This window comes from Phyllobates terribilis, unplaced genomic scaffold, assembly GCF_046119375.1.
Source record: "Phyllobates terribilis strain yellow unplaced genomic scaffold, ASM4611937v1 Scaffold_42__1_contigs__length_11168841, whole genome shotgun sequence".
Taxonomy (NCBI): domain Eukaryota; kingdom Metazoa; phylum Chordata; class Amphibia; order Anura; family Dendrobatidae; genus Phyllobates; species Phyllobates terribilis.
The window spans coordinates 7,402,145-7,474,233 of NW_027362802.1; positions in this window are offsets into that span (position 1 = coordinate 7,402,145).

Genomic DNA, 72,089 nt, shown 5'->3' on the forward strand with positions numbered 1-72,089 from the left:
CTAGGGTTAGCGCTAGGACGACTAGGCTTAGCGCTAAGAAAACTAGGGTTAGCGCTAGAACGACTAGGGTCAGCGCTAGGACAACTACGGTTAGAGTTGGGACGACTAGGGATAGCGTTAGGATGACTAGGATTAACGCTAGGATGACTAGGGTTAGCGTTAGGACAACTAAGGTTAGCGCCAGGGCGACTAGGTTTAGCGTTAGGGCGACTATGGTTAGAGTTAGGACGACTAGGGTTGGCGCTAGGACGACTATGGTTAGCATTAGGATGACTAGGGTTAACGTTAGGACGACTATGGTTAGCGTTAGGATGACTACGGTTAGCGCTAGAACAACTAGGGTTAGCGAGAGGACGACTAGAGTTAGTGCTAGGAAAACTAGGGTTAGCGCTAGAACAACTAGGATTAGCGCTAGGACGACTAGGGTTAGCGCTAAGATGACTAGGGTGAGCGTTAGGACAACTAGGGTTAGCGCTAGGACGACTAGGGTTACCGTTTGGATGACTAGGGTTAGAATTAGGGTGACTAGAGTTAGCACTAGGACGACTAGTGTTAAGGCTAGGACGACTAGGGTTAGCGTTAGGGTGACTAGGGTTAGCATTAGGACGACTAGGGTTAGCGCTAGGATGACTAGGGTTAGCGTTAGGACGACTAGGGTAAGCACTAAGGTGACTAGGGTTAGCGTTAGGATGACTAGGGTTAAAGTTAGGACAACTGGGATTAGCGCTAGGACGACTAGGGATAGTATTAGCATGACTAGGGTTAGCGCTAGGATGACTAGGCTTAGCATTAGGATGACTAGGGATAGCTTTAGAACTACTAGGGTTAGCGCTAGGATGACTAGCATTAGCGTTAGGATGGCTAGGGTTAGCGTTAGGACCACTAGGGTTAGCCCTAGGACAACTAGGTTTAGCGCTATGGTGACCAGGGTTAGAGTTAGGACGACTAGGTTTAGCACTTGGATGACTAGGGTTAGAGTTAGGACGAATAAGAATAGCGTTAGGATCACTGGGGTTAGAGCTAGGAGATCTAGATTCAGCGTTAGGACAACTAGGGTTAGCGCTAGGACGACTAGTGTCAGCTTTAGGACGACTAGGGTTAGCACTAGGACGACTAGGGTTAGCGTTAGGACGACTAGGGTTAGCGCTATGGCGACTAGGGTTAGCGGTAGGATGACTAGGATTAGAGTTAGGACGACAAGGGTTAGCGCTTGTATGACTAGGGTTAACGTTAGGACGACTAGGGTTAGCTTTTGGACGACTAGGATTAGCGCTAGGATGACTAGGGATAGTGTTAGCATGACTAAGGTTAGCGTTAGGACGACTAGGGTTAGCGCTAGAACGACTAGTGTTAGCGCTAGGACGACTAAGGTTAGTGTTAGAACGACTAGGGTTAGAGCTAGGATGAATAAGGTTTCCATTAGGACAACTAGGGATAGCGTTAGGATGACTAGGGTTAGCGCTAGGACGACTAGGCTTAGAGTTAGGACTACAAGGGTCAGCGCTAGGATGACTAGGGTTAGCATTAGGACAAGAAGTGTTAGTGTTAGGACGACTAGGGTTTGCTCTAGGACGACTAAGGTTAGCGTTAGGACGACTAGGGTTAGCGCTAGGACTTCTAGGGTAAGCGTTAGGATGACTAGAGTTAGCGCTAGGACGACTAGGGTAAGAGCTAGAATGAGTAGGGTTAGCGCTAAGATGACTAGGTTTAGCATTAGGATGACTAGGGATAGCATTAGGACGACTAGGGTTATCATAAGGATGACTAGGGTTAGCGCTAAGACGAATAAGGTTAGCGCTATGGCGACTAGGGTTAGCGGTAAGGCGAATAGGGTTAGCGCTATGGCGACTAGGGTTAGTGCTAGGACGAGTAGGGTTAGAGTTGGGATGACTAGGGTTAGCGTTGGGATGACTAGGGTTAGCGCTAGGATGACTAGGGTTAGCCTTAGGACTAAAAGGATTAGTGCAAGGACGACTATGGTTAGTGTTAGTATGACTAGGTTTAGCGTTAGGACAACTAGGGTTAGTGCTAGGACAACCAGGGTTAACGCTAGGACGACAAGGGTTAACGTTTGGATTACTAGGGTTAAAGTTAGGGCGACTAGGGTTAGCACTAGGACGACTAGGGTTAGCGTAAGGACGACTAGGGTTAGCGTAAGGACGACTAGGGACTAGGGTTAGCGCTATGACAACTAGGGTTAGTGCTATGGTGATTAGGGTTAGAGTTAGCACGACTAGGGTTAGCGCTTGGATGACTAGGGTTAGCGTTAGGACGAATAGGAATAGCGTTATAATGACTGGGGTTAGCGCTAGGACATCTAGAGTCAGCATTAGGACGACTAGGGTTATCGCTAGGACGACTAGTGTCAGCTTTTTGACGACTAGGGTTAGCGTTAGGACGACAAAGGTTAGCGCTAGGACAACTAGGGTTAGCGCTATGGCGACTAGGGTTAGCGCTAGGACAACTAGGGTTAGCGCTTGGACGACTAGGGTTAGCGCTAGGACGACTAGGGTTAGCGTTTGGACGACTAGGATTAGCACTAGGACGACTAGGGATAGTGTTAGGATGACTAAGGTTAGCGTTAGGACGACTAGAGTTAGCGCTAGAACGACTAGGGTAAGCGCTAAGATGACTAAGGTTAGCGTTGGAACGACTAGGGTTTGAACTAGGATGAATAGGGTTTGCATTAGGACGACTAGGGATAGCATTAGGATGACTAGGGTTAGCGTTAGGACGACTAGGGTTAGAGTTAGGACTACAAGAGTTAGCGCTAGGACAACTAGGGTTAGCATTAGGACGACCAGGGTTTGAGCTAGGACGACTAAGGTTAGCGTTAGGACAACTAGGGTTAGCTCTAGGACTTCTTGGGTAAGCGTTAGGACGACTAGGGTTAGTGCTAGGACGACTAGGGTTAGAGCTAGAATGAGTAGGGTTAGAGCTAAGACGACTAGGGATAGGGTTAGGATGACTAGTGTTAGCGTTAGGACGACTAGGGTTAGCGATAGGACTTCTAGGGTCAACTTTAGGACAACTAGGGTTAGCGCTAGGATGACTTGGGTTATCGTTAGGTTGACTAGGGTTAGCGCTAGGACGAATAGGGTTAGCGTTACGGCGACTAGGGTAAGCGCTAGTACAACTAGGATTTGCGCTATGACGACTATGGTTATTGCTAGGACGACTCGTTTTAGTGTTAGGACGAATAGGGTTAGCGCTAGGACGAGTAGGGTTAGCGTTAGGACTAGGGTTAGCACTAAGACGACTAGGATTAACGCTAAGACGACTAGGTTTATTGATAGGACGACTAGGGTTAGCGTTAGGATGATTAGAGTTAGCGCTAGGACGACTAGGATTAGAGATAGGACGACAAGGATTATTGCTAGGACGACTTGGGTTAGCGTTAGGACGACTAAGTTTAGCGTTAGGACGACTAGGGTTAGCACTAGGACGACTAGGGTTAGAGTAAGAACTTCTAGTGTCAGCGCTAGGACTACTAGGGTTAGTGTTAAGACAAGAAGGGTTAGCGTTAGGACGACTAGGGTTTGCGCTAGGATGACTAAGGTTAGCGTTAGGACGACTAGGGTTAGCGCTAGGACTAATAGGGTAAGCTTTAGGACGACTAGGGTTAGCGCTAGGACGACTAGGGTTAGAGCTTGAATGACTAGGGTTAGCGCTAAGATGACTAGGGATAGCGTTAGGATGACTATGGATAGCATTAGGAGGACTAGGGTTAGCGATAGGACTTCTAGGGTCAACGTTAGGACGACTAGGGTTAGCGCTAGGACTACGAGGGTTATCGTTAGGATGACTAGATTTAGCGCTAGGACGAGTAAGGTTAGTTTTAGGACAAGGGTTAGCGCTAGGACGACTAGGATTAGCACTTGGACAAGTAGGGTTATTGCTAGGACGACTAGGGATAGCGTTAGGACGAATAGGGCTAGCGCTAGGACGACTAGGATTAGCTCTAGGATGACTAGGGTTAATGCTAGGATGACTAGGGTAATTGATAGGACGACTAGTGTTAGCGTTAGGACGACTAGGTTAACGATAGGACGACTAGGTATAGTGTTAGAACGACTAGGTTTAGCGTTAGGACGACTAGTGTTAGAGCTAGGATGACTAGGGTTAGCTCTAGGATGACTAGGGTTAGCGTTATGATGACTAGGGTTAGCGCTAGGACTTCTAGGGTTAGCGCTAGGAGGACTAAGGTTCGCGTTAGAACGACTAGGGATAGAGCTAGGATGAATAGGGTTTGCATTAGAACGGCTAGGGATAGCGTTAGGATGACTAGGGTTAGCGCTAGGACGACTAGGGTTAGAGTTAGGACTACTAGGGTTAGCGCTATGATGACTAGAGTTAGCGTTAGGACAAGAAGGGTTAGCGTTAGGACGACTAGGGCTAGCACTAGGACTAATAGGGTAAGCGTTAGGACAACTAGGGTTAGCGCTAGGACGATTAGGGTTAGAGCTAGAATGACTAGAGTTAGCGCTAAGATGACTAGTGTTAGCGTTAGGATGACTAGGTACAGCGTTAGGATGACTAGGGTTAGCGATAGGACTTCTAGGGTCAACGTTAGAATGACTAGGTTTAGCGCTAGGACGACTAGGATTAGCGCTAGAACGACTAGGGTTAGAGCTTGAATGACTAGGGTTAGCACTAAGACGACTAGGGATTGCGTTAGGATGGCTAGGGATAGTGTTAGGACGACTAGGGTTAGCGATAGGACTTCTAGGGTCAACGTTAGGATGACTAGGGTTAGCGCTAGGACGACTAGGGTTATCGTTAGGACGACTAGATTTAGCGCTAGGACGAGTAGGGTTAGCTTTAGGACTAGGGTTAGTGCTAGGACGACTAGGATTAGTGCTTGGACAACTAGGGTTATTGCTAGGATGACAAGGGTTAGCGTTAGGACGAATAGGGTTAGCAGTAGGGCGACTAGGATTAGCGCTAGGAGGACTAGGGTTATTGCTAGGACTAGGGTTAGCGTTAGGATGACTAGGGTTAGCGCTATGACGAATAGGGTTAGCGCTATGGCAACTAGGGTTAGCGCTAGGACGACTAGGGTTAGAGTTGGGACGACTAGGGTTAGCGTTAGGATGAGTAGGATAAGCGCTAGGATGACTAGAGTTATCGTTAGGGCGACTAGGGTTAGCGCTAGGACGACTAAGGTTAGCGTTATTATGACTAGGGTAAGCGCTAGGATGACTAGGGTTAACGCTAGAACGACTAGGGTTAGCGCTAGGACTCATAGGTTTAGCCTTAGGACGACTAGGGTTAGCGCTTGGATGACTAGGGTTAGAGCTAGAATGACTAGGGTTAGCGCTAGGACTACTAGGGTTAGCATTAGGACGACTAGGATTAGCGCTAGGACGACCCAATTCAGGCATGCATTGCCCCATTAGACCAAATTCTGTCATGAATGGCCTCTTCAGACCCAATCCTGGTATGCATGGACCACTCAGAACCAATCCTGGTAGGCATGCACCTTCTATGCCCAATCCTGGTATGCAAGGCCCCTTCAGACCCAATCCTGGCATGCAGGGCCCCTTCAGACCCAATCCTGGCATACATGGCCTCCTCAGATATAATCCTGGTATACATGGGCCTCTCAGGCCCAATTCTGGCATGCATGGCCCCCACAGGCTTAATACTGGTATGCATGGCCCCTTCAGACCCAATCCTGGCATACATGGCCTCCTCAGATACAATCCTGGTATACATGGGCCTCTCAGGCCCAATTCTGGCATGCATGGCCCCCACAGAGTCAATACTGGTATGCTTGGCCCCCTCAGACCCAATCCTGGAATTCACGGCCTTCTCAGACAAAATCCTGGCATACATGGCCCCCTCCAATCAAATCCTGCTATGCATGGCCCCCTCAGACTCAATTCAGACATGCATGGCCCTGTCAGATCCAATTCTAGTATGCATGGCTCAGTCAGACCCAATCCTGGCATGCATGGCCCCTTCAGACAAAATCATGGCATGCATGTCCTCCTTTGACCCATTTCTGGCATGTAGGGCCTCCTCAGACCCAATCCTGGCAATCATGGCCCTCTCAGACCCAATCTTCGTGTGCAGGGCCCCTTCAGACCCAATCCTGGCATACATGGCCTCCTCAGATCCAATCCTTGTATGCATGGCTCCCTCAGACCCAATCCGGCATGCATGGCCCCTTCAGTACCAATCCTGGTATGCATCACCGTCTCAGACCCAATTGTGGCATGCAAGGCCCCCTCAGACAAAATCATGGCATGCAATGCTCCCTTACACCAAATTCTGGCATGCACGGCCTCCTCAGACCCAATCCTGGCAATCATGGCCCTCTCAGACCCAATCCTCGTGTGCATGGCTTCTTCAGACCCGATCCTGGCATGCATGGCCTCCTCAGATCCAATCCTGGTATTCCCGTCCTTCTCAGACAAAATCCTGGCATACATTGCACCCTAAGATCAAATCCTGGCATATATGGCCCCCTCTGACCTAATCCTTGCATGCAAGGCCCCAAGAGAACCAATCCTGGCATGCATTGCCCCTGTAGACCCAATTCTGGCTTGCATTGCTCCCTCAGACCCAATTCAGGCATGCATGGCCCCCTCAGATCCAATCCTGGTATGCATGGCTCCCTCAGACCCAATCCTGCATGCATGGCCCCTTCAGTACCAATCCTGGTATGCATCACCATCTCAGACCCAATTGTGGCATGCAAGGCCCCCTCAGACAAAATCATGGCATGCATGGCCCCCTTAGACCAAATTCTGGCATGCATGGCCTCCTCAGACCCAATCCTGGCAATCTTGGCCCTCTCCGGCCCAATCCTGTTATAAATGGACCCCTCAGAACCAATCTTGGTAAGCATGCACCTCATAGGCAAAATCCTGGTATGCATGGCCTCTTCAGACCCAATTCTTATATGCATGGGCCTCTCAGGCTCAATTCTGGCATGCATGGCCCCCACAGACTCAATACTGCTATGCATGGCCCCCTCAGACCCAATCCTGGTATGCACGGCCTTCTCAGAATAATTCTGGTATACATCACCCCCTCAGATCAAATCCTGGAATGCATGGCCCCCTCAGACCTAATCCTTGCATGCAAGACCGCCGCAGAACCAATCCTGGCATGCATTGCCCCTGTAGATCCAATCCTGGAATGATTGGCCCCCTCAGACCCAATTCTGGCATGTATTGCCCCCTCAGACCCAATTCATACATGCATGGCCCCCTCAGATCCAATCCTGGTATAGATGGCTCCCTCAGACCCAATCCTTGCATGCATTGCCCCTTTATTACCAATCCTGGTATGCATGACCGTCTCAGACCCAATTCTGGTATACATCACCCCCTCAGAACTAATCTTGGGAAGCATGCACCTCCTAGGCCCAATTCTGGTATGCATGGCCCCTTCAGACCCAATCCTGATATATACGGCCTCCTCAGACCCGATCCTGGCATGCATGGCCCCCTCAGAACCAATCCTGGCATGCATTGCCCCCGTAGACCATATCCTGGAATGTATGGCCTCCTCTGACCCAATCCTGGCAATAATGGCTCTCTCAGACCCAATCCTGGTATGCATGGACCCTTCAGAACCAATCCTGGCAAGCATGCACCTCCTAGGCCCAATCCTGGTATGCATGGCCCCTTCAGACCCAATCCTGGCATAAATGGCCTCCTCAGATCCATTCTGGTATGCATGGGGCTCTCAGGCCCAATTCTAGCATGCATGGCCCCCACAAACTCAATAATGGTATGCATGGCCCCCTCAGACCCAATCCTGTTATGTATGACACCCTCAGACGCAATTCAGGCATGCATGGCCCCTCAGATCCAATCCTGGCAGGCATGGTTTCCTCTGACCCAATCCTGGCATGCATGGCCCCCCCAGACCCAATTCTGGCATGCATGGCCCCCTCAGACCCAATACTGGTAAGCAAGCACCTCCTCGATCCAATCCTGGCATGCATGGTCCCCTCAGGTCCAATTCTGGCATGCATGCCCCCCACACTCAATCCTGGAATGATTGGCCCCTTCAGACCCAATCCTGGCATAAATGGCCTCCTCAGATCCATTCTGGTATGCATGGGGCTTTCAGGCCCAATTCTAGCATGCATGGCCCCCACAAACTCAATACTGGTATGCATGGCCCCCTCAGACCAAATCCTGTGATATATGGCAGCCTCAGACCCAATTCAGGCATGCATGGCCCCTCAGATCCAATCCTGGCAGTCATGGTTCCCTCTGACCCAATCCTGGCATGCATGCCCCCCCCCAGACCCAATCCTGGCATGCATGGCCCCCTCAGGTCCAATCCTGGCATGCATACACCCCCACACTCAATCCTGTCATGATTGGCCCCTCAGACACAATTCTGGCATGCATGGCCCCTCAGACGCAATCCTGGCATGCATGGCCCCCCCAGACCCAATCCTGGCATGCATGGCCCCCTCAGACCCAATACTGGTAAGCAAGCACCTCCTCGACCCAATCCTGGCATGCAATGCCCCCTCAGGTCCAATCCTGGCATGCATGCCCCTCCACACTCAATCCTGGCATGATTGGCCCCTCAGACACAATTCTGGCATGCATGGCCCCTCATACGCAATCCTGGCATGCATGGCCCCCTCAGACCCAATCCTGGTAATCATGCACCTCCTAGGCACAATCTTGGTAAGCATGACCCCTTCAGACCAAATCCTGGCATACGTTGCCTCCTCAGACCCAATCCTGGCAATTATGGCCCTCTCAGACCCAATCCTGGTATGCATGGACCTCTCAGAACCAATACTGGTATGCAGGAACCTCCAAGGCCAAATCCTGGTATGCATGGCCCCTTAAGACCCAATCCTGGCATACATGGCCTCCTCAGATCCAATCCTGGCATGCATGGGCCTTTCAGGCCCAATTTTGACATGCATGGACCCCACAGGCTCAATACTGGTATGCATGGCCCCCTCTGACCCAATCCTTGCATTCACGACCTTCTCAGCCAAGCTCCTGGCATACATGGACCCTTCCAATCAAATCCTGGCATGCATGGCCCCCTCAAATCCAATTCTGGTATGCATGGCACCCTCATACCCAATCCTGTCATACATGGCCCCTTCAGTACCAATCCTGGTATGCATGACTGTCTCAGACCCAATTCTGGCATGCATGGCCCCTTCAGTACCAATCCTGGTATGCATGACCGTCTCAGAAGCAATTCTGGCATGCGTGGCCCCCTCAGACAAAATCATGGCATGGATGCCCCCGTCAGACACAATTCTGGCATGTTTGGACTCCTCAGACACAATCCTGGCAATCATGGCCCACTCAGACGCAATCCTGGTTTGCATCGACCCCTCAGATCCAATCCTGGTAAGCATACACCTCCTAGGCCCAATCCTGGTATACATGGCCCCTTCAGACCCAATCCTGGCATACATGGCCTCCTCAGAACCAATCCTGGTATGCATGGGGCTCTCAGGCCCAATTCTGGCATGCATGGCCCCCACAGACTCAATACTGGTATGCATGGCCCCCCTCAGACCCAATCCTAGTATTCACGGCCTTCTCAGACAAAATCATGGCATACATGGCCCCCTCCAATCAAATCCTGGCATATATGGCCCCTTCAGACCTAATCCTTGCATACAAGACGCCAACAGAACCAATCCTGGCATGCATGGCCCCCTCAGAACCAATCCTGGCATGCATTGCCCCCGTAGACCATTTCCTGGAATGTATGGCCTACTCTGACCAAATCCTGGCAATCATGGCTCTCTCAGACCCAATCCTGGTATGCATGGACCCCTCAGAACCAATCCTGCTAAGCATGCACCTCCTAGGCCCAATCCTGGTATGCATGGCCCCTTCAGACCCAATCCTGGCACACATGGCCTCCTCAGATCCATTCCTGGTATACATGGGGCTCTCAGGCCCAATTCTAGCATGCATGGCCCCCACAAACTCAATACTGGTATGCATGGCCCCCTCAGACCAAATCCTGTGATATATGGCACCCTCAGACCCAATTCAGGCATGCATGGCCCCTCAGATCCAATCCTGGCAGTCATGGTTCCCTCTGACCCAATCATGGCATGCATGCCCCCCCCCTGACCCAATCCTGGCATGCATGGACCCCACAGGCTCAATACTGGTATGCATGGCCCCCTATGACCCAATCCTAGTATTCACCGCCTTCTCAGCCAAACTGCTGGCATACATGGCCCCTTCCAATCAAATCCTGGCATGCATGGCCCCCTCATATCCAATCCTGGTATGCATGGCACCCTCATACCCAATCCTGGCATGCATGGCCCCTTCAGTACCAATCCTGGTATGCATGACCGTTTCAGACCCAATTCTGGCATGCATGGCCCCTTCAGTACCAATCCTGGTTTGCATGACCCTCTCAGAAGCAATTCTGGCATGCATGGCCCCCTCAGACAAAATCATGGCATGCATGCACCCATAGACCAAATTCTGGCCTCCTCAGACACAATCCTGGCAATCATGGCCTTCTCAGACGCAATCCTGGTATGCATCGACCCCTCAGAACCAATCCTGGTAAGCATGCATCTTCTAGGCCCAATCCTGGTATACATGGCCTCATCAGACCCAATCCTGGCATACATGGCCTCCTCAGATCCAATCCTGGTATGCATGGGTCTCTCAGGCCCAATTCTGGCATTCATGCCCCCCCCAGACCCAATCCTGGCATGCATGGACCCCACAGGCTCAATACTGGTATGCATAGCCCCCTGAGACCCGATCCTAGTATTCACGGCCTTCTCAGACAAAATCCTGGCATACATGGCCCCCTCCAATCAAATCCTGGCAAATATGGCCCCCTCAGACCTAATCCTTGCATGCAAGACCCCAACAGAACCAATCCTGGCATGCATTGCCCCTGTAGACCCAATCCTGGAATGAACTTCCCCCTCAGACCCAATTCTGGCATGCATTGCCCCCACAGACCCAATTCAGGCAAGCATGGCCCCCTCAGCTCTAATCCTGGTATGCATGGCTCCCTCAGAACCAATCCTGGCATGCATGGCCCCTTCAGTACCAATCCTGGTACGCATCACCGTCTCAGACCCAATTCTGGCATGCATGGCCTCCTCAGACCCAATGCTGGCAATCATGGCCCTCTCAGGTCCATTCCTGTTATACATGGACCCCTCAAAACCAATCTTGGTAAGCATGCACCCATCAGACCCAATCCTGGCACACATGGCCTCCTCAGATCCATTCCTGGTATACATGGGGCTCTCAGGCCCAATTCTAGCATGCATGGCCCCCACAAACTCAATACTGGTATGCATGGCCCCCTCAGACCAAATCCTGTGATATATGGCACCCTCAGACCCAATTCAGGCATGCATGGCCCCTCAGATCCAATCCTGGCAGTCATGGTTCCCTCTGACCCAATCATGGCATGCATGCCCCCCCCTGACCCAATCCTGGCATGCATGGACCCCACAGGCTCAATACTGGTATGCATGGCCCCCTATGACCCAATCCTAGTATTCACCGCCTTCTCAGCCAAACTGCTGGCATACATGGCCCCTTCCAATCAAATCCTGGCATGCATGGCCCCCTCATATCCAATCCTGGTATGCATGGCACCCTCATACCCAATCCTGGCATGCATGGCCCCTTCAGTACCAATCCTGGTATGCATGACCGTTTCAGACCCAATTCTGGCATGCATGGCCCCTTCAGTACCAATCCTGGTTTGCATGACCCTCTCAGAAGCAATTCTGGCATGCATGGCCCCCTCAGACAAAATCATGGCATGCATGCACCCATAGACCAAATTCTGGCCTCCTCAGACACAATCCTGGCAATCATGGCCTTCTCAGACGCAATCCTGGTATGCATCGACCCCTCAGAACCAATCCTGGTAAGCATGCATCTTCTAGGCCCAATCCTGGTATACATGGCCTCATCAGACCCAATCCTGGCATACATGGCCTCCTCAGATCCAATCCTGGTATGCATGGGTCTCTCAGGCCCAATTCTGGCATTCATGCCCCCCCCAGACCCAATCCTGGCATGCATGGACCCCACAGGCTCAATACTGGTATGCATAGCCCCCTGAGACCCGATCCTAGTATTCACGGCCTTCTCAGACAAAATCCTGGCATACATGGCCCCCTCCAATCAAATCCTGGCAAATATGGCCCCCTCAGACCTAATCCTTGCATGCAAGACCCCAACAGAACCAATCCTGGCATGCATTGCCCCTGTAGACCCAATCCTGGAATGAACTTCCCCCTCAGACCCAATTCTGGCATGCATTGCCCCCACAGACCCAATTCAGGCAAGCATGGCCCCCTCAGCTCTAATCCTGGTATGCATGGCTCCCTCAGAACCAATCCTGGCATGCATGGCCCCTTCAGTACCAATCCTGGTACGCATCACCGTCTCAGACCCAATTCTGGCATGCATGGCCTCCTCAGACCCAATGCTGGCAATCATGGCCCTCTCAGGTCCATTCCTGTTATACATGGACCCCTCAAAACCAATCTTGGTAAGCATGCACCCAATAGGCCCAATCCTGGTATGAATGGCCCCTTCAGACCCAATTCTAGCATACATGGCCTCCTCAGATCCAGTCCTTGTATGCATGGGCCTCTCAGGCCCAATACTGGCATGCATGGCCCCCACAGACTCAATACTGGTATGCATGGCCCCCTCAGACCCAATCAGGGTATTCACGGCCTTCTCAGACAAAATCCTGGCATACATGGCCCCCTCAGATCAAATCCAGGCATGCATGGCCCCCACAGTCCTAATCCTTGCATGTAAGACCCCCGCAGAACAAATCCTGGCATGCATTGCCCCCGTAGACCCAATCCTGGCATGCATGGCCCACTCAGACCCAATCCTGTTATGTATGGCCGCCTCAGAGCCAATCCAGGCATGCTTGACCCACTCAGATCCATTCCTAGTATGCATGACTCCCTCAGACCCAATTATGGCATGCACTTTCCCCTCAAACCCAATTCCGGCATGCATTGCCCCATCAGGTCTAATCCTGGTATGCATGGATCCCTCAGACCCAATCCTGGCATGCATGGCCCCTTCCGTACCAATCCTGGTATGCATGACCATCTCAGACCCAATTCTGTTATGCATGGATCCCTCAGACAAAATCATGGCATTCATGGCCCCCTTAGACCCAATTCTGGCATGTATGGCCTCCTTAGACCCAATCCTGGCAATCATGGCCCTCTCAGACCGAATCCTGATATGCATGGCCCCCTCAGAATCAATCCTGGCATACATGGCCTGCTGAGATCCAATCCTGGTATGCATGGGCCTCTCAGGCACAATTCTGGCATGCATCGCCCCCACAGACTCAATACTGGTATGCAAGGACCCCTCAGACCTAATCCTGGTATTCACGGCCTTCTCAGACAAAATCCTGGCATACATGGCCCCCTAAGATCAAATCCTGGCATGTGTGGCCCCCTCAGACCCAATCATTGCATGCAAGACCACCACAGAACCAATCCTGGCATGCATTGCCCCTATAGACCCAATCCTGGAATGCATTACCCCCTCAGACCCAATTCTGAAATACAATGCCCCCTCAGACCCAATTCAGACATGCATGGCCCCCTCAAATCCAATCCTGGTATGCATAGCTCTCTCAGACCCAATCCTGGCATGCATGCCCCGTTCAGTCCAATCCTGGTATGCATCACCGTCTCAGACCCAATTCTGGCATGCATGGCCCCCTCAGACAAAATCATGACATGCATGGCCCCCTTAGACTCAATTATGGCATGCATGGCCCTCTCAGACCCAATCCTGGTATGTATGGACCCCTCAGAACAAATCCTGGTAAGCATGCACCTCAGAGGTCCAATCCTGGTATGCATGGCCCCTTCAGACCCAATCCTGGTATGCATGGTTCCCTCAGACCCAATTCTGACATGCACTGCCCCCTCAGACCCAATCCTGACATGCATGGTCCACTCAGACCCAATCCTTGTATATATGGCCCCCTCATACCCAATGCTGGCATGCATGGTCCCCTGAAAGCCAATCCTGGAATACATGGCCCCCTCAGAACAAATCCTGGCATGCATTGCCCCCATAAACACAATCCTGGTATGCATGGTTCCCTCAGACCCAATTCTGTTATGTATGGCCTCTTCAGACCCAATCCTGGCAATCATGGCCCTCTCAGACCGAATCCTGATATGCATGGCCCCCTCAGAATCAATCCTGGCATACATGGCCTGCTGAGATCCAATCCTGGTATGCATGGGCCTCTCAGGCACAATTCTGGCATGCATTGCCCCCACAGACTCAATACTGGTATGCAAGGACCCCTCAGACCCAATCCTGGTATTCACGGCCTTCTCAGACAAAATCCTGGCATACATGGCCCCCTAAGATCAAATCCTGGCATGTGTGGCCCCCACAGACCGAATCATTACAAGCAAGACCACCGCAGAACCAATCCTGGCATGCATTGCCCCTATAGACCCAATCCTGGAATGCATTACCCCCTCAGACCCAATTCTGAAATACAATGCCCCCTCAGACCCAATTCAGGCATGCATGGCCCCCTCAAATCCAATCCTGGTATGCATAGCTCTCTCAGACCCAATCCTGGCGTGCAGTACCAATCCTGGTATGCATCACCGTCTCAGACCCAATTCTGGCATGCATGGCCCCCTCAGACAAAATCATGGCATGCATGGCCCCCTTAGACCCAATTCTGGCATGCATGGCCCTCTCAGACCCAATCCTGGTATACATGGACCCCTCAGAACAAATCCTGGTAAGCATGCACCTCCTAGGTCCAATCCTGGTATGCATGGCCCCTTCAGACCCAATCCTGATATGTATGGCCCCCTCAGACCCAATTCTGGCATGCATGGCCCCCTTAAAGCCAATCCTGGAATGCTTGGCCACCTCAGAACCAATCCTGGCATGCATTGACCCAGTAGACCCAATCCTGGTATGCATGGCCCCCAAATACCCAGTGCTGGCATGCATGGCCCCCTGAAAACAAATCCTGGAACGCATGGCCCCCTCAGAATCAATCTTGACATGCTTTGCCCCCGTAAACCCAATCCTGGAATGCATGGCCCCCTCAGACCCAATCTTGTTATGTATGGCACCCTCAGACCCAATCCTGGCATGCATGACCCCCTCAGATCCATTCCTGGTATGCTTGGCTCCCTCAGACTCAATTGTGGCATGCACTTCCCCCTCAGACCTAATTCTGTCATGCATGGCCCCCTCAGACGCAATCATAGTATGCATGGATCCCTCAGACCCAATTCTGGCATGCATGGCCCCCTCAGACCCAATCATGGTATTCACTGCCTTCTTAGAAAAAATCCTGGCATACATTGCCCCCTCCGATTAAATCCTGGCATGCATGGCCCCCTCAGACCCAATTCAGGTAAGCATGCCCCCCTCAGATCAAATCCTGGCATGCATGGCCCCCTCAGACCTAATCCTTGCATGCAAGACCCCCACAGAACCAATCCTGGCATGCATTGCCCCTGTAGACCCAATCCTGGAATACACTTCGCCCTCAGAACCAATTCAGGCATGCATTGCCCCCTAAGACCCAATTCTGGCATGTATGGCCTCTTCAGACTAAATCCTGGTATGCAAGGGCCCCTCAGAACCAATCCTGGTAAGCACGCACCTCCTAGGCCCAATCCTGGTATGCATGGCCCATTCAGACCCAATCCTGGCATACATGGCCTCCTCAGATCCAATCCTGGTATGCATTGGGGCTCTCAGGCCCAAAGCTGGCATGCATGGACCCCTCAGACTCAATTCAGGCATGCATGGCCCCGTCAGATCCAATCCAAGTATGCATGGCTCCCTCAAACCAAATTCTGGCATGCATGGCCCCCTCAGACAAAATCATGGCATGCATGGCCTAATTAGACCCATTTCTGGCATGTATGGCCTCCTCAGACCCAATCCTGGCAATCATGGCCCTCTCAGACCCAATCCTAGTATGCATGGACCCCTCAGAACCAATCCTGGTAGGCATGCACCTCCTAGGCCCAATCCTGGTATGCATTGCCCCTTCAGACCCAATCCTGACATGCATGGCCTCCTCAGATCCAGTCCTGGCATGCAAGGGCCTCTCAGGCCCAATTCTGTCATGCATGGCCCCTACAGACTCAATACTGGTAAGCATGGCCCCCTCAGACCCAATCCTGGTATTGACGGCCTTCTCAGACAAAATCCTGGCAAACATGGCCCCCTCCGATCAAATCCTGGCATGCATGGCCCCCTCAGACCCAATTCAGGCATGCATGACCCCGTCAGATCAAATCCTGGCATGCATTGCCCCCTCAGAAATAATCCTTGCATGCAAGACCCCCACATACCCAATCCTGGTATGCATGACCATCTCAGACCCATTTCTGGCATTTATGGCCTCCTCAGACCCAATCCTGGCAATCATGGCCCTCTCAGACCCAATCCTGGTATGCATTGACCCTCAGAACCAATCTTGTTAAGCTTGCACTTCCTATGCCCAATCCTGGTATGCATGCCCCTTCAGACCCATTCCTGGCATACACGGCCTCCTCAGATCCAATCCTGGTATGCCTGGGCTTCTCAGGCTCAATTCTGGCATGCATGGCCTCCACAGACTCAAAACTGGTATGCATGGCCCCCTCATACCGAATCCTGGTATTCACTGCCTTCTCAGACACAATCCTGGCATACATGGCCCCCTCAGATCAAATTCTAGCATGCATGACCCCCTCAGACCTAATCCTTGCATGCAAGACCCCCACAGAACCAATCCTGGCATGCATTGACCCTGTAGACCCATTCCTGGAATTCACATCCCCCTCAGACCCAATTCTGGCATGCATCACCCCTCAGACCCATCTCAGGCATGCATGGCCCCCTCAGATCCAATACTGGTATGCATGGCTCCCTCAGACCCAATCCTGGCATGCATGGCCCCTTCAGTACCAATCCTGGTATGTATCACTGTCTCAGACCCAATTCTGGCATGCATGGCCCCCTCAGACAAAATCATGGCATGCATGGCCCCCTTACACCCTATTATGGCATGCATGGCCTCCTCAGACCCAATCCTGGATATCATGTCCCTTTCAGACCCAATCTTGGTATGCATGGACCCCTCAGAACCAATCTTGGTAAGCATGCACCTCCTAGGCCCAATCCTGGTATGCATGGCCCCTTCAGACCCAATCCTGATATGTATGGCCCCCTCAGACCCAATAATGATATAAATTCACCTAACAGACCCAATCCTTGTATGCATTGTTCCCTCAGACCCAATTCTGTCATGCACGGCCCCCTCAGACTCCATCCTGGCATGCATGGCCCACTCAGATCCAATCCTGGTATACATGGCCCCCTCATACCCAATGCTGGCATACATGGCCCCTGAAACTCAATCCTGGAATGCATGATCCCCTCAGTACCAATCCTGTTTTATATGGCACCGTCAGACCCAATCCTGGCATGCATGACCCCCTCAGATCCATTCCTGGTATGCTTAGCTCCCTCAGATCCAATTCTGGCATGCACTTCCCCCTCAGAGCTAATTCTGGCATGTATGGCTCCCTCAGACACAATCCTGGCAAGCAGGCACATCCTAGACCCAATCCTCAAATGCATGGCCTCTTCAGACCCAATCCTGGCATATATGGCCTCCTCAGACCAAATCCTGGCAATCATGGCCCTCTCAGACCCAATCCTGGTATGCATGGATCCTTCAGAACCAATATATTCCACCCGTGGAATATATATTTCACCCACACATTTGGAACCCTCCTGGGGTACCATCTCATATATTTTTCCATCATTTACTGGATATTTTCACAAAAAAGTGAAATTTTCAAAAAGTCAGAAGTTTGGCTGAAAACGACTAAATGTCAAGGACTCATCGTGCGAATCGCTCTGGAACTGAAATAGTACGCACTCACTGACATTTCCTTCTCTCTGGAAGTCTGACACACACCGGAAAATTTTCTAAGTCCAAAAAAAATTATTTTTTCAACTTTTTTTCAATACCCCCCCCGTGGGATATATATTTTACGCACACATTTCGAACCCTCCTGGGATGCCCTCTAACATAGTATTCCCTCATTTAGCGGATATATTCAGAAAAAAGTGAAATGTTCAAAAAAGTCAGAAAATTGGCAAAAAAACAATTAAGTATCAAGGACTCATCGGACGAATCGCTCTGGAACTGAAATAGGACAGGCTCACTGACATTTCCCCCTCTCTGGAAGTCTGACAGAAGTTGGAAAATTTTCTAAGTTCAAAAAAAAATTTTTTTTCAACTTTTCTTCAATTCACCCCCCCGTGGGATATATATTTTACTCACACATTTGGAACCCTCCTGGGATGCCCTCTAACATAGTATTCCCTCATTTAGCGGATATTTTCACAAAAAAGTGAAATTTTCAAAAAAGTCAGAAAATTGGCAAAAAACGAATAAGTATCAAGGACTCATCTGATGAATCGCTCTTGAACTGAAATCGGAAATGCTCACTGACATTTCCCCCTCTCTGGAAGTCTGACACAAGCTGGAAAATTTTCGAAGTTGACAAAAAAATTTTTTTTAAACTTTTTTTCAATTTCCCCCCGTGGGATATATATTTTACCCACACATTTCGAACCCTCCTGGGATGCCCTCAAACATAGTATTCTCTCATTTAGCGGATATTTTCTCAAAAAAGTCAGAAAATTGCCTAAAAACAACTAAGTATCAAGGACTCATCGGACGAATCGCTTTGGAACTGAAATCGGACGCACTCACTGACATTTCCCCCTCTCTGGAAGTCTGACACAAGCTAGAAAATTTAGATGCCCTCTAACATAGTATTCCCTCATTTAGCAGATATTTTCACAAAAAAGTGAAATTTTCAAAAAAGTCAGAAAATTGGCAAAAAACAACTAAGTATCAAGGACTCATCGGACGAATCGCTCTGGAACTGAAATAGGACAGGCTCACTGACATTTCCCCCTCTCTGGAAGTCTGACACAAACTGGAATATTTTCTAAGTGCAAAAAAAATTTTTTTTCCATCATTTTTCAATTCCCTCCACGTGAGATATATATTTTACCCACACATTTGGAATACTCCTGGGATGCCCTCTTACATAGTATTCCCTCATTTAGCAGATCTTTTCACAAAAAAGTGAAATTTTCAAAAAAGTCAGAAAATTGGCAAAAAAAATGAATAAGTATCAAGGACTCATCAGACGAATTGCTCTGGAACTGAAATCGGATGCGCTCACTGACATTCCCCTCTCTGGAAGTCTGACACAAACTGGAAGATTTTCTAAGTTCCAAAAAAATATTTTTTTCAACTTTTTTTCAATTTCCCCCCATGGGATATATATTTTACCCACACATTTGGAACCCTCCTGGGATTCCCTCTAACATAATATTCCCTCATTTAGCAGATATTTTCACAAAATAGTGAAATCTTCAAAAAAGTCAGAAAATTGGCAAAAAATGACTTAGTATCAAGGACTCATCTGACGAATTGCTCTGGAACTGAAATCGGAAATGCTCACTGACATTTCCCCCTCTCTGGAAGTCTGACACAAGCTGGAAAATTTTCTAAGTTGAAAAAAAAAATTTTTTCAACTTTTTTTCAATTACCCTCTGGAGATATATATTTTACCCACACATTTCGAACCCTCCTGGGATGCCCTCTAACATAGTATTCCCTCATTTAGCAGATATTTTCACAAAAAAGTGAAATTTCCAAAAAAGTCAGTAAATTGGCAAAAAATTACTAAGTATCAAGAACTCATCGGATGAATCGCTCTGGAACTGAAATCGGACGCGCTCACTGACATTTCCCCCGCTCTGGAAGTCTGACACAAGCTGGAAAATTTTATAAGTTGAAAAAAACATTTTTTTTCCACTTTTTTTCAATTCCCCCCATGGGATATATATTTTACCCACACATTTGTAACCCTCCTGGCATTCCCTCTAACATAGTATTCCCTCATTTAGTGGATATTTTCACAAAAAAGTGAAATTTTCAAAAAAGTCAGATAATTGGCAAAAACCGACTAAGTATTAAGGACTAGTGTTGAGCGAACATGCTCGACACTGCTCGGTACTCACCCGAGCATCACGCTACTCGGGATGTTTGGTGAGCACCGAGCATTTCCGGGTTACTCGGGCGGAAGCTCGGGTCTCCGCCCTGCATGTTTGACGCTCTTTACAGAGCCAATGAACATGCAGGGATTGCCAGCCAGTCACTGTAATGCTGCAGCCATGTTGGTTGTGGGCATTACAGCGATTGGCTGGCCGCACAGCGTCACCTCGAGTATTTAAAATGGGGCGCCGCCATCTTGGACACAGTCGCTCCGGATTAGACAGTGTAGGGACAGCGCTGCTGATTTAGGGAGAGATATAAACTGCGAAATAGTTAGTGTAGGGTCTGTAAAGGCTGCCAGAACAAACAAACAAACAGTTCTTTTCAGGACTAATATCCATCCCAGATACCAGGCAGGCAGGCTGTATAGGAGACACAGTGGTTATACCAGCAAATGCTGCATTACAGTCCTGTGTGCTCCTGTTGCTGAAATTGCTGGACTTAGCACCAGGTGTCGGGGGCCAGGAAAAATTCTATTTTTTTCATCTAAATCCTACTTTTTTTTCCTCCTTCACACTGTACAAATACCCGTTTTATAAACCTTTTGGTGTGTCCCCCCCCACCCCCCAAAAAAAGCGTGTCTCTGATTTTTCAGACACAAATAGAACTGTTGAAAATAGTCTGGTGTAGGCTAGAGAAACAGAAGTGTTGTTTTGCACTTCCACTGTTCAAACCTCTGCATTATCCATTTCGGGCCATTTGTATCTAAAAAAAAAACAGTTTGAGTGTGTCGCTCACTGTTCAGCCGCAAATATCTCTATTTAAAAAAGTGTGGTATACCCCAGTAAACAATAACTGTGGTTTTGCCATCCCACGGTAAAAAATCTCTATTATTCAGGTTTTGGTATTTTTTTCCGTAAAGAAAAACAGTAGTGTCTCCTGACTGCTGTGACACAAAAATATATCTATTGAAAATAGTCTTGTGTAGGCCCGATATCCCAGTGTGGTTTCGCAGTTCCACGGGTCAAATCGCTGTACTATCTAGTTTTGGGCCTTTGGTATCTAAAATAAAAGCAGTTTGAGTGTGTCTCTTAGTGTTCAGCCGCAAATATCTCTATTTAAAAAAGTGTGGTATACCCAGTAAACAATAACTGTGGTTTTCCTCTTCCACGGTTCTAATCTACTCTTTATTACCCTTTTTCCATTGATAGTGCAAGTGTAAGCTATTTTAATTTATTTACAATGGGCAAGGCGTGTGGGCAAGGGACGTGGAAGTGGAATTTCTGGTGATGGTTCTTGCAGAGGACGGGGCCGTGGCCAAGGTGAAAATGTGCCGCAACCAACAGCCACATCTTCTCGCTCCCACTTCTTGACCGAATTACTAGGGAAGCACAGAACAACACCAGTATTGAGAACTGATCAGTGTGAACAGGTTATTAATTGGATAGCAGATAATACTTCCAGTTACCTGGGCACCACCACCTCCGGTCTGTCTTCCACACGGTCAACTCTTAGTAGCCGTGAGTCTCCACCGCATGCTCCTCCTCACCCTGATGCTCCTTCCTACCACCATGCCGAGTGTCATCAGACAGCAAGTGATCCCGCACTTGAACACTCTGAAGAGCTGTTCACTGGTCCATTTCCATATTTGGGTCCCTCGCCTGATACGCTTGAAGTGGTGGAAGAGGAGATCACATGTTGCGATGCCCAAATATTTGAACAGCCACGGCCACAGGAAGTCGACGTTGGCAATCTGTCACAAGAGGTGGACGATGACGAGACACAATTGCCAGGAAGTGAGGAGGAGGATCGTGGTGCGCAAGTGGAAGAGGAGGAGGTGGTAGATGATCTAGTAACTGACCCAACGTGGAAGGAGGACATGCAGAGTGAGGCCAGCAGCACACAGGGGTGGGAGGCAGAGTACCCCAACAGGCAGGAAGAAGCAGTGTGGTGGCCTCAGACAGAAGGCAGGCAACTGTTCCCCGTAACACCAACACGAGGGACGATGCCAGTACAAGCGGTAGGTCTTCCAGAGTCTGGAATTTTTTTAAAGACTCTGCTGATAACCCCAAAAAGGCCATATGTTCCACCTGCCATGCCAGCATCAGCAGGGGTGACTAAACTACCAGCCTGACCACCACCAGCATGATCAGGCACATGGCAGCAAAGCACCCGACTTTGTGGGGCGAAACCCAGGGTCCACGACCAGTGTCAGCGGGTGTCACCACTGCTTCTTCCACTGCTGTGCGTGCAATAGAACCCCCTGTTGTGTGTGCAAGGCAATCCCCTGTCCATACTGCATGTAAAGATGCCCCCTACTCTCAGTCTTCACTTGTTATGGCAGTTTCTCAAGAAACAGCATCAACGTCGACGTCCCACCGCAGCGTTCAATTGTCCATATCCCAGACCTTTGAACGAAAGCGGAAATTTGCAGCTAACGCCCCACAGGCCACAGTCCTAAATTCGCACATTTCACGACTGTTTGCATTGGAAATGCTGCCTTTTAGGCTGGTGGAGACGGAATCCTTCCGCAATCTTAAGGCGGTGGCCGTCCCTCGGTACTCGGTCCCCAGCCGACACTATTTTGCCAGGTGTGCCATCCCCGCACTATACAAGCACGTGTCCCAAAGCATCTGCCGTGCCCTCAACAACGCAGTTACTGGGAGAGTCCACCTGACAAAGGACACGTGGACAAGTGCTTGTGGCCAGGGACGGTACATCTCTCTGATGGCACCCTGGGTAAACATAGTGGAAGCCAGGACCCAGTCGGACCTTGGGACGGAACACATCCTCCCCACAGCGAGGATTGCGGGCCCTATGTCTGTCAGAGTTGCCCCCACAGTGTACAGCTCCTGCGCATCCTCCTCCTCCTCATGTTCAGCCTCCATCTCAGATGTCACCACATCAGTTACAAGCTGGAAGCATTGCAGTACTGCCTCCGCCAAGCAGCAACAGGCTGTGCTGAAACTCATAAGCTTAGGTGATAAACCTCACTCTGCTTGTGAGTTGTGGACAGCTGTGAAAGAGCAGGCAGATCTGTGGCTGAGACCGCTGAACCTACATCCCGGCATGGTCGTGTGTGACAATGGCCGTAACCTGGTGGCGGCTCTGAGGCGAGGTGAGATCACACACGTACCATGCCTGGCTCATGTGCTTAACCTTGTGGTTCAGTGGTTTCGTAAATCGTACCCTGAGTTGCCAGATCTGCTCGTGAAAGTACGCCGCCTGTCAGCTCATTTTCGCAAGTCGGCTACAGCTTCCTACGCCCTTGCTGCGTTGCCGCAGCGTTTGCAGCTTCCGGCACACCGACTGGTGTGTGATGTCCCCACACATTGGAACTCTACCCTCCACATGTTGCAAAGGATTTGTGAGCAGAAGAGAGCAGTTGTGGAGTACCAGCTGCAATAAGGCCGTCGATATTCAGGTCAGACTCCACAGATAAGACCTCAGGAGTGGACCTGGATGTCTGACATAAGTACCATACTGACAAATTTGAGGAGGCCACCAAGATGGTGAGTGGCGATGACGCCATCATTAGTGTCAGCATCCCACTTGTCTGTCTTTTGCAACGCTCTCTGCAGAGAATTAAAGAGGAGGCATTGCAGCCAGAGTATGATGAGATGGATCAAGAAGCCGTAGCGGGCGATTACACACAGCCCAGCCTCATCTCATCCCAATGTGCATTGGGGGACAATGAGGGAGAGGAGGAGGAGGAGGAGGAAGAACAGGAGCTGCTATCATGCGTTGTAGACGGTAGTACCTGTACAAATGTCATATCGTCGGTTCAGCGTGGGTGGCCTGAGGACAGGGGGGAGGAGGAAGAGGAGGAGGAGGAGGAGAGCATGGTCAGTCGTCATCTTGGTGAGGACACGGAAATCTTGCCCATTACCAGTCTGGCACGCATGGCTGACTTTATGTTATGCTGCCTTAACCGTCACCCTCGCGTTGTCAAAATGTTGGGTGACAGTCATTACTGGTTGGTGACACTTGTAGGCCCCCGCTACAAGGAGAACTTTCACTCTCTTATTCCTGAGGTGGAGAGGTCTACAAAAATGGGGCAATACCAGAAGGCCCTTGCTGCAGAACTCTTAAAAAAATTCCCATCTGAACACGCTAGCGGCAGAGGTCACAGTTCGTTGACCAACCAAGTCGTACAGGCGAGAGAGATGCAACTCCAATCCAGCAGAGGCAGGGGAACACTGTCAACGTTCTGGGACAGTTTTCTGACACCCGCCCAGCTTACAGGCCCTGAGGCGCGGGGTACTCTCAAAAGGAGTGGAAAGTTTCAAAAGATGGTGAGGGAGTACCTTGCCGACCGTACCAGCGTCCTCCGTGATTCCTCTGTGCCTTTTAATTATTGGGTATCCAAGCAGGACACTTGGAATGAACTCGCTCTGTACGCTTTGGAGGCCCTAGCCTGCCCTGCCGCTAGCGTGTTATCGGAGTGTGTATTTAGTGCTGCTGGGGGAATTATAACTGATAAGCGCACTCGCCTGTCAACTGACAATGCTGACAAGCTGACCCTTATCAAAATGAACAAAGGCTGGATTGGGCCAGACTTCTCATCACCACAAAATGACAGCAGAGTAACATAAAGTCAAATCCACTGTGTTATTTCGGGAGGTGTATTCACATGCACCACTTTACACCCACACATGGGTATACGCTTCCTCATTTCGGCTGTTAAATCTTCTTCTACTTATCCTCAGCCTCCACCACCACTATACCACCAGGGTGCCAGTATTGCAAGTTCCTCAGTCCTAATTTTTGGCATCTTTTGCTTGGAAAGCATAAGCAAATACCATGGGACACCCACTCCCCAATAATGGGACTTATGTTTGTAATATGCTGTACTGCATGGCTCTTGTAATGGGCATTGCAAGTTGCTCCTTCCTAATTTTTGGCAGCTTTTGCTGGGAAAGCATAAGCAAATACTATGGGACACCCACTCCCCAATAATGGGACTTACGTTTGTAATATGCTGTACTGCATGGCTCTTGTAAGGGGCATTGCAAGTTGCTCCGTCCTAATTTTTGGCAGCTTTTGCTTGCAAGGCATAAGCAAATACTATGGGACACCCACTCCCCAATAATGGGACTTATGTTTGTAATTTGCTGTACTGCATGTGACGCGCCCCCTGGGCCATGTGTACACGTGTGTGGGATACCCAGTGCCGGGTTTCTGGGGTCTGTAGTCTCCGTGGCGGTGACCCGGTCCTGTGGCTCAGACTGGTCAAACCAGTGGCAGTCTTTGTTAGGTTTTGAGGTTAATTGTCCGACTGCGCCACCAGTGGATTGCGGTCAGGGAGTACCACTGCTGCGAGGCAGACCGCTGAGGCTGGTGTTGTGTGCGCAGCATAGAATGGGATAACTCCCTTCGGGAGGAGTATAGCCTCAGGGCAGTGAGTGTGGATGATGGGGGTGATGGTGCACGAGCGCAGCAGGAATGACTCAGAGTCTTTGCAGTGCAGTTCAGGGTCTTTACTGATGATTATAAGGTAGACACTCCCGGGAGTACTGGCTAGCATAAGAGGCCTGGTCAGTCTGTGAGCAAGCAGGAGTTCCCCTGGCCAGGTGGAGTTGTAGGCCTCCCCGTCTGTCTGCATTCTTCCTGGCTACCTTGCTGTAAGCGGGTAGAAGTAGCCCACGTCCCTGAGTGTACCGTGTCGTGCTCACCTGTATGGCTGGTGACTTGGGGCCTTCTGTTAGCCTCCGCTCCACGACGGCGGTGCTGGTCCCTTGCTTGTGAATGAGCCTCCGGGCTTCTATGGCCAGAGGACCTGAAATCCTCTGCCGGCTGGTTTCTGCTACTGGATATGTAAGTCCTCACAGCTTCGGACTCCTGTGTCCGGTTCCTATTGTCTTCTGCCAGGGCGAGCTCTGCTCAGCTTCCAGCCCCTGGTCTTTAGCTCCTAGCTCCTACAGAGCTCCTTGCTGTTACTTTCCCTTGCTCTCACTCTGACTCTGACTGTTCTCTGACTCACTCAACCCCACCCCAGATCCAGTTTATAAGGGCAGAATTCTCCCCTCCCAGGATTGGGGCAGGAGGATGTTGCATGTTTAAGGGATCCTGAACAGGAAACCTCCCACTTGCTCTCCGACGTAATATCTCTATTACTGTGGTGACCAGACCCCTGGGGTGCCACACATGGCTCTTGTAAGGGGCATTGCAGTTCCTCATAATTTTTGGAAAGCCTTCCTTTCACTGCTTAGGCCAACAGTGCACGGGAGACCCAGTTGCTATAAATGGAAAAAAAGGTTTAGTTAACGCCCTCTGACCTCCATGTCATTTCCAAGGGGCATTGGAGTGGCTCGAAATTTTTGGTAGGCATTGCACTCACTGTATGCCCTATAACTGTGTAGCCGAACTGCTCCTTTTGTTACAGAAACATATCCTACAAGACATATTTGGTTGACTGGCCTGATATTGATGTCCCTGTTCCTCCTGCTCTTTCTCCTTTGCCACTATCTCATCCATCATTTATCACCTGAAGCTTTGTTTTAACGGGAGTCATAGAATTTGGATAGTAGCAGGAAAACATCCAGCAATCCTCGGAGGAGGTAGGATATGCGCCAAAACGCTGACCACCTCAGGCCTAGCCGCTACTACATACATGCGCTTGCATTACAACAAAACAAAGCAGATGCTAACTTCTATCATCCTCATCATGCTCCTCACCTTGGCACTCTCAACTCCCCTGATGGAGAAGCCAGGGCCCACCGGAGGAGTCTGATAGTCCGGTGGGCTCGGCCAATGCTGCCCTAAAGCAGGCCAGGCTAAGAAAAGTGTGGGAAAGGTTACCGGGACAAATAGGGGTGGCTGGGGACCGAGCATGGACACCCGGCCACCCCCTGGAGGCTGGGGAGCAAGCGGGGACACCCGGCCACCAGGCGGCTGGGGACTGAGTATGGATACCAGGCCGCCGACACAGCCATGGCGTGGTGGCCAGATTCCGCCTCCACATGCCTAAAAGGCCCAATTTAAAGTGCAATCAAGCAAGCAGTATGGTATTGCAGCCTGGGGGTGGGTGGGTGGCAGGCTGCATACTTGCGCTTGCATTGCAAGGAATTGGAGAGGTACAATTGAACACTGCCCTGGGACAAGGACTTGAATGGGGATAGTTGCAAGTCTGCAACGACAGGTGCAAGGTGGGAGGCATCTTCGCATGTACCATGAACAGGGGTTTGGCATGCACACACTACATTGGAATAGGCTCTCCTTCCCACTATATGCACTGGGGAGGGCACAGGTAATGTTTTGGTATACGCGCTTAATCTTATGTATAAGGCACACCAGGACAATATGGGCGGCTGGGGACTGAGTATGGATAACTTGCTGCCGAAGCAGCCATGAGGTAGTGGCCAGCTTCGGCCTCCTCCAAACTAAAAGGCCCCATTTCAAGTGCAAGCTAGCAGTATGGAATTGCAGTCTGGGGGTGTGTGGGTGGCAGGCTGCAAACTTACACTTGCATTAAAAGAAAACATAGCAGATGCTAACTTCTGTCATCATCATCATGCTCCTCACCTTGGCACTCTCAACTCCACCGATGGAGAAGTCAGGGCCCACCGGAGGAGTCTGGTTCTCTGGTGGGCTCGTCCAATGCTACCTAAAGCATGCCGAGCTAAGAAAAGTGTGTGGGGGGATGTTCCAAGGAGAAATAGCGGTGGCTGGGGACTGTTTATGGACACCCGGCTGCCCCCAGGCCGCTGGTGATCGAGTATGGACACCCGGCCGCCGGGCGGCTGGGGACTGAGTATGGATTCCAGGCCGCCAACACAGCCATGACATGGTGGCCAGATTCCGCCTCCACATGCCTAAAAGGCCCAATTTCATGTTCAAGCAAGCAAGCAGTATGGTATTACATCCTGGGGGTGGGTGGTTGGCAGGCTGCATACTTGAGCTTGTATTGCAAGGAATGGGGGAGGTACAATTGAACACTGCCGTGGGACTAGAACTTGCATGGGGATAGTTGCAAGTCTGCATCTTCTGATGCGGTAAGGATCACTTATGATGGGCACACTTTTAGACAGTGACCTGAGAGTCAGAGATGCTTCCAGGGGTCTTCCCCATGCTGTTCCCTTGTCTTTGCAGCACTTTATGCATGTGTCACACAGCACATGGCCAGATAAGGTTGTAAAATGTTAAAATGACATTTCACGGTGAATGCATTTGTCATAGTTGAAAGCAATACAAAAGTGCAAAAACACATAAAAAATGCTACTTGTGAACATAGCCGAAGTTGTGGAGGAGTATTTTTGTTTTTGGTCATTTATTTTAAATTACACACAAGTCTTTTCCCTGGAAATGATGTTCCTTAACATATTTCACAGGAAAAAAGTTTCACTTTAGTTTTTGAGCGTTTTATTGTGAGCCTGTAAAAGTGACTTAGTACCTCTGACCACGTTGTTGACAGCAGTGACCTGGGGGTCAGAAATGCTTCCTGGGGCGATCCCCATGCTGTCCCCATGTCATTTGAGCACTGTCATTATCGTTTTGGGCACTTGTTAGGCTTTTAAAAGACTGCCGGGGGTGCCACCGCAAAAATGCTCGAGTCTCCCATAGACTAACATTGGGATCGTTGCTCGGGTCGAGCAACCGAGTATCAAGGCGAGCTCGGCCAGAGCTTTGAGCACCCGAGCATTTTAGTGCTCGCTCAACACTATTAAGGGCTCATCGGACGAAACGCTCTGGAACTGAAATCGGACGCGCTCATTGACATTTCTCCCTCTTTGGAAGTCTGACACAAGCTGGAAAATTTTCTAAGTTCAAAACATATTTTTTTTTAAACTTTTTTTCAATTTCCCCCCGTGGGATATATAATTTACCCACACATTTGGAACCCTCCTGGGATGCCCTCTAACATAGTATTCCCTCATTTAGCGGATATTTTCAAAAAAGTCAGAATAATAGCAAAAAAACGACTAAGCATCAAGGACTCATTGGACGAATCACTCTGGAACTGCAATCGGATGCGCTCACTGACATTTCCCCCTCTCTGGAAGGCTGACACAAGCTGGAAAATTTTCTAAGTTCAAAAAAAATTTTTTTTAAACATTTTTTCAATTTCCCCCCCGTGGGATATATATTTTACCCACACATTTGGAATACTCCTGGGATGCCCTCTAACATAGTATTCCCTCATTTAGCGGATATTTCCACAAAAAAGTGAAATTTTCAAAAAAATCTGATAATTTGCAAAAAACGACTAGGTATTAAGGATTCATCGGACGAAACGCTCTGAAACTGAAATCGGACGCGCTCACTTACATTTCCCCCTCTCTGGAAGTCTGACACAAGCTGGAAAATTTGCCAAGTTCAAAAAATATTTTTTTTTCAACTTTTTTTCAATTTCCCCCCGAGAGATTTATATTTTACCCACACATTTAGAACGCTCCTTGGATGCCATCTGACATAGTATTCCCTCATTTAGTGGACATTTTCACAAAAAAGTGAAATTTTCAAAAAAGTCAGAAAATTGGCTTGTGAGTAAATCTACACCTCAGGATTTTAGTGCAATGTAGTTAACCCTTAAATACACAGGTAGTAAACTAAGAAACTAAAACTGTAGTGAGAAAATAGGTTCTAAAAAGCCCAATAAATCTAAACAGGTAGAAAAGCACTCAGCAGGTCACAATGCAGCACTCACCGCAATTCACACAGGTATTTTCTGCAGGATTCCCAAATACCTCTTCACTGAAAAACAAGTCACACACTTACTTTCGTTCGTACTTACGCTCCGGACACACGCAGCTCGTTCACACTCGCAAACTAAGAGATTTAAAGAGTTTTTTTTTTTTTTTTTTTTCTTCCTTTTCCAGCAATGTACCCTTCACCTCAATGCACTTCCAAAGGACTTGATGTCCAACCAGCTGCCCCTTATAAACCCTTAATTATGACCCCTTCCCCTTAATTAACCCCTTGTGAGTAAATCTACACCTCAGGATTTTAGTGCAATGTAGTTAACCCTTAAATACACAGGTAGTAAACTAAGAAACTAAAACTGTAGTGAGAAAATAGGTTCTAAAAAGCCCAATAAATCTAAACAGGTAGAAAAGCACTCAGCAGGTCACAATGCAGCACTCACCGCAATTCACACAGGTATTTTCTGCAGGATTCCCAAATACCTCTTCACTGAAAAACAAGTCACACACTTACTTTCGTTCGCACTTACGCTCCGGACACACGCAGCTCGTTCACACCCGCAAACTAAGAGATTTAAAGAGTTTTTTTTTTTTTTTTTCTTCCTTTTCCAGCAATGTACTCTTCACCTCAATGCACTTCCAAAAAAGTATCATAGACTCATCAGATGAATCGCTTTGGAACTGAAACCGGACGTGCTCACTGACATTTCCCCCTCTCTGGAAGTCTGACACAAGCTGGAAAATTTTCTAAGTTCGAAAAAAAAAAAATTTCAACTTTTTTTCAATTTTACCCCCGTGGGATATATATTTTACCCACACATTTGGAATACTCCTGGCATGCTCTCTAACATAGTATTCCCTCATTTAGCGGATATTTTCACAAAAAAATGAAATTTTCAAAAAAGTCAGATAATTGGCAAAAAACGACTAAGTATTAAGAACTCATCGGACGAAACGCTCTGGAACTGAAATCAGACGCGCTCACTGACATTTCTCCCTCTCTGGAAATCTGACACAAGCTGGAAAATTTGCTAAGTTCGAAAAAGAATTTTTTTTCAACTTGTTTTCAATTTCCCCCCGTGGGATATATATTTTACCCACACATTTAGTACCCTCCTTGGATGCCATCTAACATAGCATTCCCTCATTTAGTGGACATTTTCACAAAAAAGTGAAATTTTCAAAAAAGTCAGAAAATTCGCAAAAAAACAACAAAGTATTAAGGACTCATCAGACGAATCGCTCTGGAACTGCAATCGGATGCGCTTACTGACATTTCCCCCTCTCTGGAAGTCTGACACAAGCTGGAAAATTGTCTAAGTTCAAAAAATATTTTTTTTTTCAACTTTATTTCAATTTACCCAACGTGGGATATATATTTTACCCACACATTTGGACTACTCCTGGGATGCCCTCAGACATAGTATTCTCTAATTTAGCGGATATTTTCTGAAAAAAGTGAAATTTTCAAGAAAGTTAGAAAATTTCCTAAAAACAACTATGTATCAAGGACTCATCGGACGAATCACTCTGGAACTGAAATCGGACACGCTCACTGACATTTACCCGTCTCTGGAAGTCTGACACAAGCTGGAAAATTTTCTAAGTTCAAATAATTTTTTTCTTCAACTTTTTTTCAATTTCCCCCCGTGGGATATATATTTTATCCACACATTTGGAACCCTCCTGGGATTCCCTCTAACATAGTATTCCCTCATTTAGCGGATATTTAAAAAAAAAAGTGAAATTTTCATAAAAGTCAGAAAATTGGCAAAAAACGACTAAGTGTCAAGGACTCATCGGACTAATCACTCTGTAACTGAAATCGGATGCGCTCACTGACATTTCCCCCTTTCTGGAAGTCTGACACAAGCTGTAAAATTTTCTAAGTTGAAAAAATAAAATTTTTCAACTTTTTTTCAATTTACCCCGCGTGGGATATATATTTTACCCACACATTTCGAACCCTCCTGGGATGATCACAAACATAGTATTCCCTCATTTAGTGGATATTTTCTCAAAAAAGTGAAATTTTCAAAAAAGTCAGAAAATTGGAAAAAAACAACTAAGTGTCAAGGACTCATCGGACGAATCACTCTGGAACTGAAATCGGACACGCTCACTGACATTTCCCCCTCTTTGGAAGTCTGACACAAGCTGGAAAATTTTCTAAGTTCGAAAAAAAAAAATTTTTCAACTTTTTTTCAATTTCTCCCCTTGGGATATATATTTTACCCACACATTTGGAACTCTCCTGGGATTCCCTCTAACATAGCATTCCCTCATTTAGTGGATCTTTTCACAAAAAAGTGAAATTTTCAAAAAAGTCAGATAATTGGCAAAAAAACGACTAAGTATCAAGGACTCATCGGACGAAACGCTCTGGAACTGAAATCGGACGCGCTCACTGACAATTCCCCCTCTCTGGAAGTCTGATACAAGCTGGAAAATTTGCTAAGTTCAAAAAATAATTTTTTTACAACTTTTTTTCAATTCCCCCCCATGGGATATATATTTTCCCCACACATTTAGAACCCTCCTGGGATACAATCTAACATAGTATTCCCTCATTTAGTGGACATTAGCACAAAAAAGTGGACTCTCTCTGGAGGTGGCCGAGCTCCGTCAGCACGTGAGTAACTGTCCTGGAGCACATTTCTTGGAGCCTAAGGTATGTTTGCCGGATTTATTTTTTGGTGAACACCGAGAATTTTTTTCATTTAAAAATGCTTGCTTATTGTATTTTCGTTTGAGACCCAAGTCCTCTGGGGATGAATCCCAGCGCATAGGGTTCATAATGTCACTTTTGCGCAAAGAGCCTCAGGAGTGGGCCTTTTCTTTGCAACCTAGTGATACATGCTTCAGATCAGTGGATAGTTTTTTTTCTGCTTTGGGACTGTTGTATGATGATCCTGACCGTGTCGCATCAGCTGAGACTGAGTTGAGGCGTTTGAGACAGGGATCAGGTAATGTGGAAAAATATTGTACTTATTTCCGTCGTTGGTCTACTCAAACAGGGTGGAACGATTCTGCTCTGAAAAGTCTATTTCTTGCTGGGCTCAATGAAAGGGTTAAAGACCTGCTAATTGCTTATCCTACACCTGAAGATTTGCAACAGGCTATGCAATTAGCTATACGGGTGGATAGGAGACTGCGTGCAAGGGTTAATGAGAGCAAATCCTCTGCTATGTCAGTTTCTGGTTATGAGAATGTGTGTACTAACAGTGGTGAACCGATGGAGATTGGATCGGTGGCACCTCGCTCTCAAGAAAAAGACCGTAGATTTTCTGAAGGCTTGTGTTTCTATTGCGGAAAATCTGGTCATTTGATTAAAGGCTGTGAACTTCGTATGAAGAAAGAAAAAAAAATGGTCCGTCATGCCCGTATTGCCTGTTTAAATTCCAAGGGTGTATTTTTAGCTGCTTCCACGATTGCTCAGGAAAAATTAATGGAATTTCGGGTGTTTGTTGATTGTGGGTCTACTCTGAATGTAATTGATGGGGGATTCTTGGAAAGACTCAATTTAAAACCCGAACCTTTATTATCCCCCATTGCTGTGGTTTCTGTGGATGGTTCCCCTTTGAAGATTATTACTCTCAAGGTCTGTGAATTTCCTCTCACTATTAATGGTGTTCACCATGAGAAATTGGATTTGGTAGTTTTGAATAACTTGCCTTCTCCAGTAATATTGGTATTGCCCTGGTTAAAATTTCACAATCCTGTACTGGATTGGTCTACCAGTGAAATTAAATCCTGGAGCCATAAATGTTATGACAAGTGTTGTAACGGGCGCATTGCAGCTGTGGATAGGGGGGAATTGCCTGTTCCTATTCAGGATTTTTGGAGAGTTTTTTCTGAGAAGGAATCGCAGGTTTTGCCTCCCCATAGAGACTATGATTGTTCTATTGAATTTGTCCCTGGAGCGACTCTTCCTAAAAGTCGTTTATTTAACCTTACTATTCCTGAGAGGAAGGCTTTGGAGGAATACATACAGACAAGTTTGGCCGCCGGTCACATTAGGCCCTCTAAGTCTCCTGTGGCGGTTGGATTTTTTTTTGTAAAAAAAAAGGACGGCGGTTTACGTCCTTGTCTGGATTTTCGTGAGATTAACAAAATTACTGTACGCAATCCTTACCCACTGCCATTGATTCCTGATCTGTTTAACCAGTTAATGGGGGCCAAGTGGTTCTCTAAAATTGACCTTAAGGGGGCATACAATCTGTTGCGCATGAAGGAGGGTGACGAATGGAAGACTGCTTTTAACACTCCTGTGGGTCATTTTGAGAATCTGGTTATGCCCTTTGGTGTTTCTAATGCTCCTGCATTTTTTCAGAATCTTATTAATGACATCCTTAGACCTTTGATCGGCAAAAATGTGGTTGTGTATTTGGATGACATTTTGATTTATTCGCCGGATCTGGAGTCTCATTGGCGGAGCGTACGTGAGGTATTACAGTTATTAATGGACAATTCGCTTTTTGCTAAGCTGGAGAAATGTGAGTTCGCTGTACAGAGAATTAGTTTTTTGGGCTACATTATCTCCAGCGAAGGTTTTGAGATGGACCCGGTTAAAGTTCAAGCTGTACAGGAATGGCCTAGGCCTATTGGTTTGAAATCGATACAGAGGTTTTTAGGTTTCGTCAATTATTACAGAAAATTCATAAAAAATTTTTCTAGTATTGTCAAACCTCTGACCGATCTCACCAGGAAAGGTGCTGATACGGTTCAGTGGTCTTCTGAGGCCATTGAAGCTTTTGTGTATCTCAAGGAGAGGTTCACCTCTGCTCCCATCCTTATGCAGCCTGATGTGACTAAGCCGTTTTTGGTTGAGGTTGATGCTTCCTCTGTGGGGGTTGGCGCAGTATTGTCTCAGGATAACGGGGATGGATTACATCCCTGTGCCTTTTTTTCAAAAAATTTTTTCGGAGACTGAACTGAATTACGATATTGGTAATCGGGAATTATTGGCTATTAAACTCGCATTTGAACACTGGCGCCACTTCTTGGAAGGTGCGGAATTTCCCGTTCAGGTTCTTACGGATCATAAAAATCTGAAATATCTTGATGCTGCCAAGCGCCTGAATGCCCGTCAGGCTAGGTGGGCACTGTTTTTTTCGCGGTTTAATTTCTCCGTTACTTACATCCCTGGTACTAAGAATGTTAAGGCGGATGCCTTGTCTCGCAGTTTTTCTCCCATAGTCGGTGTTGAGAAAGAGGAGAACATTTTACAAGAAGGTGTTGTGATAGCTGCTTTGGACTCCGTTTTGGAAGATGAGATTCTTAAAGCACAGGAGAATGCCCCATCTAACACTCCTCATGGGAGGTTGTTTGTACCTGGGACCTTTAGGAGAGATTTGTTTGTTGAGTGTCACGAATCTCGGTTGGCAGGTCATCCCGGAATCTCTGAGACCAAGAGACTGGTGGGTCGCAGTTTTTGGTGGCCTGGATGGCAGAAGGAAGTCATTAAGTGGGTGCGTCAATGTACTATATGTGCTAAATCTAAGTCCTCACATACTCCTGCTGGGGGTTGCTTTGTCCTTTGGAGGTTCCCAGTGCTCCTTGGACACATTTGGCTATGGACTTTATAACTGACCTTCCCCCCTCTGAGGGTTTTACTGTCATCTGGGTGGTCGTGGACCGTTTTAGCAAGATGTGTCACTTGGTTCCCTTCGTCAAACTGCCCTGCGCTAAAACTCTCGCTAAGGCCTTTGTCAAGGAAATTGTCAGACTTCATGGCGTTCCTACTGACATTGTTTCTGATAGGGGACCTCAGTTCGTGGCTCGTTTTTGGCGTGCCTTTTGTGACAGGTTGGGAGTTCATTTGTCGTTCTCGTCCGGATATCATCCTGAATCTAATGGCCAGACAGAAAGGAAAAACCAGGATGTTGAGCAGTTCTTGCGTTGTTTTGTGGCAGACAATCAAGAGGGGTGGTCTGAGTTTCTGCCACTTGCTGAATTTGCTCTGAACAATCATACATCTTCTTCTGCTGGTTGTTCGCCTTTTTTTTGTTGTTCTGGGAGACATCCGTCGTTTGGGTCATTCTCCAAGTTAGGATCTGCGGTGCCTGAGGAGGAGAATTTTTCCGGTGATTTGGAGAAAGTTTGGACGGATGTGCGTGGTAATCTTCAGGAGGCCAACAGAAAATCTAAAGACTACTTTGATAGGAAACGACAGGAGGTTTTGTTCGCTGTTGGAGACATGGTTTGGTTGTCCTCTAGGAATCTGCGGTTGAGGATTCCTTCTAAGAAATTGGGTCCCAAGTTTGTAGGGCCCTTTAAGGTGCTTCAGGTTGTCAACCAATCTGCTGTTAGGTTGGAGGTTCCTACCTCCTGGAGAATTAATCCGGTATTTCATGTCTCTCTGTTGAAAAAAGCTGTTGTATCGGATTGTGACGCCTCTGCCTCTGTTCCTCCGGTGGTGGAGGACGGGGAATATGAAATTTCTCACATCCTTAACTCTAGACGGTATAGAGGTAGTTTGCAGTATCTTCTGGCCTGGAAAGGTTTCGGACCCGAGGATAACTCTTGGGTGAGGTCAGATGATGTTTCCGCGTCCAGACTTATCAGAGCGTTTCACAGGAGATTTCCTGATAAGCCTGGTCCTAGGGGATCCGGAGGATCCTCTTAGAAGGGGGGGTACTGTTAGAACCTTGCTCTTAGGTTTTTTCCTTTGCTGGTCACATGACCTTGTTGGCCTATTTAATCCTGCTCCGCCCTTCTGGCTTTGCTGGACTTCATTGTATAACTACTTTCTAGCTAGCCTGTACTCTGTATCTAACTCTGTTAGTTTGCTTGGTCTACGGACCTCTATGTTCTATATATTTTGTTTGTTCGTCTGTCTGCTACTATTTCTGTTAGGAGGTGTCCCATTTTCCTCCTTGTCCTTAGTACTTGTAGGGATTCCTTCCCCACATCTATAGGTCTCCGTACAGACTATCTTAGGACTTTAGCAGGTCTGATCGCAGGATCAGGTCCCTTGTTACATCGTAGGGATTAAGCTGAGTTCTATCGTAGGGACAGATCTCCTCTCTTTCCTTAGCTCTGGTAGCAGAACATAACATCTGGAAGTCTGACACAAGCGGGAAAATTTGCTAAGTTCAAAAAATATTTTTTTTTAAACTTTTTTAAATGACCCCGCGTGGGATATATATTTTACCCACACATTTCGAACCCTCCTGGGATGACAACAAACATAGTATTCCCTCATTTAGTGGATATTTTCTCAAAAAAGTTAAATTTTCAAAAAAGTCAGAAAATTGGCAAAAAAAACGACTAAGTGTCAAGGACTCATCGGACGAATCACTCTGGAACTGAAATCGGACATGCTCACTGACATTTACCTCTTTCTGGAAGTCTGACACAAGCTGTAAAATTTTCTAAGTTGAAAAAATAAAATTTTTCAACTTTTTTTCAATTTACCCCGCGTGGGATATATATTTTACCCACACATTTCGAACCCTCCTGGGATGACCACAAACATAGTATTCCCTCATTTAGTGGATATTTTCTCAAAAAAGTGAAATATTCAAAAAAGTCAGAAAATTGGCAAAAAACAACTAAGTGTCAAGGACTCATCGGACGAATCACTCTGGAACTGAAATCGGACACGCTCACTGACATTTCCCCCTCTTTGGAAGTCTGACACAAGCTGGAAAATTTTCTAAGTTCGAAAAAAAAATATTTTTCAACTTTTTTTCAATTTCTCCCCTTGGGATATATATTTTACCCACACATTTGGAACCCTCCTGGGATTCCCTCTAACATAGCATTCCCTCATTTAGTGGATCTTTTCACAAAAAAGTGAAATTTTCAAAAAAGTCAGATAATTGGCAAAAAAACGACTAAGTATCAAGGACTCATCAGACGAAACGCTCTGGAACTGAAATCGGACACGCTCACTGACATTTCCCCCTCTCTGGAAGTCTGACACAAGCTGGAAAATTTGCTAAGTTCAAAAAATAATTTTTTTACAACTTTTTTTCAATTCCCCTCCATGGGATATATATTTTCCCCACACATTTAGAACCCTCCTGGGAGACCATCTAACATAGTATTCCCTCATTTAGTGGACATTAGCACAAAAAAGTGAAATTTTCAAAAAAGTCAGAAAATTGGCAAAAAAAACGACTAAGTATCAAGGACTAATCGGACGAATCGCTCTGGAACTGCAATCGGATGCGCTCACTGACATTTCCCCCTCTCTGGAAGTCTGACACAAGCTGGAAAAATTTATAAGTTCGAAAAAAAAAAAAATTTCAACTTTTTTTTAATTTCCCCCCCGTTGGATATATATTTTACCCACACATTTGGAACCCTCCTGGGATGCCCACTAACATAGTATTCCCTCATTTAGCGGATATTTTCACCAAAAAGTGAAATTTTCAAAAAAGTCAGATAATTGGCAAAAAATGACTAAGTATTAAGGACTCATCGGACGAAACGTTCTGGAACTGAAATCGGACACGCTCACTGACATTTCCTCCTCTCTGGAAGTCTGACACAAGCCGGAAAATTTTCTAAGTTAGTATAATTTTTTATTCTACTTTTTTTCCAATTTCCCCCCATGGGATATATATTTTACCCAAACATTTGGAACCCTCCTGGGATTCGCTCTAACATAGTATTCCCTCATTTAGTTGATATTTTCACAAAAAAGTGAAACTTTCAAAAAAAGTCAGATAATTGGCAAAAAAACGACTAAGTTTCAAGGACTCATCGGACGAAACGCTCTGGAACTGAAATCGGACGCGCTCACTGACATTTCTCCCTCTCTGGAAGTCTGACACAAGCGGGAAAATTTGCTAAGTTCAAAAAATAATTTTTTTTCAACTTTTTTCAATTTACCCCGCGTGGGATATATATTTTACCCACACATTTCGAAACCTCCTGGGATGACAACAAACATAGTATTCCCTCATTTAGTGGATATTTTCTCAAAAAAGTTAAATTTTCAAAAAAGTCAGAAAATTGGCAAAAAAACTAAAATAAGTATCAAGCACTCATCAGACAAATCGCTCTGGAACTGAAATCGGACGCGCTCACTGACATTTCCCTCTTTCTGGAAGTCTGACACAAGCTGTAAAATTTTCTAAGTTGAAAAAATAAAATTTTTCAACTTTTTTTTTCAATTTACCCCGCGTGGGATATATATTTTGCCCACACATTTCTAACCCTCCTGAGATGACCACAAACATAGTATTCTCTCATTTAGCGGATATTTTCACAAAAAATTGAAATTTTCAAAAAAGTCAGAAAATTGGCAAAAAACAACTAAGTGTCAAGGACTCATCGGATGAATCACTCTGGAACTGAAATCGGATGCGCTCACTGACATTTAACCCTCTCTGGAAGTCTGACCCAAGCTGGAAAATTTTCTAAGTTCAAATAATTTTTTTTTCAACTTTTTTCAATTTCCCCCCTGTGGGATATATATTTTACCCACACATTTGGAATACTCTTGGGATGCCCTCTAACATAGTATTCCCTCATTTAGCGGATATTTTCACAAAAAATGAAATTTTCAAAAAAGTCTGAAAATTGGCAAAAAAACGACTAAGTATCAAGGACTCATCGGACAAATCGCTCTGGAACTGCAATCGGACGCGCTCACTGACATTTCCCGCTCTCTGGAAGTCTGACACAAGCTGGAAAATTTTCTAAGTTCAAAAAAAATTTGTTTTCAACTTTTTTTCAATTTCCCCCCGTTGGATATATATTTTACCCACACATTTGGAACCCTCCTGGGATTCCCTCTAACATAGTATTCCCTCATTTAGCGGATATTTTCACAAAAAAGTGAAATTTTCAAAAAAGTCTGAAAATTGCCCATAAACAACTAAGTATCAAGGACTTATCAGACGAATCGCTCTGGAACTGAAATCGGAGGCGCTCACTGACATTTACCCCTTTCTGGAAGTCTGACACAAGCTGTAAAATTTTCTAAGTTGAAAAAAAAATTTTTTTCAACTTTTTTTCAATTTACCCCCCGTGGGATATATATTTTACCCACACATTTGGAACCCTACTGGGATGCCCACAAACATAGTATTCCCTCATTTAGCAGATATTTTCACAAAAAAGTCAAATTTTCAAAAAAGTCAGAAAATTGGCAAAAAACAACTAAGTATCAAGGACTCATCGGACAAATCACTCTGGAACTGCAATCGGACACGCTCACTGACATTTCCCGCTCTCTGGAAGCCTGACACAAGCTGGAAAATTTTATAAGTTCAAATAATTTTTTTTTTCAACTTTTTTTCAATTTCCCCCCGTGGGATATATATTTTACCCACACATTTGGAAGCCTCCTGGGATACCCTCTAATATAGTATTCCCTCATTTAGCGGTTTATTCACAAAAAAGTGAAATTTTCAAAAAAGTCAGAAAATTGTCAAAAAACAACTGAGTGTCAAGGACTCATCGGACGAATCCCTCTGGAACTGAAATCGGACGAGCTCTCTGACATTTCTCCCTTTCTGGAAGTTTGACAAAAGCTGTAAAATTTTCTAAGTTGAAAAAAAAATTTTTTTCAACTTTTTTTCAATTTACCCCCCGTGGGATATATATTTTACCCACACATTTCGAACCGTACTGGGATGCCCACAAACATAGTATTCCCTCATTTAGTGGATATTTTCTCAAAAAAGTGAAATTTTCTAAAAAGTCAGAAAATTGCCAAAAAACAACTAAGTGTCAAGGACTCATCGGACGAATCACTCTGGAACTGAAATCGGACACGCTCATTGACATTTACCACTCTCTGGAAGTCTGACGAAAGCTGGAAAATTTTCTAAGTTCAAATAATTTATTTTTTAAACTTTTTTTCAATTTCCCCCCGTGGGCTATATATTTTACCCACACATTTGGAACCCTCCTGGGATTCCCTCTAACATAGTATTCCCTCATTAAGCGGATATTTTCACAAAAAAGTGAAATTTTCAAAAAAGTCAGAAAATTGGCAAAAAACAACTAAGTGTCATGGACTCATCGGACGAATCACTCTGGAACTGAAATCGGACACGCTCACTGACATTTTCCGCTCTCTGGAAGTCTGACACAAGCTGGAAAATTTTCTAAGTTCAAATAATTTTTTTTTTCAACTTTTTTTCAATTTCCCCCCGTGGGATATATATTTTACCCACACATTTGGAACCCTCCTGGGATTCCCTCTAACATAGTATTCCCTCATTAAGCGGATATTTTCACAAAAAAGTGAAATTTTCAAAAAAGTCAGAAAATTGGCAAAAAACAACTAAGTGTCAAGGACTCATCGCACGAATCACTCTGGAACTGAAATCGGACACGCTCACTGACATTTCCCGCTCTCTGGAAGTCTGACACAAGCTGGAAAATTTTCCAAGTTCAAAAAAAATGTTTTTCAACTTTTTTTCAATTTCCCCCCGTGGGATATATATTTTACCCACACATTTGGAACCCTCCTGGGATTCCCTCTAACAAAGTATTCCCTCATTAAGCGGATATTTTCACAAAAAAGTGAAATTTTCAAAAAAGTCAGAAAATCGGCAAAAAAACGACTAAGTATCAAGGACTCATTGGACGAATCGCTCTGGAACTGAAATCGGATGCGCTCATTGACATTTCCCACTCTCTGGAAGTCTGACACAAGCTGGAAAATTTTCTAAGTTCCAAAAAAAAATTTTTTAAACTTTTTATCCAATTTCCCCCCGTGGGATATATATTTTACCCACACATTTGGAAGCCTCCTGGGATACCCTCTAATATAGTATTCCCTCATTTAGCGGATATTTTCACAAAAAAGTGAAATTTTCAAAAAAGTCAGAAAATTGGCAAAAAACAACTAAGTGTCAAGGACTCATCGGACGAATCACTCTGGAACTGAAATCGGATGCGCTCACTGACATTTCCCCCTCTCTGGAAGTCTGAGACATGCAGGAAAATTGTCTAAGTTCAAATATTTTTTTTTTCTACTTTTTTTCAATTTACCCCGTGGGATATATATTTTACCAAACATTTGGAATACTCCTGGGTTGCCATCTAACATAGTATTCCCTCATTTAGCGGATATTTTCACAAAAAAGTGAAATTTTCAAAAAAGTCTGAAAATTGGCTAAAAACAACTAAGTGTCAAGGACTCATCGGACGAATCGCTCTGGAACTGAAATTGGACGTGCTCACTGACATTTCCCCCTTTCTGGAAGTCTGACACAAGCTGTAAAATTTTCTAAGTTCAAAAAAATTTTTTTTTCAACTTTTTTTCAATTTCCCCCTGTGGGATATATATTTTACCCACACATTTGGAACCCTCCTGGGATTTCCTCTAACATAGTATTCCCTCATTTAGCGGATATTTTCACAAAAAAGTGAAATTTTCAAAAAAGTCAGAAAATAGGCAAAAAACGCGTAAGTATCAAGGACTCATTGGACGAATCGCTCTGGAACTGAAATCAGATGCGCTCATTGACATTTCCCACTCTCTGGAAGTCTGACACAAGCTGGAAAATTTTCTAAGTTCAAATAATTTTTTTTTTCAACTTTTTTTCAATTTCCCCTCGTGGGATATATATTTTACCAAACATTTGGAATACTCCTGGGATGTCCTGTAACATAGTATTCCCTCATTAAGTGGCTATTTTCACAAAAAAGTGAAATTTTCAAAAAAGTCAGATAATTGGCAAAAAACCGACTAAGTATTAAGGACTCATAGGACGAAACGCTCTCGAACCGAAATCGGACGCGCTCACTGACTTCTCCCCGTCTATGGAACTCTGACAGAAGCTGGAAAATTTTCTAAGTTCAAAAAAAAATTTTTTTTTAACTTTTTATCCAATTTCCCCCCGTGGGATATATATTTTACCCACACATTTGGAAGCCTCCTGCGATACCCTCTAATATAGTATTCCCTCATTTAGCGGATATTTTCACAAAAAAGTGAAATTTTCAAAAAAGTCAGAAAATTGGCAAAAAACAACTAAGTGTCAAGGACTCATCAGACGAATCGCTCTGGAACTGAAATCGGACATGCTCACTGACATTTCCCGCTCTCTGGAAGTCTGACACAAGCTGGAAAATTTTCCAAGTTAAAAAAAAAATGTTTTTCACCTTTTTTTCAATTTCCCCCTGTGGGATATATATTTTACCCACACATTTGGAACCCTCCTGGGATGCCCTCTAACATAGTATTCCCTCATTTAGCGGATATTTTCTCAAAAAAGTGAAATTTTCAGAAAAGTCAGAAAATTGGCAAAAAACAACTAAGTGTCAAGGACTCATCGGACGAATCACTCTGGAACTGCAATCGGACACGCTCACTGATATTTACCCCCTCTCTGGAAGTCTGATACAAGCCAGAAAATTTTCTAAGTCCAAAAAAAATATTTTTTTCAACTTTTTTTCAATTCCCCCCCGTGGGATATATATTTACCCACACATTTGGAACCCTCCTGGGATGCCCTCTAACATAGTATTCCCTCATTTAGCGGATATTTTAAAAAAAAAGTGAAATTTTCAAAAAAGTCAGAAAATTGGCAAAAAACAACTAAGTACCAAGGAATAGTGTTGAGCGATACCTTCCGATATCAGGAAATATCGTATCGGATTGGATCGGACCGATACTCAAAAAGTATCGGATATCGCCGATTCCGATACCGGAAACCAATGCAAGTCAATGGGACACTAATATCGGAATGAAAATAAACCCTTTCTTTCCTTGTAGGTTAATTCTACATGAAGTAAAACAACTAAGAATAATGTAGAATGTATTATGCGAAAAGCCGGCAATTCATCAGCGCATACACCGGTCCCGACAATTTACAACAGAAAGAATAGAGCTTCACACATAGATTAGATAGATAGAAACATGTCAATCACATATATATGAAGTACAGTGACAGTGTTGGTTACTGTACTTGTCATTTAGTGTAAAGGATTTATTTAAAAAAATATTAGTGTTTTCATGCACCGTCTCTTTAAAAAAGCCGGCCGGCAATTCAGCATCTGTACCCGACAATTTAGAATAGAAGGAATAGAGAATCATACATAGATTAGATAGATAGAAACATGTCAGTCACATATATATGAAGTACAGTGACAGTGTTGATTACTGTACTTGTCATTTAGTGTTAAAATAAAGGATTTATTTAAAAACAAATTGGCGTGGGGTTCCCCTTAATTTTAGTCTCTAGCGGAGGTTAAGCAGACAGCTGGGGCAGATGTTTGAAGCCTGGGAAGGGGTTAATACCCACGGAGCTTCCCAGGCTAATATCAGCCCCCAGCTGAATACCTAGCCTTTACTAGCTATTAAAATGGGGGACCCCCCCCAAAAAAAAATGACGTGGGGTCCCCCCTAATTTAATAGCTAGCAAAGGCTAGGCAGACAGCTGGGGGCTGATATTAATAGCCCAGGAAGGGTGCCATGAATATTGGCCCCCTCCCAGGCTAGAAACACCAGCCGTCAGCTGCCCCAGAAATGGCGCGTCCATAGGATGCGCCAATTCTGGCACTTAGCCTCGCTCTTCCACGCTGCCCTGGTGCGGTGGCAGGGGGTAATAGGGCTGGGGTTGATGTCAGCTTATAATGCCAGCTGACATCAAGCCCAGGTTAGTAATGGAGAGGCATCTATAAGACACCCCCATTACTAACCCCATAGTGAAAGTTAAAAAAAAAACACAACACCCAGAATAAAGTCCTTTAATTGAAATAAACACACAATTCTTTATTGTTCTAAATTAAACCATACTTACCGTCACGCCCATTCCAGCTGAAGCCAACGATCTCCTGCAATAAAAGTAAAATAATAAAGCAACCTCATCCTTACCTTTCCATGGTTCCCAGGACAGCTCCAGCTCTGCTACATCGAGATGACAGGCTGGACCGCAGCAGAACGCTGCCATCCAGCCTGTCATCCCGCGGACACTGAGAAGCGCAGGCATGCTTCCGCTCCTCTGCGTCTCTCTGTGACGGCATCCAGATGAGCCGACAATGAACTCGGCTCACCTCATGCACGTCACTGACAGCGTGGGAGAATTCTCCTGCACTCACCGCTTCAGCGTGAGAATTTTCCCACGCTGTCAGTGACGTGCATGAGGTGAGGTCATGTCCAATGAACTCAGCTCACCTCATGCACGTCACTGACAGCGTGGGAGAATTCTCACGCTGAAGCGCTGAGTGCAGGAGAATTCTCCCACGCTGTCAGTGACATGCATGAGGTGAGCCGAGTTCATTGTCGGCTCATCTGGATGCCGTCACAGAGAGACGCTGAGGAGCGGAAGCATGCCTGCGCTTCTCAGTGTCCGCGGGATGACAGGCTGGATGGCAGCGTTCTGCTGCGGTCCAGCCTGTCATCTCGATGTAGCAGAGCTGGAGCCATCGTGGGAACCATGGAAAGGTAAGGATGAGGTTGCTTTATTATTTTACTTTTATTGCAGGAGATCGTTGGCTTCAGCTGGAATGGGCGTGACGGTAAGTATGGTTTAATTTAGAACAATAAAGAATTGTGTCTTTATTTCAATTAAAGGACTTTATTCTGGGTGTTGTGTTTTTTTTAAATACTTTACTAGAAATTCATGGTGGTCATGTCTAATATTGGCGTGACCCCATGAATTTCGGGCTTAGGGCCAGCTGATAATGCCAAGCTGGCCTTAACCCCTTTATTACCCAGTGAGCCACCGCACCAGGGCCCTGGATGAGTTGGGTACAGCGCCAGAAGATGGCGGTTCTATGAACGCGCCATTTTCCGGGGCGGCTGCGGACTGCAATTTGCAGCGGGTGGGGCCCAGAAAGCTTGGGCCTCCCTGCGCTGCGGATTCCAGCCCCCAGCTGCCTAGTTGTACCTGGCTGGAGACAAAAATAGGGCGAAGCCCCACGTATTTTTTTTTTAAATTATTTCATGAAATTCATGAAATAATTAAAAAAAAAAGGGCTTCCATATATTGTTGTGTCCGGCCAGGTACAAATAGGCAGCTGGTGGTTGGGGGCAGCCCGTTCCTGCCTGCTGTACCTGGCTGGACGCAAATATAGGGCGAAGCCCCACATCAATTTTTTTTTAATTATTTCATGAATTTCCTGAAATAATTAAAAAAAAATTGATGTGGGGCTTCGCATTATATTTGTGTCCAGCCAGGTACAGCAGGCAGGAACGGGCTGCCTCCAACCACCAGATGCCTATTTGTACCTGGCCGGACACAACAATATAGGGAAGCCCTTTTTTTATTTATTATTTCATGAATTTCATGAAATAATTAAAAAAAAAAAAATACGTGGGGCTTCTCCCTATTTTTGTGTCCAGCCAGGTACAACTAGGCAGCTGGGGGATGGAATCTGCAGTGCAGGGAGACCCAAGCTTTCTGGGCCCCCCCCCGCTGCAAATTGCAGTCCACAGCCACCCCGGAAAATGGCGCGTTCATAGAAGCTGGATGCTGTACCTGGCTGGCATACAAAAATATGGCAAAGCCCACGTTAAAATTTTTGGGAAAAATTAATTAAAAAATAAATAATAATTTAGGGACTGCATCTTTATTAACTCCTCAAATGTCATTTAGTGTTAAAATAAAGGATTTATTTAAAAAAAAAATTGGCGTGGGATCCCCCATAATTTTAGTCTCTAGCGGAGGTTAAGCAGACGGCTGGGGCAGATGTTTGAAGCCTGGGAAGTGGGTAATACCCACGGAGCTTCCCAGACTACTAATATCAGCCCCCAGCTGAATACCTAGCCTTTACTAGCTATTAAAATGGGGGACCCCCCCAAAAAATGACGTGGGGTCCTCCCTATTTTAATAGCTAGCAAAGGCTAGGCAGACAGCTGGGGGCTGATTTTAATAGCCCAGGAAGGGTGCCATGAATATTGGCCCCCTCCCAGGCTAGATACACCAGCCATCAGCCGCCCCAGAAATGGCGCATCCATAGGATGCGCCAACTCTGGCACTTAGCCTCGCTCTTCCACGCTGCCCTGGTGCGGTGGCAGGGGGTAATAGGGCTGGGGTTCATGTCAGCGCCAGCTGCCATGAAGCCCAGGTTAGTAATGATGGGCGTCTATAAGACACCCCCATTACTAACCTACAAAGTGTTAAAAAGAAAAAACACACTACACCCAGAAAAAATAATTTATTTGAAATAAAACACACAATTTCATTTAATTCTTAGTTTACTAAAAAAAAAAAAATAGTTACCTGTCCACGTTCCTGCGCTGATCTCCCATGCACAGCTGTCACATCTGGAGATGGTGACAGCTGTGCATGGCTGCTGTAAGCTCACACTGCCGGGAACACGTCTGCTCCCGGCAGCGGGAGCCACTGACTGAGGTCACCGGAGTGCATTTAGTCAGCGCAGCTCCGGAGACCCCCTTTACGGCACTGCTGTACCGTGGGAATTTCTCACGATACAGCGGGGCCGTAAAGCAGCTAACCGGAGCAGCGCTGCCTGAACTCCGGTGAACCCGCTTATGCAATGATGGGGCTGCTTTACGGCCCCATCATTCTAGCGGCGGCGGCGGTTCAGAGCGGTCACATTCTATGTGGCTGCTCTGAACTGGAGATCATCGTGGGACACTCGTGGACTACTACGGAGGGGTAAGGATAAGGTTGTGGTTTATTATTTTATATTTTATTACAGGAGATCGATGGCTTCGGGGAATTAGGTGTCTAGGTGAGTATAGGTGTAGTTTTTTATTTTTTACTTTATTTTAGGTGGCGATCTGCGGGGACAGGTAATGTATGAACTAATTTATTGCAGGCAACCACTGGCCACCAATGACATGTATTTAACATTTATTGGGGACACAGTAGGGCAATTTATATAGCAGGATCAGGCTGATGGGAACTACTGCTCCCATCGAGCTGATCCTGCTGGCACGAGTGGACGGGGGACAGACATAGGCCGATGGGAGTAGTAGTGTCACATCGGCCTATGTCTGCCTGCACGCACACACCCGCACACATCGCACAGACACCGCGCAGACATCGCACACACCCGCAGACATCGCACAGACACCGCACACACCCGCAGACATCGCACAGACACCCCACACACCCGCACACATCGCACAGACACCGCACACACCCGCACACATCGCACAGACATCGCGCACATCCGCACACATCGCACAGACACCCACACACCAATCATGACGGGTCTGGGAGGTGAGGCTGACCTGTGCGACCGTGGGAAAGTTCATGTGAGTTCATGCAGTCAAGCATGAACTCACATGAACCCTCCGAGGGCACCGCGGCTACTTCAAATGAACAGCTAATCGGCATCAGCTGATACCTCAGCTGTTCATTTGAAATAACCGGCGGGAAAGCGCAGCACAGAACGGGAAAGCCGGCGGTAAAGTCTTTTCACTGCCGGCTTCCCCGCCCGGGTCCTTCACTCCCCGCTCCTTGGTGCTGCACTCCCCGCCCGGTCCTAACTTACGATCGGGATGGGAGGTGGCGAGGGGAGCGGAGGATCGGGGTGGGAGGCTGCGGGGAAGCAGTATGGGGCTGTGTGATTGTTTAAAAGCCGGCGGCTTTTTACCGCCCGCCGGCTTTTAAACAATCAGGAGAATTCTCCCACGCTGGGATGGCATTCTGATGACAGGCTGGATCGCAGCTGAGCGCTGCCACCCTGCTTGTCATCGTTCAGAGACACTGCAGAGCGCAGGCATTATGGGAACTTCCGATTCCGGTATTCGATATTGTAAAAGTATCGGAATTAAGTATCGGAATTCCGATACCGCGAATATCGGCCGATACCCGATATTTCAGTATCGGAATGCTCAACACTACCAAGGACTCAATGGACGAATCGCTCTGGAACTGAAATCGGACACGCTCACTGACATTTCCCCCTCTCTGGAAGTCTGACACAAGCTGGAAAATTTTCTAAGCTCCAAAATAAAAATTTTTTCAACTTTTTTTCCAATTTCCCCCCGTGGGATATATATTTTACCCACACATTTGGAACCCTCCTGGGATGCCCTCTAACATAGTATTCCCTCATTTAGCAGATATTTTCACAAAAAAGTGAAATTTTCAAAAAAGTCAGAAAATTGGCAAAAAACAACTAAGTATCAAGGACTCATTGGACGAATAGCTCTGGAACTGAAATCAGATGAGCTCACTGACATTTCCCGCTCTCTTGAAGTCTGACACAAGGTGGAAAATTTTCTAAGTTAAAAAAAAAATTTTTTAAACTTTTTTTCAATTTCTCCCCGTGGGATATATATTTTACCCACACATTTGGAACCTACGTGGGATTCCCTCTAACATAGTATTCCCTCATTTAGCGGATATTTTCACAATAAAGTGAAATTTTCAAAAAAGTCAGAAAATTGGCAAAAAACATCTAAGTATCAAGGACTCATCGGACGAATCGTTCTGGAAGTGAAATCGGACGCGCTCACTGACAGTTACCCCTCTCTGGAAGTCTGACACAAGCTGGAAAATTTTCTAAGTTCAAATAATTTTTTTTTCTACTTTTTTTCAATTTCCCCCCTGTGGGATATATATTTTACCCACACATTTGGAATACTCCTGGGATGCCCTGTATCATAGTATTCCCTCATTTAGCGGATACTTTCACAAAAAAAGTGAAATTTTCAAAAAAGTCAGATAATTGGCAAAAACCAACAAGTATTAAGGACTCATCTGACGAAACGCTCTGGAACCGAAATCGGACGCGCTCACTGACATTTCCCCGTCTCTGGAAGTCTGACACAAGCTGGAAAATATTTTAAGTTCAAAAAAAATTTTTTTTCAACTTTTTTTCAATTTCCCCCTGTGGGATATATATTTTACCCACACATTTGCAACCCTCCTGGGATGCGCTCTAACATAGTATTGCCTCATTTAGCAGATATTTTAAAAAAAAAAGTGAAATTTTCAAAAAAGTCAGAAAATTGGCAAAAAACTACTAAGTATCAAGGACTCATCAGACGAATCGCTCTGGAACTGAAATCGGACACGCTCACTGACATTTCCCCCTCTCTGGAAGTCTGACACCAGCCTGAAAATTTTCTAAATCCAAAAAAAATCATTTTTTCAACTTTTTTGCAATTTCCCCCCGTGGGATATATATTTTACCCACACATTTGGAACCCTCCTGGGATGTCCTCTAACATAGTATTCCCTCATTTTGCGGATATTTAAAAAAAAAAGTGAAATTTTCAAAAAAGTCAGAAAATTGGCAAAAAACAACTAAGTATCAAGGACTCAATTGACGAATCGCTCTGGAACTGAAATCGGACACGCTCACTGACATTTCCCCTCTATGGAAGTCTGACACAAGCCAGAAAATTTTCTAAGTCCAAAAAAAATAATTTTTTCAACTTTTTTTCAATTCCACCCCGTGGGATATATATTTACCCACACATTTGGAACCCTCCTGGGATGCCCTCTAACATAGTATTCCCTCATTTAGCGGATATTTTCACAAAAAAGTTAAATTTTTTAAAAAAGACAGAAAATTGGCAAAAAACTACTAAGTATCAAGGACCAATCGGACGAATCGCTCTGGAACTGAAATTGGCCGCGCTAACTGACATTTCCCCCTCTCTGGAAGTCTGACACAGGCTGGAAAATTTACTAAGTTCAAAAAAAAAATGTTTTCAACTTTTTTGCAATTTCCCCCCGTGGGATATATATTTTACCCACACATTTGGAACCCTCCTGGGATGCCCACTAACATAGTATTCCCTCATTTAGCGGATATTTTCACAAAAAAGTGAAATTTTCAAAAAAGTCAGAAAATTGGCAAATAACGACTAAGTATTAAGGACTCATCGGACGAATCATTCTGGAAGTCAAATCGGACGCGCTCAATGACATTTCCCCCTCTCTGGAAGTCTGACACAAGCTGGAAAATTTTCTAAGTTCAAATAATTTTTTTTTCTACTTTTTTCAATTTCCCCCCTGTGGGATATATATTTTACCCACACATTTGGAATACTCCTGGGATGCCCTGTAACATAGCATTCCCTCATTTAGCGGATATTTTCACAAAAAAGTGAAATTTTCCAAAAAGTCAGATAATTGGCAAAAACCGACAAGTATTAAGGACTCATCTGACTAAACGCTCTGGAACCGAAATCGGACGCGCTCACTGACATTTCCCCGTCTCTGGAAGTCTGACACAAGCTGGAAAATTTTGTAAGTTCAAAAAAAAATTTTTTTCAACTTTTTTTCAATTCCCCCCCCAGTGGGATATATATTTTACCCACACATTTGGAACCCTCCTGGGATGCGCTCTAACATAGTATTCCCTCATTTAGCAGATATTTAAAAAAAAAAGTGAAATTTTCAAAAAAGTCAGAAAATTGGCAAAAAACGACTAAGTATCAAGGACTCATCAGACGAATCGCTCTGGAACTAAAATCGGACGCGCTCACTGACATTCCCCGCTCTTTGGAAGTCTGACACAAGCGGGAAAATTTTCTAGTCCAAAAATGTTTTGTTTCAACTTTTTTTCAATTTCCCCCCAATGGGATATATATTTTACCCACACATTTGGAACCCTCCTGGGATGCCCTCTAACATAGTATTCCCTCATTTAGCGGATATTTTAAAAAAAAAAGTGAAATTTTTAAAAAAGTCAGAAAATTGGCAAAAAACGACTAAGTATCAAGGACTCATTGGACGAACCGCTCTGGAACTAAAATCGGATGCGCTCACTGACATTTCCCCATCTCTGGAAGTCTGACACAAGCTGGAAAATTTTCTAAGTCCAAAAATTTTTTTTTTCAACTTTTTTTCAATTTCCCCCCCGTGGGATATGTGTTTTACCCACATATTTCAAACCCTCCGGGATGCCCTCTGACATAGTATTCCCTCATTTAGCGGATATTTTCACAAAAAAGTGAAATTTTCAAAAAAGTCAGAAAATTGGCAAAAAACGACTAAGTATCAAGGACTCATCGGACGAATCGCTCTGGAACTAAAATCGGACGCGCTCACTGACATTTCCCCCTCTCTGGAAGTGTGACACAAGCTGAAAAATTTTCTTTGTCCAAAAATTTTTTTTTTCAACTTTTTTTCAATTTCCCCCCGTGGGATTTATATTTTAAACACACATTTGGAACCCTCCTGGGATGCCCTCTAACATAGTATTCCCTCATTTAGCGGATATTTTCACTAAAAAGTCAAATTTTCAAAAAAGTCAGAAAATTGGCAAAAAACAACTAAGTATCAAGGACTCATTGGACGAATAGCTCTGGAACTGAAATCAGATGAGCTCACTGACATTTCCCGCTCTCTTGAAGACTGACACAAGGTGGAAAATTTTCTAAGTTAAAAAAAAAAAATTTTTAAACTTTTTTTCAATTTCTCCCCGTGGGATATATATTTTACCCACACATTTGGAACCTACGTGGTATTCCCTCTAACATAGTATTCCCTCATTTAGCGGATATTTTCACAATGAAGTGAAATTTTCAAAAAAGTCAGAAAATTGGCAAAAAACAACTAAGTACCAAGGACTCAATGGACGAATCGCTCTGGAACTGAAATCGGACACGCTCACTGACATTTCCCCCTCTCTGAAAGTCTGACACAAGCTGGAAAATTTTCTAAGTTCAAATAATTTTTTTTTCTACTTTTTTTCAATTTCCCCTCTGTGGGATATATATTTTACCCACACATTTGGAATACTCCTGGGATGCCCTGTAACATAGTATTCCCTCATTTAGCGGATATTTTCACAAAAAAGTGAAATTTTCAAAAAAGTCAGATAATTGGCAAAAACCGACAAGTATTAAGGACTCATCTGACGAAACGCTCTGGAACCGAAATCGGACGCGCTCACTGACATTTCCTCGTCTCTGGAAGTCTGACACAAGCTGGAAAATTTTCTAAGCTCCAAAAAAAATTTTTCATGAATTTCCTGAAATAATTAAAAAAAAATTGATGTGGGGCTTCGCATTATATTTGTGTCCAGCCAGGTACAGCAGGCAGGAACGGGCTGCCCCCAACCACCAGATGCCTATTTGTACCTGGCCGGACACAACAATATAGGGAAGCCCTTTTTTTATTTATTATTTCATGAATTTCATGAAATAATTAAAAAAAAAAAATACGTGGGGCTTCTCCCTATTTTTGTGTCCAGCCAGGTACAACTAGGCAGCTGGGGGATGGAATCTGCAGTGCAGGGAGACCCAAGCTTTCTGGGCCCCCCCCCGCTGCAAACTGCAGTCCGCAGCCACCCCGGAAAATGGCGCGTTCATAGAAGCTGGATGCTGTACCTGGCTGGCATACAAAAATATGGCAAAGCCCACGTCAAAATTTTTGGGAAAAATTAATTAAAAAATAAATAATAATTTAGGGACTGCATCTTTATTAACTCCTCAAATGTCATTTAGTGTTAAAATAAAGGATTTATTTAAAAAAAAAATTGGCGTGGGATCCCCCATAATTTTAGTCTCTAGCGGAGGTTAAGCAGACGGCTGGGGCAGATGTTTGAAGCCTGGGAAGTGGGTAATACCCACGTAGCTTCCCAGACTACTAATATCAGCCCCCAGCTGAATACCTAGCCTTTACTAGCTATTAAAATGGGGGACCCTCCCAAAAAATGACGTGGGGTCCTCCCTATTTTAATAGCTAGCAAAGGCTAGGCAGACAGCTGGGGGCTGATTTTAATAGCCCAGGAAGGGTGCCATGAATATTGGCCCCCTCCCAGGCTAGATACACCAGCCATCAGCCGCCCCAGAAATGGCGCATCCATAGGATGCGCCAACTCTGGCACTTAGCCTCGCTCTTCCACGCTGCCCTGGTGCGGTGGCAGGGGGTAATAGGGCTGGGGTTCATGTCAGCGCCAGCTGCCATGAAGCCCAGGTTAGTAATGATGGGCGTCTATAAGACACCCCCATTACTAACCTACAAAGTGTTAAAAAGAAAAAACACACTACACCCAGAAAAAATAATTTATTTGAAATAAAACACACAATTTCATTTAATTCTTAGTTTACTAAAAAAAAAAAAATAGTTACCTGTCCACGTTCCTGCGCTGATCTCCCATGCACAGCTGTCACATCTGGAGATGGTGACAGCTGTGCATGGCTGCTGTAAGCTCACACTGCCGGGAACACGTCCGCTCCCGGCAGCGGGAGCCACTGACTGAGGTCACCGGAGTGCATTTAGTCAGCGCAGCTCCGGAGACCCCCTTTACGGCACTGCTGTACCGTGGGAATTTCTCATGATACAGCGGGGCCGTAAAGCAGCTAACCGGAGCAGCGCTGCCTGAACTCCGGTGAACCCGCTTATGCAATGATGGGGCTGCTTTACGGCCCCATCATTCTAGCGGCGGCGTCGGTTCAGAGCGGTCACATTCTATGTGGCTGCTCTGAACTGGAGATCATCGTGGGACACTCGTGGACTACTACGGAGGGGTAAGGATAAGGTTGTGGTTTATTATTTTATATTTTATTACAGGAGATCGATGGCTTCGGGGAATTAGGTGTCTAGGTGAGTATAGGTGTAGTTTTTTATTTTTTACTTTATTTTAGGTGGCGATCTGCGGGGACAGGTAATGTATGAACTAATTTATTGCAGGCAACCACTGGCCACCAATGACATGTATTTAACATTTATTGGGGACACAGTAGGGCAATTTATATAGCAGGATCAGGCTGATGGGAACTACTGCTCCCATCGAGCTGATCCTGCTGGCACGAGTGGACGGGGGACAGACATAGGCCGATGGGAGTAGTAGTGTCACATCGGCCTATGTCTGCCTGCACGCACACACCCGCACACATCGCACAGACACCGCGCAAAACCGCAGACATCGCACACACCCGCAGACATCACACAGACACCGCACACACCCGCAGACATCGCACAGACACCCCACACACCCGCACACATCGCACAGACACCGCACACACCCGCACACATCGCACAGACATCGCGCACACCCGCACACATCGCACAGACACCCACACACCAATCATGACGGGTCTGGGAGGTGAGGCTGACCTGTGCGACCGTGGGAAAGTTCATGTGAGTTCATGCAGTCAAGCATGAACTCACATGAACCCTCCGAGGGCACCGCGGCTACTTCAAATGAACAGCTGATCGGCATCAGCTGATACCTCAGCTGTTCATTTGAAATAACCGGCGGGAAAGCGCAGCACAGAACGGGAAAGCCGGCGGTGAAGTCTTTTCACTGCCGGCTTCCCCGCCCGGGTCCTTCGCTCCCCGCTCCTTGGTGCTGCACTCCCCGCCCGGTCCTAACTTACGATCGGGATGGGAGGTGGCGAGGGGAGCGGAGGATCGGGGTGGGAGGCTGCGGGGAAGCTTTATGGGGCTGTGTGATTGTTTAAAAGCCGGCGGCTTTTTACCGCCCGCCGGCTTTTAAACAATCAGGAGAATTCTCCCACGCTGGGATGGCATTCTGATGACAGGCTGGATCGCAGCTGAGCGCTGCCACCCTGCTTGTCATCGTTCAGAGACACTGCAGAGCGCAGGCATTATGGGAACTTCCGATTCCGGTATTCGATATTGTAAAAGTATCGGAATTAAGTATCAGAATTCCGATACCGCGAATATCGGCCGATACCCGATATTTCAGTATCGGAATGCTCAACACTACCAAGGACTCAATGGACGAATCGCTCTGGAACTGAAATCGGACACGCTCACTGACATTTCCCCCTCTCTGGAAATCTGACACAAGCTGGAAAATTTTCTAAGCTCCAAAATAAAATTTTTTTCAACTTTTTTTCCAATTTCCCCCCGTGGCATATATATTTTACCCACACATTTGGAACCCTCCTGGGATGCCCTCTAACATAGTATTCCCTCATTTAGCAGATATTTTCACAAAAAAGTGAAATTTTCAAAAAAGTCAGAAAATTGGCAAAAAACAACTAAGTATCAAGGACTCATTGGACGAATAGCTCTGGAACTGAAATCAGATGAGCTCACTGACATTTCCCGCTCTCTTGAAGTCTGACACAAGGTGGAAAATTTTCTAAGTTAAAAAAAAAAATTTTTAAACTTTTTTTCAATTTCTCCCCGTGGGATATATATTTTACCCACACATTTGGAACCTACGTGGGATTCCCTCTAACATAGTATTCCCTCATTTAGCGGATATTTTCACAAAAAAGTGAAATTTTCAAAAAAGTCAGAAAATTGGCAAATAACGACTAAGTATTAAGGACTCATCGGACGAATCATTCTGGAAGTCAAATCGGACGCGCTCAATGACATTTCCCCCTCTCTGGAAGTCTGACACAAGCTGGAAAATTTTCTAAGTTCAAATAATTTTTTTTTCTACTTTTTTCAATTTCCCCCCTGTGGGATATATATTTTACCCACACATTTGGAATACTCCTGGTATGCCCTGTAACATAGCATTCCCTCATTTAGCGGATATTTTCACAAAAAAAGTGAAATTTTCCAAAAAGTCAGATAATTGGCAAAAACCGACAAGTATTAAGGACTCATCTGACTAAACGCTCTGGAACCGAAATCGGACACGCTCACTGACATTTCCCCGTCTCTGGAAGTCTGACACAAGCTGGAAAATTTTGTAAGTTCAAAAAAAATTTTTTTCAACTTTTTTTCAATTCCCCCCCCCAGTGGGATATATATTTTACCCACACATTTGGAACCCTCCTGGGATGCGCTCTAACATAGTATTCCCTCATTTAGCAGATATTTAAAAAAAAAGTGAAATTTTCAAAAAAGTCAGAAAATTGGCAAAAAACGACTAAGTATCAAGGACTCATCAGACGAATCGCTCTGGAACTAAAATCGGACGCGCTCACTGACATTCCCCGCTCTTTGGAAGTCTGACACAAGCTGGAAAATTTTCTAGTCCAAAAATGTTTTGTTTCAACTTTTTTTCAATTTCCCCCCAATGGGATATATATTTTACCCACACATTTGGAACCCTTCTGGGATGCCCTCTAACATAGTATTCCCTCATTTAGCGGATATTTTAAAAAAAAAAGTGAAATTTTCAAAAAAGTCAGAAAATTGGCAAAAAACGACTAAGTATCAAGGACTCATCGGACGAATCGCTCTGGAACTAAAATCGGACGCGCTCACTGACATTTCCCCCTCTCTGGAAGTGTGACACAAGCTGAAAAATTTTCTTTGTCCAAAAATTTTTTTTTTCAACTTTTTTTCAATTTCCCCCCGTGGGATTTATATTTTAAACACACATTTGGAACCCTCCTGGGATGCCCTCTAACATAGTATTCCCTCATTTAGCGGATATTTTCACAAAAAAGTCAAATTTTCAAAAAAGTCAGAAAATTGGCAAAAAACAACTAAGTATCAAGGACTCATTGGACGAATAGCTCTGGAACTGAAATCAGATGAGCTCACTGACATTTCCCGCTCTCTTGAAGTCTGACACAAGGTGGAAAATTTTCTAAGTTAAAAAAAAAAATTTTTTAAACTTTTTTTCAATTTCTCCCCGTGGGATATATATTTTACCCACACATTTGGAACCCTCCTGGGATGCCCTCTAACATAGCATTCCCTCATTTAGCAGATATTTTCACAAAAAAAGTGAAATTTTCAAAAAAGTCAGAAAATTGGAAAAAATGACTAAGTATCAAGGACTCATCAGACGAATTGCTCTGGAACTAAAATCGGACGCGCTCACTGACATTCCCCACTCTTTGGAAGTCTGACACAAGCCGGAAAATTTTCTAAGTCCAAAAATTTTTTTTTTCAACTTTTTTTCAATTTCCCCCCAATGGGATATATATTTCACCCACACATTTAGAACCCTCCTGGGATGCCCTCTAACATAGTATTCCCTCATTTAGCGGATATTTAAAAAAAAAATAGTGAAATTTTCAAAAAAGTCAGAAAATTGGCAAAAAACAACTAAGTATCAAGGACTCATCGGACGAACCGCTCTGGAACTAAAATCGGATGCGCTCACTGACATTTCCCCCTCTCTGGAAGTCTGACACAAGCTGGAAAATTTTCTATGTCCAAAAATTTTTTTTTCTACTTTTTTTCAATTTCCCCCCCGTGGGATATGTGTTTTACCCACATATTTCAAACCCTCCCGGGATGCCCTCTGACATAGTATTCTCTCATTTAGCGGATATTTTCACAAAAAAGTGAAATTTTCAAAAAATTCAGAAAATTGGCAAAAAACAACTAAGTATCAAGGACTCATTGGACAAATCGCTTTGGAACTGAAACTGGACACGCTCACTGACATTTCCCCCTGTTTGGAAGTATGACACAAGCCGGAAAATTTTCTAAGTTTAAAAAAAAAAAATTTTCAACTTTTTTTCAGTTTACCATCTGATATTTAGTTTACTCATACATTTGGAACCCTCCTGGGATGCCCTCTAACATAGTATTCCCTCATTTAGCGGATATTTTAAAAAAAAAAGTGAAATTTTCAAAAAAGTCAGAAAATTGGCAAAAAAGACTAAGTATCAAGGACTCATCAGACGAACCGCTCTGGAACTAAAATCGGATGCGCTCACTGACATTTCCCGATTTCTTGAAAAATGACACAAGGTGGAAAATTTTCTAAGTTCCCAAAAAAAATTTTTTCAACTTTTTTTCAATTTCCCCTGTGGGATATATGTTTTACCCACATATTTCAAACCCTCCCGGGATGCCCTCTGACATAGTATTCCCTCATTTAGCGGATAATTTCACAAAAAAGTGAAATTTTCAAAAAAGACAGAAAATTGGCAAAAAACGACTAAGTATCAAAGACTCATCGGAGGAATCGCTCTGGAACTGAAATCGGATGAGCTCACTGACATTTCCCCCTCTCTGGAAGTCTGACACAAGCTGGAAAATTTTCTAAGTTTAAAAAAAAAAATTTTTTCAACTTTTTTGCAATTTCCCCCCGTGGGATATATATTTTACCCACACATTTGGAACCCTCCTGGGATGCCCTCTAACATAGTATTTCCTCATTTAGTGGATATTTTCACAAAAAAGGGAAATTTTCAAAAAAGTCAGAAAATTGGCAAAAAAACACTAAGTATCAAGGACTCATCGGACGAATCACCGTGGAACTGAAAACGGACACGCTCACTGATATTTCCCCCTCTCTAAAAGTCTGACACAAGCTGTAAAATTTTCTATGTTCAAAAAAAAATTTTTTTCAACTTTTTTTCAATTTCCCCCCCGTGGGATATATATTTTACCCACACATTTGGACCCCTCCAGTGATGCTCTCTAACATAGTATCCCTCATTTAGCAGATATTTTCAAAAAAAAGGGAAATTTTCAAAAAAGTCAGAAAATTGGCAAAAAACTACTAAGTATCAAGGACTCATCAGACGAATTTCTCTGGAACTAAAATCGGACGTGCTCACTGAAATTTCCCCCTCTTTGGAAGTCTGACACAAGCTGGAAAATTTTCTAAGTCCAAAAATTTTTTTTTCAACCTTTTTTCAATTCCCCCCCCGTGGTATATGTGTTTTACCCACATATTTCAAACCCTCCCGGGATGCCCTCTGACATAGTATTCCCTCATTTAGCGGATATTTTCACAAAAATTGAAATTTTCAAAAAAGTTTGAAAATTGGCAAAAAACTACTAAGTAACAAGGACTCATCGGACGAATCGCTCTGGAACTGAAATCGGACGCGCTCACTGACATTTCCCCGTCTCTGGAAGTCTGACACAAGCTGGAAAATTTTCGAAGTTCAAAAAAAAAATGTTTTCAACTTTTTTTCAATTCCCCCCCGTGGGATATATATTTACCCACACATTTGGAACAATCCTGGGATGCCCTCTAACATAGTATTCCCTCATTTAGCGGATATTTTCACAAAAAAGTGACATTTTCAAAAAAGTCACAAAATTGCCAAAAGACATCTAAGTATCAAGGACTCATCGGACCAATCGTTCTGGAAGTGAAATCGGACGCGCTCACTGACATTTACCCCTCTCTGGAAGTCTGACACATGCTGGAAAATTTTCTAAGTTCAAAATTTTTTTTTTCAACTTTTTTTCAATTTCCCCCCAATGGGATATATATTTCACCCACACATTTAGAACCCTCCTGGGATGCCCTCTAACATAGTATTCCCTCATATAGCGGATATTTAAAAAAAAAAAGTGAAATTTTCAAAAAAGTCAGAAAATTGGCAAAAAAGACTAAGTATCAAGGACTCATCGGACGAACCGCTCTGGAACTAAAATCGGATGCGTTCACTGACATTTCCCGATTTCTTGAAAAATGACACAAGGTGGAAAATTTTCTAAGTTCCCAAAAAAATTTTTTTCAACTTTTTTTCAATTTCCCCTGTGGGATATATGTTTTACCCACATATTTCAAACCCTCCCGGGATGCCCTCTGACATAGTATTCCCTCATTTAGCGGATAATTTCACAAAAAAGTGAAATTTTCAAAAAAGACAGAAAATTGGCAAAAAACAACTAAGTATCAAAGACTCATTGGAGGAATCGCTCTGGAACTGAAATCGGATGAGCTCACTGACATTTCCCCCTCTCTGGAAGTCTGACACAAGCTGGAAAATTTTCTAAGTTTAAAAAAAAAAATTTTTTCAACTTTTTTGCAATTTCCCCCCGTGGGATATATATTTTACCCACACATTTGGAACCCTCCTGGGATGCCCTCTAACATAGTATTCCCTCATTTAGTGGATATTTTCACAAAAAAGGGAAATTTTCAAAAAAGTCAGAAAATTGGCAAAAAACCACTAAGTATCAAGGACTCATCGGACGAATCACCGTGGAACTGAAAACGGACACGCTCACTGATATTTCCCCTCTCTAAAAGTCTGATAGAAGCTGTAAAATTTTCTAAGTTCAAAAAAAATTTTTTTTCAACTTTTTTTAAATTTCCCCCCCGTGGGATATATATTTTACCCACACATTTGGAACCCTCCTGTGATGCTCTCTAACATAGTATCCCTCATTTAGCAGATATTTTCAAAAAAAAGGGAAATTTTCAAAAAAGTCAGAAAATTGGCAAAAAACTACTAAGTATCAAGGACTCATCAGACGAATTTCTCTGGAACTGAAATCGGACGTGCTCACTGACATTTCCCCCTCTCTGGAAGTCTGACACAAGCTGTAAAATTTTCTAAGTTCAAAAAAAATTTTTTTTCAACTTTTTTCAATTCCCCCCCGTGGGATATATATTTTACTAACACATTTGGAATACTCGTGGGATGCCCTCTAACATAGTATTCCCTCATTTAGCGGATATTTTCACTAAAAAAGTGAAATTTTAAAAAAAAGTCAGATAATTGGCAAAAAACGACTAAGTATTAAGGACTCATCGGACGAATCATTCTGGAAGTGAAATCGGACGCGCTCCCTGACATTTCCCCCACTCGGGAAGTCTTGCACAAGTTGGAAAATTTTCTAAGTTAAAAAAAAATTTTTTTTCAAATTTTTTTCAATTTCTCCCCGTGGGATATATATTTTACCCACACATTTTTAACCTCCTGGGATTCCCTCTAACATAGTATTCCCTCATTTAGCGGATATTTTCACAAAAAAGTGAAATTTTCAAAAAAGTTTGAAAATTGGCAAAAAACTACTAAGTAACAAGGACTCATCGGACGAATCGCTCTGGAACTGAAATCGGACGCGCTCACTGATATTTCCCTGTCTCTGGAAGTCTGACACAAGCTGGAAAATTTTCTAAGTTCCCCAAAAAAATTTTTTTCAACTTTTTCTCCAATTTCCCCCGTGGGATATATATTTTACCCACACATTTGGAAACCTCCTGGGATACCCTCTAATATAGTATTCCCTCATTTAGCTGATATTTTCACAAAAAAGTGAAATTTTCAAAAAAGTCAGAAAATTGGCAAAAAACTACTAAGTAACAAGGACTCATCCGACGAATCGCTCTGGAACTGAAAATGGACATGCTCACTGATATTTCCCCCTCTCTGGAAGTCTGACACAAGTTGTAAAATTTTCTAAGTTCAAAGAAAAATCTTTTTCAACTTTTTTTCAATTTCCCCCCCGTGGGATATATATTTTACCCACACATTTGGAACCCTCCTGGGATGCGCTCTAACATAGTATTCCCTCATTTAGCGGATATTTTAAAAAAAAAGTGAAATTTTGAAAAAGGCAGAAAATTGGCAAAAAACGACTAAGTATCAAGGACTCATCAGACGAATCGCTCTGGAGCTAAAATCGGAAACGCTCACTGACATTACCCCCTCTCTGGAAGTCTGACACAAGCTGGAAAATTTTCTAAGTCCAAAAATTTTTTTTTTCAACTTTTTTTCAATTTCCCCCCCGTGAGATATATATTTTACCCACACATTTCAAACCCTCCCGAGATGCCCTCTGACATAGTATTCCCTCATTTAGCGGATATTTTCACAAAAAAGTGAAATTTTCCAAAAAGTCAGAAAATTGGCAAAAAACGACTAAGTAACAAGGACTCATCGGACGAATCGCTCTGGAAGTGAAATCGGACGCGCTCACTGACATTTCCCCCTCTCTGGAAGTCTGACACAAGCCAGAAAATTTTCTAAGTTTAAAAAAAAAAAAATTTTCAACTTTTTTGCAATTTCCCCCTGTGGGATACGTATATATTTTACCCACACATTTGGAACCCTCCAGAGATGCCCTCTAACATAGTATTCCCTCATTTAGCGGATATTTTCACAAAAAAGTGAAATTTCCAAAAAAGTCAGAAAATTGGCAAAAAACAACTAAGTACCAAGGACTCAATGGACGAATCGCTCTGGAACTGAAATCAGACACGCTCACTGACATTTCCCCCTCTCTGGAAGTCTGACACAAGCCAGAAAATTTTCTAAGTCCAAAAAAATTTATTTTTTCAACTTTTTTTCAATTCCCCCCCGTAGGATGTATATTTACCCACACATTTGGAACCCTCTTGGGATGCCCTCTAACATAGTATTCCCTCATTTAGCGGATACTTTCACAAAAAAGTGAAATTTTCAAAAAAGACAGAAAATTGGCAAAAAACTACTAAGTATCAAGTACTAATCGGCCGAATCGCTCTGGAACTGAAATTGGAAGCGCTCACTGACATTTCCTCCTCTCTGGAAGTCTGACACAAGCTGGAAAATTTTCTAAGTTAAAAAAAATTTTTTTTTTCATCTTTTTTGCAATTTCCCCCCGTGGGATATATATTTTACCAACACATTTCAAACCCTCCCAGGAAGCCCTCTGACATAGTTTTCCCTCATTTAGCGGATATTTTCACAAACAAGTGAAATTTTCAAAAAAGTCAGAAAATTGGCAAAAAACGACTAAATATCAAGGACTCATCGGACGAATCGCTCTGGAACTAAAATTGGATGCGCTCACTGACATTTCCCCCTCTCTGGAAGTCTTGCTCAAGCTGGAAAATTTTCTAAGTCCAAAAATTTTTTTTTTTTCAACTTTTTTTCAATTTCCCAGCCGTGAGATATATGTTTTACCCACATATTTCAAACCCTCCCGGGATGCCCTCTGACATAGTATTCCCTCATTGAGCGGATATTTTCACAAAAAAGTGAAATTTTCAAAAAAGTCCGAAAATTGGCAATCAACAACTAAGTATGAAGGACTCATTTGACGAATCGCTCTGGAACTGAAATCGGATGAGCTCAGTGACATTTCCCCCTCTCTTGAAGTCTGACACTATCTGGAAAATTTTGTAAGTTCCCCAAAAAATTTTTTTCAACTTTTTTTCAATTTCCCCCATGGGATATATGTTTTACCCACATATTTCAAACCCTCCCGAGATGCCCTCTGACATAGTATTCCCTCATTTAGCGGATATTTTCACAAAAAAGTGAAATTTTCAAAAAAGTCAGAAAATTGGCAAAAAACGACTAAGTAACAAGTAGTGTTGAGCCACCCCCGTAGTGTTCGAGTTCGGTTCGGTTCGTCGAACACCCGTGTGTTCGCCGAACTGTTCGTCGAACTGTTCGTCGAACACCTTCAAACACCGTTAAAACCAATGGCAGGCAAACAAAAACACATAGAAACACATAGAAAACACCTTCAAAGGTGTCCAAAAGCTGATAAACTGCTCAGAAGACACAACTAACACATGTAAAAGTGACAAGTACATATAGTCATGCGAAAAGAAAAGAGGTGGAGTAAAAGGAGGGGGAGACACAGATAGAGGCATGTCATGCCCTTCTAAAATCCAAAAAGTGAGAAGCCGACACGTTCAGTCCGCTCCTGCCCGTGCCACCTCCGTGTCGCCGGGTTTGTGCCAGAGCCGCGGTGAACCCTGACGGCCAGCCCCCCTCTCCCAATACTGGTGCCTGTCCGCTGGTGGGTCGAGCGAGCCCCACTGTGGTGGAGGCAGCTCTAAGCTTTTTAATTTAAATTGTCTCTCTAATTTGAATGAATACACTTTAAATCCATTTACAAGGATCTATTGGAGGGCAAGTCTCATGCCAGCAGCCGCGTAATTCCAGCTCCAGTAGCGTCCACTAAAGCTGCTGCAGTTCAAAAGCTTTTATAAGGATCGAGCTCGGCTGTCCACCGCAAGGCATCCTATTGCCAGTCCCAGCCCCTATGCCTTAGGGTGCCTCCTGATGCTCTTCACTGAGTATCCCATGGTCCCGAAGCATTTCCTTTGAAAAAATTAAGTGTCTAAACTACAGGTGGTGTAGCTTGCTTAACAGCCGGGATAATCCGCTGACTAGCAGACACTGCTACTAGGCACAAAGTATTTCCTGGGCTAGATGCAGTTAAAAATTTGTATTTAGATACTCTCGTTGGATGCTGAGAAAGCATTCCATAGAGTCTCCTGGCACGCCATATATGATTCTCTTAAAAAGCTTGGGGTAGGGGTCTAGGGGACCCTTTTATAGCCAAAATCACGGCCCTGTATCGCAATACGTCACCTAGGCTGAAGATAAATGGAACTGTAGCACCCTGAGGGCTCGGTTGCTACAGAGGTATTGCACCTCACCCAGAGGTGTGATATCTCACTCTCAGGTAAGGATGGAGTGTGGATCAGGACCCGACACCTGCATGCATTACACCACATTGCCGTGGGGCAGGGCGACCAATATGCCTCTGAGATGGGCACGACAGTCCCTGTCACTGGCTGGAGTGGGGGGAGGGAACACTGAGGAAGGGGAACCCTGTAGTGCAGGAGCAGGAAAGAAGCAGTTCCTGGGTGCATTGAGAAGGGAGTATAAAAGGTGGGCACCATCTTAGTTCAGTGCAGAGAAGTCTGAGCAGAAGTGGCAGGGAGAAGGGGCTCTGCATGAGCTCTGCTCCGGAGGCGGGCCCAGTAACAGAGGCCCAGGCCTGGAAGAGGGAGAAGGAAGGAAGAGGAGCGGAGAAGGCTCCAGGAACGAGGAATGAAGGGATCCCAGGGGTGCGGACGGGCGAGTCGCCACCGCACACCCAAATCCACCTGCGTGGAGGGGTGAGGCCAAAGGGGGAGACCGGTCCCCGAAACTAGTGGAGGCAGGAAACGACCCTCAGCTAGAAACCGGAGGCTGTGGCATTTTATGTGGCGCAGCCCCTCGCTACACCCGCTAGGAAGGCACCACATAGGGTCAGGGAAACTGGCGCCAAGTTTACCAAGAGGAGGCCCGAGGCAGCCGGACAGAAGGGTTGGTAAGAAAGGCCAGACAAAGGACACACAAAGGGGGTCCTGTGAAGCACTCCAAGGTTATCTGGGAGTTGTCTGAGCCCCTCACCTGGTGAGCACAGTACGACGTGGGCAGCCGTTACCTGCAGACGTGGTCTGGATAATAAGAACTGTGAGTAAAGGCCCTGGACTGCATCACTGACTCCGTGTCGTTACTGCTGCTGCCCTGCACCATCACCCCCATCCTCCGCATACACTGCCCTGAGGCTATACTCCTCCCGTGGGGAGTTATGCTACGCTCTGCTGCACCCACAACATCAGCCTCAGCGGTCTGCCCTGCAGCGGCGGTTCACTCTGACCGCAATCCACGGGTGGCGTAGTCGGACATTTAAACATCAAAACCACATAAATAGTTCCGCCACTGGTTTGACCACCCTGAGCCACGGAACCGGGTCGCCGCCACGGAGACTACAACCACCAGCATCCACCAAAAAGGGTCCGGCTCCGGGTGTCCCAAGGCCCAGGGGGCGCGTCAGAGCATTTTCATCACCTTTCACAATCACCAATAGGACAAGGCAGGGATGTTCTCTGTCCCCTCTCTTATACATCCTAGTGACGGAGCACCTGCTCTCATCAATTCGCCATAACCCCAATATTAGGTGGATTGAGGTGGGAGGCACCGAGTACAAGTGCTCTCTATTTGCTGATGAGGTCCTAGTATATATCACTCAATCACATATATCCATCCATGCTGTTATGGCTGAAATAGATCACTTTGTTACATGGTCAAATTTTAAAATCAATGCAGCGAAGTCTGAGGCCCTCGATGTCTCCCTCCCCAAATCCATATAGGATTCCATCCAGTCCAACTTTCCCTTTGCCTGGCCCTCACAGGGTATCAAATACTTAGGAATTCCTATTCATAGAGACCTCTCCCATCTATGTTATCTTAATTTTGGGCCCTTTATTGAACAACTCCATACAGACCACGGTTGGCTAGTTAGAACTGTAAGATTCACTACGTGAACCACTGGTGTTTTGTGGAAAAGCACATGTACACTGTGTTCCAAATTATTATGCAAAAAGTGTTTAGGAGTGATAAGGGAAGAATTTGTTTGTCAGTTAAACTCATTGATGGTGATGTGTGTCAGGGCTCTTTATATCACTGTAAGCAATTGCAGACACCTGGGCTAATTAGTTTGGCAGGTGTGTCCAATGAAAGGCAAGACTACTTAAGAAGGCTGTCTCACATTATTAAGCAGCCTACATTTTCTGCCAAAATGGGAAAGAAAAAGGATGTGTCGGCTGCTGAGAAGCAAGCAACAAATTGTGGAGTGTTTAGGTCAAGGCATGACTACAATCAACATTGTGCGATGATCAGGATGAAGTGTCTTGGCAATCAAGAAGTATGTAGCTGATTCACAGTACACACGTATGCATGCTGATAAGGGCAAATTGAGGACTCTTTCCTACAGGCAGTTACGTCAGGTTAAAAGAGCAGCGGCAAAAAAGCCTTGTCATAGCAGCAGACAAGTTTTTGAAGCTGCTGGTGCCTCCAACGTCCCCCGAACAACAAGGTGCAGGGTCCTTCAGAGGTTTGCAGCTGTGCATACGCCATCCTGTCGACCTCCTCTATCCACTTCACACAAGCAGAAACGGCTCCAGTGGGCCAAACATTACATGAAGACTGATTTCAACACTGTTTTGTTCATGGATGAGTGCCGTGCAGCGCTTGATGGTCCAGATGGATGGAGTGGAGGATGGCTGGTTGATGGACATCCCACGCAAACACGGCTACAGCGCCAACAAGGAGGAGGTGGAGTAATGTTTTGGGCTGGAATCATGGGGAGAGAGATTGTTGGCCCCTTTAGGATCCCTGAAGGCGCTAAAGATGAACTCCATAATGTATGTGGATTTTCTCAAACAGCACTTCCTGCCATGGTTCAAGAAGAAGAACCATGTATTTCACAGCAAGATCATTTTTTTGCATGATAATGCACCATCTCATGCTGCACATAAAACATCTGCATCTCTGGCTGATATGGGCATAAAAGGGGACAAACTTATGGTGTGACCCCCTTGCTCCTCTGACCTCTACCCCATTCAGAACCTCTGGAGCATCATCAAAAGGAGTGTCTATGATGGCGGGAGGCAGTTCACATCTAAGCAACAGCTCTGGGAGGGTATTCTGTCCTCATGCAAAACAATTGAAGCAGAAACCATCCAAAACCTGACAAATTCAATGGACGAGAGCGTTCAGAAGCTCCTTTCGAACAAGGGGTCCTATGTGAAAATGTAACATCACCTAGAATAAAGTTTTGAGTTGAAAACTGTTTGATTTCAGTTTCTAACAACCTGCTAATGCTTATAATTTCAAAAATGACCATTTTTTTGGTCTTTATTAAAATGAAAAGGTTGATCGAAAAGTTTGGGGGATCTAAGAGTGTGGCAACCCAGTAGTCATGATTACTTCGAATTCTGACAATATGAGGGTCATGTTGCAGGTAATGCAGCAAGAAGGCACTTATGTGTCTTGCGCATCTCGGAGCCCCAATATTATTTTCCGGGCTAGATGCAGCTAAAAATTATTATTAATTTTAAATCTGGTGGAGCTTAGTATAGATGGCCTAATAGGATCAGTGCTGCACACTGCTACAAAGCCCAAATTATTTTCCAGTCAAGATACAGATGAACATGATTAGTAATTTTAAATCTGGTGGAGCTTATTATAGATGGCCTAATAGAATCAGTGCTGCACACTGCTACAAAGCCCAAATTATTTTCCAGCCAAGATACAGATAAACATGATTAGTAATTTGAAAGCTTAAAACGGTTGGTAGGGTGATTTTAACCAATCATCAAGCTTTTACTCTCCCCAGGATGACACAGGGGTAGAAAAGTCGTTTCGGATCCATGATTTGTTCATCTTTATGAACGTGAGTCTGTCTACATTATCAGTGGAGAGCCGCGTGCGCTTATCTGTCAGCACACCACCAGCAGCGCTGATCACACGTTCAGACAGAATGCTGGCTGCGGGGCATGACAAGATCTCCAAGGCGTAAGTGGCTAGCTCCGGCCATTTATCCAGATTGGAAGCCCAAAAAGAGCAAGGGTCCAGTGACACAGTCATGGCTTCAATGTTTACTTGGAGATACTCCTGTACCATCGTCTCTAGGCGTTGACTATGTGTCAGACTTCTTGTCTCCTGTGGCCTTGCAAAGGATGGGCTAAAAAAGTGGTGAAATGATTCCGCAAAATTGATGTTACCAGCAGATACTGTGGTTCTGTTACGGTTTGAGTGCTGAACACTTGACGGTCCCACGGTTGGCAAGTTGGAAATGTGAGATTCACTACGTGCACCACTGGTGTTTTGTGGAAAAGCACATGTAAGATTCTGCAACAGTCTCTGCTGGTACTCCTGCATGCGTGCATCCCTTTCTATGGCAGGAATAATTTCTGCAAATTTACTTTTGTACCGGGGATCTAACAGTGTGGCAACCCAGTAGTCAGGATTATTTCTAATTCTCACAATTCGAGGGTCATGTTGCAGTTAGTGCAGCAAGAAGGCACTCATGTGTGTTGCGCATCCAGGAGCACCAAGTCCCTGTTGTGTTGGTGGCGAGGTAACAATCATGCTTCCTTCCTCTGCCCTCTCCCCCCAACCTCGCACAACAGAAATATGATCAAGGTCTCCCTCATCTGATGAGTCTTCCATCAGTTCATCCTCCACTTCTTCCTGGGCTCCTGCACCTTCCTCACTAGTTTGGCTGCTACCATGCGCCCTGGTAAAACCATCTCCTTCATCCTCACATGCCTGCCACCTTGGTGCTGCCGACAGTCTGGACCTTGCAGATGTTAGCCCTTCCGCATACAACTCCTTCTCCTCTACTTCCTCCACCTCCTCTTGTGCCACCACCTGACTCCGAATTCTGTTTAACATGTGCTCCAGCATGTAAATCACCGGAATAGTCATGCTGATAATGGCATTGTCAGCACTAAACATCTTCGTCGCCATTTCAAAACTGTGCAGAAGGGTGCATAGGTCCCTGATCTGAGACCACTCCTCCAGCGTGATTTGCCCCACCTCTGGATCTCGTTGGCCCAGGCTATACGTCAGAACGTATTGCACCAGGGCTTGTCGGTGCTGCCACAGTCGCTGCAACATGTGCAGAGTTGAATTCCACCGGGTAGGCACATCGCATTTTAGCCGGTGAAGTGGCAGGCCCAACGACTTCTGTAGAGATATAAGTCGCTGAGCTGCGGGATGCGAACGGCGGAAGTGAGCACACAGCGACCGTGCCCTCTGCAGAAGGCCATCTAGTCTGGGATAGTGGGCTAAAAATTGCTGGACAACCAGGTTCAACACGTGAGCCATACAAGGCACGTGTGTGACATTGCCCCGGCGAAGGGCCGCATCCAGGTTTGCAGCATTGACGCACACGGCCTTCCCTGGTTTCAGGTCCAGTGGAGACAAACATTCATGAAATTGGTTCTCCAGAGCTGACCACAACTCCTCAGCTGTGTGACTCACATTTCCCAGACATTTCAAAGTAAAAACCGCCTGATGACGTTGAGCCCTACTGCCAGCATAGTAAGGAGGTGTGCAGGATCCCTTCTGCGCAGTTAGAAAGCTTGTGGCATGACCAGACAGGCTTTGGGTGCACGTGGAAGACCGAGAGGAGGTTGAGGAGGCAGAAGCAGTGGAGGAACTTTGACATAAAGAGGATTGACGCACAACTCGTGGGGACGGCAAGACTTGGACAGCAGCCCCTTGTCCTGCTGTCACCATAGTTACCCAGTGCCCAGTCAGCGACATGTAACGCCCCTGTCCATGCCTACTCGTCCAAGTGTCTGTGGTGAAATGCACCCTGTCACACACAGAGTTTCTCAAAGAAGCGGTGATGTTGTGTGCGACATGCTGGTGGAGCGCAGGCACACCTTTCTTTGAGAAGTAGTGCCGACTGGGCATCTGGTACTGGGGCACTGCGACGGACATAAGGTCTCGAAAATCCTCTGTGTCCACCAGGCGGAAAGGCAGCATTTCTGTAGCCAAGAGCTTGCAGATGGTGAAATTCAACCTCTTAGCTTTCTCATGGCTAGGAGGAAATGGTCTTTTACTTGTCCACATCTGAGGGACCGAGGGCTGGCTATTGTGCTTAGACGGGGATGATAAGGGTGTCCCTGGCAAACTGCCAGTCTGTGAGGAAGATGCAGGCGGACATGTTAGGTTGCCTTGATCCAAAGGTGGTGCTATCGATGTCGGACAGCGCTCAACACCAGCTGGTGTTACCACCTCCAAAGAAAATGATGACCTGTCAATCACGCTGGCTGTTGCGGGTAAAGAGGTGGCAGGTCTGCGCCCCAAAACAGGTGTGACTGCTGTCCCCCCAGTCACAGAGGATGGAGAGGCCGCAGATGCACAAGATATGGCAGACGGTGGTTGGCCCGGCCGGCTAGGCCGCATTGTAGTACACTGAGCTTCCCACTGCAACTTATGCTTCATGTCCATGTGCCGGTTCATGCATGAAGTACTCAAACTATGTATTTTTTGGCCTCTACTTAGCTTTTGCTGACAAATGTTACAGATAACACGAGTTGGGTCATCTTTATCGATCTGAAAAAATGCCCAGGCTATGCAAGGCTTAGCACCCATGCGACCTGAAGAGCCACCACGACTTGTGGTGAGAGGCAGAGTTGTGTTTGAGAATGCAGTTGTTGACTTGCTTCCAGTACTACGTCTCTGTCCAGGAAGGCACAACCTGACCTCGTCATCACTAGCATCTTCCTCCACCTCCTCTGCTAACCTCATCTCTTGGCTGACTGTGGGTTGACAGTAAGTGGGATCTCCAACCTCATCATCATCACCCTGTGCGTTATCACACCCGTCGTCCTCAGAGCCAACCTGTTCCTGCCCTGACAAAAAACTAAAGTTGTCGCTCCAATCAGGTATTTGAGTCTCATCATCGTCTTCCTCATTGTCTCCACCAACAGGAGTTACAGTTTGGGAATGAGGGTCTACATTATGGTCAGAACCTTCTGCGTCTGGTCCTGGATCCGACTCATAAAGATTCTGGGCATCAGTGCAGATCATTTCCTCGTCTGGATTCACAGAAGCGCTGGAGTCGACCTCTGATTCCCAGGCTATAGTATGAGTAAACAGCTCTGCAGACTCAACCATCTGTTCTACCTCATACTCAGACGGGCAGCTGGAGATTTGGGAGCTGTGAGGAAGCAAGTGCGATTGGGGTGACACCTTTGAGGACTGGAGTATTTGTGATGTTGAAGTTGATGTGGAGGAGAGCCCACTTAAAGGAGCACTTGATATCCGTTGAAGCACCTGCTGTTTTTGTGCCTCATCTGGAATTTGTAGCGATTGGCGTGGCCGTAAGAAAGGGATCTTATCACATTGTCCGCTAAAAGAAGTTGACATTTTAGTTTGGCTGGAAGATGGTCTTTCTTCTGCAGATGTTACTGTTGCTTTAACACCTATCCCAAGGACACAATCTTTTTTCCCCTTCCCAACACGCCTATTCCCCTTTCCACCAGCAGCAGGCCTTTTTCCACTCATTTTGGTGGTTAACTAATTCACAACTTTGGAGTTGTTTGCACAAAAAAACAATGGATGGGAACCGAGCAGAGCTGAGTGGCCAAACTGTGGTATTAGGCCAAAACTATTGGCTGGGTTAGATGCAGAAAAAAATTATATTCAATTTGCAACCTGGTGGAGGTCAGTATAGATGGACTAATAGAACAAGTCCCACACACAGCTAGAAGGCCAAATATTTTTTCAGAGGTAGATGCAGAAAAAAATTATATTCAGTTTGCAACCTGATGGAGGTCAGTATAGATGGACTAATAGAGAAAGTCCCACACACTGCTAGAAGGCCAAATATTTTT